Source organism: Rhinichthys klamathensis, unplaced genomic scaffold, assembly GCF_029890125.1.
Source record: "Rhinichthys klamathensis goyatoka isolate OS25496 unplaced genomic scaffold, OSU_Roscu_1.1 h1tg000597l_1, whole genome shotgun sequence".
NCBI classification, from domain to species: Eukaryota; Metazoa; Chordata; class Actinopteri; order Cypriniformes; family Leuciscidae; genus Rhinichthys; species Rhinichthys klamathensis.
Genome location: NW_026607053.1, coordinates 7347 through 73164, shown reverse-complemented (window position 1 = coordinate 73164; position 65818 = coordinate 7347). Strand labels below are relative to the sequence as shown.

The window sequence follows — 65818 nt, the reverse complement described above, 5'->3', positions numbered from 1 at the left end:
AGCATTCCCACGAAAAAAATGCAGACTCTTGACCGTAATTTTGCACATTATGTAGAACTATGTAAAGATCCGTTTGTTTGTTTTTAGATCTTTGTAAACATAAAATTTGAGGGGTTTTTTTAATGTCTGATTTGTACTGTTGCATTTTGTAATTTTATTAAGATTTTTAGACTTAAAATATTTCTTTACTCCTATGTAAGATATTGTCTTTAAATTAGTATTAAAAACAACATGAGAACACTGGATCTGATTTTTATAACCTAATGTTTTCTTTAAGACCTACTTAGACTAAACTTGTTAATTTTTAACTCCTTATCTCTTTATAGCTTTATATTATTATTCAAAGATGCTCCAGGTCAATTTGTTTTGTTTTAATTCTTAATCGCAATACTTAATCAGAATGTGTGGGCATTTGGGCGAGTTCTGTTATCATGTGTAGGGTAAGTAATGTCTGAGACACAGCCAGAAACTCTGTGCACTAAGTTCTACGACTACTTCATGGATGAAACTGAGAAAATACAGGTGAAAGTACAATTCTGCTTGGGGATAAGGCCAAAACAAAGTATGTTTTACTGAGCCTTTGAAGTCACCTGTAGGAGAAATCCATGGCCATGGTTTTGCAATTCATCCCCTCAGTTTATAAACCGTAAAATCTCACAGATTCTTAAATTGTTCCCTCGTTTTAACAGATTGTGCCAATGGATTATTAAACTGCACCTAAAAGTTCCCACTCTGTGCTCTCAGATTTGTAAACCATACCTTTAGTTTGTACCCACAAACTCATAAACCGTTAACTTAATTGTTACAACATGAAGCACATTTAGGTTGTCACTTTTCCAGTGAGGAAACATACAGTATGCAATTACATGCTATTTGATTCAAAAACCATCAAGAACCATCACAAGATCAACGAACAACTTACATATAGCATTCAAATAAGGTAAACGGAAGCTCAAGCATAGGAACCAATGAGCTTTATTCTCTTGAAAATCGCTCAAATTTTTCATGTATTTGTGTGTGGATAAGTGTGTGGATGAGGTTACCTCTACAAGAATAATTACTACCCATCCGAACCAGAAACCTTGGATGAATGTTGATGTTAGAGCTCTTTTGGGAGCCTGGGATTCTCCATGGAGGTCTGGTGATGCAGCAGCAGAAGGAAATTGACTGCGGGTGTTAAAAGAGCCAAGGTTGTGTATGATGCAAAGATACAGGGTCTTTTTTTTTTTTTAGCAACGACCCCCGGACCATGTGGGCAGGCATCAAGGCCATCACAGTCTATAACGGTCTATATACTGGTACGGTTCGGCTTTTTGGTACCATTCACAACTTTAGACAGTGGAAACGCAAATAATTGCGTACCGTACCAAACTGTACCGTACCGTACCGCTCAGTGGAAACGAGCCAATAGACACTGAATGCCATAGGGATTCATCTCTTCCTGATACTCTCAATAACTTTTATGCTTGCTTTCAAGCCCTTAATACTTCCTCTAGCACCAGACTTGTATTCTCATTGGATGTGCTGTCTCCTTGTGCCTGATGAAGACCTGAGGGTCGAAACGTTGTTTTTTAATAAATTCTTTTGGAGCAGTAATTTTCAGTGTGCGGACTTCACACTTCACACACATTTGTTTATTTGTTTATCACTTAGTTGTCCTTCACCTGAGCCCAATTTGGGTGTTTGGGATGTGCACACCATTTTTGTATTTTCTGCTTCCTAGTGTAACCATATGGATGTCAGGAGGTCCCTCCTGAAAGTCAAGCCTCATAAGGCAGCTGGCCCAGACAACATTCCAGGCCGGGTTCGGAAAGACTGTGCATTCCAGCTATCTGAGGTACTAACTGACATCTTCAACATCTCACTCGTTCAAGCCAAGGTACCATCATGCTTTAAATCTGCCACCATTATCCCTGTTCCAAAGACTTCATCAGTTGCGTGCCTGAATGACTACCGCCCAGTAGCACTAACTCCGATAGTTATGAAGTGCTTTGAGCGGTTAATCATGGAACAATTTTTTTTAAAAGGGAATCGCCTTCAGCATTGACCCCCACCAGTACGCATATAGGGGGAACAGATGTACTGCGGATGCCATCTCGTATATTCTACATATGACCCTCAGCCACCTGGAAAGAGGGACTCTTATGTGAGACTGCTTTTTCTTGATTTTAGCTCTGCTTTTAATACAATCATACCACAAACACTGGTGCACAAGTCACAGGCACTCGGGCTGAGTCCAGCATTATGCAACTGGGTATTGGACTTCTTAACAAATAGGAGACAGACTGCTCTACTCAGCAACATTTTCAAGCTACCACATTGTGAATATTGCAGATGATATAGCAGTGGTGGGGCTAATCTCCAACAATGATGAGACTGAGTATAGAGCAGAGGTTTAGCAACTGGAGGCTTGGTGCAGAGCTAACAACCTCTGCATTAATGCTAAGAAAACAAAGGAAATGATTGTCGATTTTAGGAGGGTCGTTAGAAGCATTCCTGTTCCTATCTGTATTGGAAGAACACCTGTTGAGGTCGTCCCTAGTTTCAAATATCTAGGGATAAACATCGACCATGACCTAACCTGGCATACTAATGCCATGAGTATAATAAAGGCGGCCAATCAACAGCTGTATTTCTTGAGGAGGCTCAAGCGGGCTGGTCTGGGCATCACAGTCCTTACATCTTTCTATAGGTGTGCGGTGGAGAGTATCATAATGTCATGTGTTACTGTGTGGTTTGGAAACTGTTCTGCCCCAGACAGAAAAGGTCTGCAGCGTGTGGTGAAATCGGCACAGAGGATTACTGGCGGAAGTTTTCCAACAATTGAGGATATTTACAGTAGTAGATGCAGGGACAGGGCTGCCAGTATTATTAAGGACTCTTCCCACCCTGCCTATGGACTGTTTGCCCCGCTTCCCTCAGGAAGAAGGTTGTGCTCCATCCAGACAAGTACAACTACTTGTCTGTTTTGGCTTTTTTGTTTTGTTTTGGCTTGCTCAGTCTTCCTATCGACCCCCTTCAACCGCTGTCAGTTCCTTCGAGACCCTGGTCCCACATTTCGCTAGATTTTGTTTCGAGTCTCCCTCCCTCACAGGGTAACACAGTGATTTGACTGTGGTGGACCGGTTCTCGAAGGCAACTCATTTCATCCCTCTGCCCAAATTACCTTCTGCCAGAGAGACAGCAGTTGCTGTCATTGACCATGTTTTTCACATACATGGCCTCCAGATGGATGTGGTCTCTGACAGGGGGCCTCAGTTTGTTTCCAAATTTTGGAGAGAATTTTGTCATTTGTTGGGGGCGACTGTTAGTCTCTCTTCTGGGTTCCATCCCCAGAGTAATGGGCAGACGGAGAGGACCAACCAAGATTTAGAACGAATGTTGCGATGTTTGGTTCATCAGAATCCTTCCTCTTGGAGCCACCAACTCTCATGGTTTGAGTACGCACATAACTTGTTACCAGTTTCAGCTACGGGCCTATCTCCGTTTGAGTGCAGTTTAGGTTACCAGCCACCTGTGTTTCCCAGTATGGAATCCGAAGTCGCGGTCCCCTCTGCTCACGCTTTTGTCCAGAGGTGTCGTCGCACCTGGAGCAGGGCTAGACAGGTCCTCCACCAGGTGGGAGCGCGCACTAAGGCCTAGGCCGATCGCCACCGGTCGAAGCCTCCCGTCTACGTCGTTGGTCAAAAAGTGTGGCTTTCATCCAAACATATTCCTCTCCGGTCCGTCAGTAATAAGCTTGCGCCCAAATTTATTGGCCCGTTTACTGTCACCAAGATTCTTAGTCCGGTGGCAGTTCGTACAGGAGAATTCACCCGGTGTTTCATGTATCCAAATTAAAGCCCTTTTTCGTTCAGCTATTAATCCGCCTGTCCCGGTTCCTCCCCTGCCGCGTCTCGTAGATGGGGAACCAGCTTATTCGGTAAATTGTATTCATGACTCGAGGCGGAGGGGACGAGGATTACAGTACTTGGTGGACTGGGAAGGGTATGGTCCTGAGGAGAGGAGTTGGGAGCCTGCGAGAGACACACTGGATCACTCCCTTATCGATGATTACAATCGTCAGGTAAATTCTCCTGGGAGTGCGGGGGTACTGGCACGGTTCATGAATCCATGTGTTCATTTTTTCCGTTTATGTCTGGTGGGTTTATCGTATGTGGGTGTGTGTTCGGTGCGTGTGCGTTGCCTAGTAACAACAGCTGATCAGTCTAATCAGAGTTTCAGCTGTTGCTAGTGAGCTGCCTTTATCTAGCTGGCATGGGAACTGTGTGTTGTCGGTTCATTATTCATGTATTGTTCTCGTTGCCAGTTACCTCGTCAAAGTTTCTTGCTGAGTCTGATCCCCGCGTTCTCATCTGAGTTCTTCATTCTGTTGGATTACTGGTTCGAGGTTTACATCAACCAGCATCCTTATTGTTAGTTTGATTGCTTCTATTGTTCTCCTCATTTGTAAGTCTCTTTGGATAAAAGTGTCTGCTAAATGAGTAAATGTAAATGTAAAATGTAAATGAATGCCACCAACCTAATGAAAAATTAAGGCAGCTCCTGAAGAACCACACAACTCATGGCATGAGCAGCAGCAACGTTTACCTTACAAAATCTGGTAAACATGCACAGAGATGCCCAGGCAGCAAGCATTGCATATGTCCACCAAGAAGACTCCTCTAATAGCAGCACATGAAGAAGATGAGATGGCCCAAGCAGAATCAGAAGTTAGACCCAAGGGTAGTAGTTTCTATTACCCTGTAAGCCAGTGTAATTGTCTAAACTATCCAGTTAGACAACCTCTACTTCGACACAGAAGTGCCTTTCTTCACACCACCATAGCAGATGAATTGAGCAGTAGTCTCCACAAAACATTTCAAAGCACAAAAGTTGAGCACTCGAATCAGACCCTGAAGAATTCTGAAAAGAGGACAGCTCAATGCTCTGGTTTATAATCTGAGGAAGAAGAAAAAAAAGAAGGATTGGGTCGTGGGACCACCCCAGAGCAACCAATGCAAGCACAACTTGCTAACCAACAGTGCATGCAACAGAAGCAATAGCCAACAAAAAAGGACGCATAGGCTGCATCCTTCAAAGTCCGCGGCCTTCGAAGGATGCAGCCTTTACATTGGGACACAGCTCTCGACTAAGGCTATGTTTACACGGAAACGATCTGAAGAGAAAACACAAAAGTGGCGTTGCGTTATCACTTTTTATTCTGCGTTTAGACGAGCGTTATGGTTGGGAAATCCGCGTGCATATGGTGACGCAAAAGTGTGTGAAATTCGATGTAGTATGCACTCCAGGCGGCTAGGTGGCAATGTGAAGCACTGCCACACAACAACACCAATATCTTAGAATATTTTGTACAACTGCTGAAAAGACTCTTGTAAGTTTTTCAGAGCTGCTAGGGCAACTTGAAGGTCCGATGTATGGAAATAATCTGACATGTTGGTTGTTATTTTCCTGTACTGGCGCATGCATGTGACGTAAACGCGTACGTGACGAGAGCCACCGTGAGCAGATTTGCGTTTTTACAGATTTGCGTTTACACGAGAACGATTCCGAACCCGGAATCGTTCTCGTGTAAACGGGGCCAGAGTTATCAAGGGTAATGACACAGAGGTGGAAGTGATCAAACAATAATGAGTCCAGGCAATGGGCTATGGGAAGTGTAGTTGTTGATTGAGTGGCAATAGTATGGGGTTGAGTGCCCTCTGGTGGCTATCAAGGGCACTCCAGCTCCACTGCAAACATACAATTATGTCATAATATTTTATTTTGAATCTCTTATTATTAAAACACCATTTTAAATAGTTTTCTTAGTCTGTTCATTTGTGCGGACGGTTGCGCCATTTTGGGAGTAAAGATACCAACACTGCTTGGAGAAGTAACCCTGTCTGGGGAAATCACTGCTTGGAGAAGTAACCCTGTCTGGATGGAATGACAAAAATCTGACTGTTGACAGGTGAAATAATCCGTTCAGTTGATCAGCTGAGAAAACAATAAAGCATGTAATCAGTACACTGGGCCATAAGGAAGAACTATTCTCATCCTATTTTTGATGTAAAGACAAAGTTCAGAATGGTATGTTCTGTTAATTCCACTATCAGCAGCAGCAGCAGTACCTTTGATAAGGCACATGCAATAGCAGGTAATAAATTACTAATTATAACAATCCGATCAATTCCTCACAGTCCCTTGTCATTCAGATACACTATTGTGAGAAGTAAACACGGAAATTGTGTCAAATCAACAACAATATTGTTGCCTGAGAGGGCAAAGTGATTAACAGTAATATTAGTTCATTTCCAAGTATTTCCGTCACTTTAAATAAAAAATCACTTTATATTTGTGAAAGGGTGTTTGATTAGGATTTAGGAAAAATATGTTAACTGAGCCACCCACCACCAAGCAAGCACAACCTTTTTGCTTCATCCTCTGTTAATGCAGACGAGCATGTCCAGGCTGAAACCTAGGAGCCTACAATCTGAATAATTAAATAATATTTTTTATATGGGAGTTTACAGCAGTTACAACTGCATTCTATAACTGAACTCACACACACACAACTGCAATTTCAGCAGTAATTCTAGGATTGTATAGGATTATATATCGACAATGCAGGTTATGTGCAACAAACTTCCGTATTCTGCAAAACAGGTCACATCACTTCAGGTTCAGATGTTGTGTACATGCTACGTTAAATATGGAGGTGTTTTACTCAAGATGCCCTCAAAGGAGCTTCCAAAGATGAGCAAGCAGTGTCCATGTCAGGGTTGCAACAATAAAACAGCAACAATAAAATTAATTAGCTAGATTAGCTAATTACCTTAAAAGTCATGTGCTGGATCATTGTGGTTTTTATATAGTTTAGGCGTTTTGCCTGTTTGTCCCTGTTGGTCAGTACTGCCAGTTAGTGATGGGCGGTTCGTGAACGCATCGTTCTTTTGAACGGGTTCTTTTTAGTGAAGCAGTCGAACCAGTACACTAAATCGGACTGAATAGTTCGAAACAGTTCGCGTCTTGCGTCAGCGCTGATCCAAGTTACTAAAGTTACTCACTTTCAGACATGCCTGACAGTCCGACTCGAAATAAACCAATATCCCACAGTATATTTTATATTTTGCTGAGAGAAGTCATGAGCACGAGTAGCTGATACTGAGCATGCGCGTAGAACGTACAGGTACAGTGGTTCTCGGATCACCAGTACACAGAACCAAGAACTGTTTATTTTTCGGACGTGTTCGACATGCCGAGAACCGATGAGCTGATGAACTGAGCATGCGTAAAAAAAATTTTAGTGGGACGAAATGCATGTTTCTTAAGTATTTTGTTGAACATCAATAAGTATACAAAATAAAAACTGTTGGGAACATGTTTATGACATAAACTGACTTTTCACTGTATTATTTTAAAGATTGGAAACACAATGGGAATGTAAGCTTTGGACACACACACAGACATCAAGAATCTACATATGAATCTCAACAATGGTGACATGCTTTATGCCGCAATGCATTCTGGGAGGCTACATAGTTTAAAACTCCCAGCATGCATTGTAGCATGTCACCATTGTTGAGATTCATATGCTGATTCTTGATGTCTGTTAGTTTCTAAAAATATAATGATTTCAGGATAAGATTAGTGAATCATTCTACTTTTTGATAATGAAAACTATAACACCTGAACACCTTTGGTTTTGTTTTCCTATGTAACATATTATGTACTTTGGTAAACACTTTTGGCCAACTGCATGCTGTGCTGATACATGAGCACGGGTGAAACAATGACTTAAATGAGGGGCCGAATTCGGCGAAATGTAAGTTTATTTAATAACAAATTAAATTACATTTATGAAGACCAATTTATCCGCGTTTGCACATCGTCTGTAGCCTACAGGGTTCATTAGCAAAACGTAAATGTAAGAAACTTATCCAAGATGATTATAACGATGAGTACTATTGTTTAACTGAAGTTATTATTACAAATGCCTTTATTTGAATGTATTTTTATCCGCCGGGATGATAGAATTGACGTCATTACGTGAGGACGTAAAAGAACTGGTGAACCGGTTTTTTGAATCGGTTCATTGAAACGAACTGTCCGGAAGAACCGGTTCGTGGAAAAGAACCGAACTTCCCATCACTACTGTCAGTTCCAGCCGGGGCGACCCCTTGCTTCCCAGACAGCAACATAGTGTAGACCCAGATTCGGCCCACATCTGAAGTGGATGGAATCCACATGTACCAGATGTGGGTGGAATTCATATGTGCCAGATGTGGTCCGGATCTGGGCCGACACTATGTTGCTGTCTGGGTTGCCTGCCCTGGGGCATCATTGGGTACCATGATGGTAGTTGAACAAACTCAGGGATACAAGATTAATTTTAAGTTGACAAAACCAAACCAGTTCAATCAGGCTTTGTTGGCACCATGATACGCTGATCAACTTTCTCTGTCAACTCAGGTCTTGATCCTACACTGTTAGCAATTGATGTAATTTTTACAATAAATTTTACAACAACATATTGTATTCATGTTTTTATTGTAAATGCAAATGCATGATGGGAAATGTATGGACAGTCCTGTAATTTTATTGTAACTACACTGTAGAAGCATTATTTTACAGCCACCGCATAGCATTGTGGGATCGCTGCTGTTTGAATTTTGAAATTGCGCGGCGGCTGCCAACGGTACCAGAATCAAACATTTTAGGCAGAATCAGGTATGAAACATTAACATGAAATCTATTTTATAAGTCTATGGATATCCAGTCACAGCCTTAAAATCAGATAAAGACAAATAGAAGACATTAAATCTCTGAAGATCTCAGAGGAGGATGATTAAACAACTCCACAAACAGCATTACCAGCTTCACTTATTACTAACCAGACTGACTTTATTCAGTCATAAGTCTATGAACGGAGGTTGGATGTCGATGTTTTAAATGTTAGGTCACCATTGTGGTGATCAGTGTTTACTTTAGTTGGGCAGTTTGACTCTTAGCATTTTGAGTTAAATTGGTCTTTGTAACAGTGTTTACCAAAGTACATAATATGTTACATAGGAAAACAAAACCAAAGGTGTTCAGGTGTTATAGTTTTCATTATCAAAAAGTAGAATGATTCACTAATCTTATCCTGAAATCATTATATTTTTAGAAACTAACAGACATCAAGAATCAGCATATGAATCTCAACAATGGTGACATGCTACAATGCATGCTGGGAGTTTTAAACTATGTAGCCTCCCAGAATGCATTGCGGCATAAAGCATGTCACCATTGTTGAGATTCATATGTAGATTCTTGATGTCTGTGTGTGTGTCCAAAGCTTACATTCCCAATTTTAGAAAAAATATCATCTTGATGTCTGATCTGTATAAAAAAATGTATGTTGTTGAAAAAAAATCTATTAATAACAAATAACTAATAAGAAGTCTAGTCAAATTGCCCAACTAAAGGCAACACTGTTCACCAAAATGGTGCCAAAAAATGTACAATGGTAAACTTTTACCATTGTTGTGTTTTTAATTGGCTAATACGGAAAATTACAGCATTTTATTGTAATATTCACAAATAACAGGATAGCAGTATATTGAATTACAATGTTAAATTGTAATTCTGTCCTGTGAAATTACAGGGAATTCCTGGCAACTTAGTAAATATAAATTGTAGTAAATTACAGCATGTTACTGTAATAATGCTACTATAATCACAGTAGCACTGCTGTATAAATACAGTACTTTATTGTAACAGTGAACAGTAAAAATCCTGTATATTACTTGCTGCAATTAGATTTTACTGCAATTAGTTGCCAGGAATTTCCTGTAAAATTACAATAAATTGTTAACAGTGTAAGTTCATGGAGCATGTGCACATGAAAGTGTGACATCAGTAGCAAACAGCCAATTACATGCCTTGAAACTGCGATTTACTTCTCGTCGGAGAATAAAATTATTCTGCCGAAGATTAAGAGACTGAAGAATATAAAGTACATAAATGCATTACACAGCAAGAAGAAAATATATTGTTATATCAGTGCAAGTGAAAGTTATGACGTTAGTTTAGGTATACAGATAATATAGTATACAGAGACTCATTTAAACTAAATTGTTAATAATAATTGTTAAACTAAAATTGTGCATATGTAATAGTTTAGGGGTATAATAATTATATAAATAAAATAAAATAATTATAATAAATAATCATCGCTACAAGTCGGACAATTCTGTCTTTAAAAATAGTTTACTATAGCAAGAGTAACTGGGGGAGTGACTTTATTGCATCAGAGATTTGTCACTTTGCTCACAGCTGATTGGTCCAGTTCCGGTTTGAGATCTCTTACCCAGAACATAACGTGGAGTGTAGGTTACTGTGGCAATGAACACTGTTAGTATCTGAGGCACTTTCATGGTATATAAAACCCAGGGTTGGCGCAAATTAAACTGAAACGTACCCGGTTATCCCCCTAAACCGGCTTCATGGGCCCCTGGACTGTTGGAATGTCTGTTTTTGTTTTGGTCTGTGTGATCCTGTCAACTGCCACTTTAACTAATAGTATTTGGATACCCCGGGTTGCCATTTGATGGAAAACACAGCATGGAAGCCAGCAAACAAACTGAGTTAGAGATCACAGAATCTACCAGACCTGAAAATCCTCCTGTTACATATAAATCTGGCAACCCACTTTAGTATCCAGTATGAGGAGGAGGGGGTGGGGTAAACAACTCTCTCCAATATTTTGAATTTAAATTGCAGTAACCATTTCAACCCCTAGCTGTCAATGTTACACATTTAACACTTTCTCCGACAATCGGATGCGATGAAACCAGTTTTCCTGTCTGTTTATGTGACATAAAGGGTCCAATGCCATATTTAACTTTTGTCATGAATGAAAACAAGGCTGTAAGGGATAGAAGTATTTCTGTGTTAAATGGACCGTGTTGTGTTCTGTGTAGTTGCACTAGAGGGCACTAGTGAGTGCAAGAGAAGAGGAAGGGAGAAGGAGAGGAATATGAGAGGTAGTGCGAATAGTCATGGTTGATATGAGTTCGTAAAATAAAGAAGTTAATAATCCTACTTACCTCGTCAAATGCGTTGATGTCCTAGAGTTAACTGTTTACTTGCATACTAATACCAACATACAACAATTGGCGACGATGGCGAGTCTTCCCACACCTGCTCCGTTCCTGCCATGTGCTTCTGATCCACCGATACCCTTCTGCACGTGGAAAAGAATCTTCGAGAACTACATGCTGGCTATTAATGCGTCAGGAGATTCCTGGGCGGCTGCTCGACGACGCGCAGTTCTTTTACATTGCCTGGGGACAGAAGGACAACGTATTTTCTACACTTTGCCAAATACGGGTACGACTTATGATGACGCAATGTCTGCTTTGGAAGCGCACTTCATTCCGAAAGTCAATGTTGTAGTTGCACGTCACCAGTTCAGACAGAGAGCTCAACGCGCGGATGAAACGATTGCGCAATACACTTCAGCGTTACGAGAATTGGCAGTCAATTGTGCTTATGGTACAGTAGAGGATGAAATGATTCGGGATCAGCTCATCGAGAAAGCGTACGCTGCAACAGTGCGCGAGAAACTTCTACTGGACCAGCCCGCTTCGTTGGAGGCTGCTGTAACTGTTGCGTGCCAGATTGAGCACGCGTTGCACAACGTGAATTTACTTCGAGATACTGCTCCGGTACAGGCGGTGAGTTCAAAGACTGCTCATTATCTATCGACTACACAAGACAGACCTAAAGCTAAACCGAGTAAGTTTACTGCGTCACAGCGTGCTTGCTACAGATGTGGCTCTAATAAGCACTTGGCAAACTCATCTGATTGTCCAGCATCTAAAGCTAAATGTAATTCATGTGGCAAAACAGGACATTTTGCGAAAGTATGCCGTTCGACAACATCTGTTCGCGCGGTTCTGCCCGAAGTACAAATATGTAATATGAACTGTGCAAATTCTGACGACAGGATTAAGTGTTGTGTGCACATTTCTACTGACACAGGGCAGTCTATGGAGACCGAGTTTGTTGTGGATACAGGCTCTGTAGTCTCGATTTTGCCAGAGTCTTTGTACAGGCATTATTTCAGTACATCTCCACTGTCTGCGCCGAGTGTCCAATTGGTCACGTACATGAGAGGACACATTCCAGTCCTAGGATGTCTCACAGCTAATGTGTCATTGCATGGAGTGTCTGCTACCGTTCCACTCTACATTGTGAAAAACGGATCTGCCTTATTAGGCATGGATGTACTTAAAGCACTGAAATGTACGATTAACCATGACTGTACTGTTTCTGTTTCTACTACCTCTGCTTCAGTTCACAGTGTTGCGAATACTGAGCCCGTGGGGTGTGTGAAAGGCTTCATGCACAAGGTCAGAGCTCATGATGATGCGGTTCCAGTTCAACAAAAACTCCGTCGACTTCCCTTTTCTGTACGCAATGCAGTCTCAGAGGAACTACAATCTCTTCTGAATCAAGGTATTATCGAGCGAATCGATGCTTCTCCCTGGGTTTCGCCCATAGTAGTCACTACAAAGAAAGGAGGAAAAATTAGACTTTGTGTTGATCTTCATGAACCGAACAAAGCACTACTAGTTGACAAACACCCATTACCCCATATGGATGAGCTGTTGAGTGAGTTGAGGGGTGCAGTTGTATTCTCGACTATTGATCTGACATGCGCGTACCATCAACTACCCTTACATGCTGACAGCCGTGACTTCACTGCCTTCATCACGCATGAGGGTCTTTTCAGATTCTGTCGTGTTCCTTACGGATTAGCTTCTGCTCCTTCAGCATTCCAGAAAATGATGGAGACGGTGCTAAAAGGTGTTCCGGGGGTACGAAACTATCTGGACGATATAATAGTTTACTCTGCTTCACAGATTGAACATGACAAAACTCTTCACACTGTCATTCAAAAATTGACAGATGCTGGTTTGACACTAAACACGCAGAAATGCACATTCAACAAGACTTCCCTCAAATTCCTGGGACATGTGATCTCAAAGGAAGGAATCTTACCAGATACTGCTCACATCGAAGCTATAGCCGATGCTCCTACTCCACACGACGTATCTGCTCTTCGTTCATTCCTTGGATTGATCTCGTGGTACAGTAAATTCTTCCCAAACTTCGCCTCGGAGGTGGAACCATTACGTGCTCTTCTGAGAAATGCCCCTGAAACTTTGTTCGAATGGACTGCAGAAGCAGATCGCTGCTTTAACAAAATGAAAGCTGTTCTAGTGGAGAGCCCAGTGCTTGCACTTTTTGACCCTTCTCTTCCTACTATTGTGTCAACTGATGCTTCGGACTATGGTCTTGGTGGAGTACTGACTCAACTCCATGCAGATGGTGTAGAACGCACTGTCGCTTTTGCTTCACGTACACTAAGCGCAGCCGAGAGAAAATACTCTACAGTGGAAAAAGAGGCTTTAGCTTGTGTGTTCGCGGTAGAGAAATGGCGCCCATACTTATGGGGTCATCACTTTACGTTACGTACTGACCACAAAGCATTAACTACTTTGCTGGCTACAAAAGGAATGGGACGTGCTGGAATGAGAGTAGCCAGATGGTCAGCCCGGTTGCTGTGTTTTTCGTACGACATTGAATACCGCCCTGGCGCTCAAAACCAGGCCGCAGATTGCTTATCAAGAATACCCTTACCAGTGAGGAATGAGAACATTGAGGAACCAGAAATGGTTGCCGCAGTCCTTTCAGGGTTACATTCAGTGTCCATGGAGGATTTCACAAAAGCTTCCGAATCTTGTTCTGAGCTGTGTCTACTTAGAACGCAAATACTGAATGGCTGGCCACACAACAAGAAGGATGTAGATCCAGCTCTATCACCATTCTGTTGAGTATGTGACTGTTAAATGCAGGCCCTTCTACCTCCCAAGAGAGTTTACTGTGGTCATGATAACTGTTGTTTACATCCCACCGAACGCTAACGCTAAATCAGCTATAGGATTTCTGCATGAGAAAATTAGCGGTCATCAGAGCATATATCCTGACGCTGTGCAGATCATAGCAGGGGATTTTAATCATACGGACCTAAAGGCAGTACTCCCTAAATTTTATCAGCATGTTAAGTGTGACACTAGAGGAGCAAATACACTGGACAAGGTCTATTCCAACATCAAATTAGGCTACAGGGCTAGACCACTACCACATCTGGGTCAGTCAGACCATTTGTCCCTACTTTTGATCCCTACATATGCCCCACGCAGGAAAGCAGACCCCATTATCAATAAGACTGTTGTAACATGGCCTGAGGGTGCCTCTCAGCAGCTGCAGGACTGCTTTGATACAACCAACTGGGACATCTTTGAACATCAGGACCTGGAGGTGTTCACGGACAGTGTATTATGCTACATTAGGAATTGCATGGACACTGTCACAGTGGACAAACGGATCCGGGTCTACCCCAATCAGAAGCCATGGATGACCCGGGAAGTCCAGAAGCTGGTAAAGGAGAGGAACATCGCCTTCAGATCCAGAGACAGGGCTCTCTACAGCACGGCACGATCAAACTTAAAAAGAGGCATCAGAGAGGCCAAATCGAACTACAGGAGGAGGATTGAGGAACACCTGGGCAGTAACAACAGCAGGCAGGTGTGGCAGGGAGTCCAGCATCTGACCAACTACAGGGCTAAACTCGGAGCTGCTGAAGGTGACATCTCGTTGGCAGAGGAGTTGAACCTCTTTTTTGCCCGTTTTGAGGTGACACCACCAGAGACAGCCACACCACAGCTCACAGCTCACAGCAGCTTAAGTTTCACAGTAGAGGAGCATGAGGTGAGGCGCACACTGCGGGCCATCAACACGAGGAAGGCTACAGGGCCTGATGGCGTTCCGGGACGAGTGCTGAGGGACTGCGCTGACCAGCTGGCTGGAGTCTTTACCAGGATTTTCAACCAGTCCCTGGCCCAATCCACTGTCCCACCCTGTTTGAAGTCCTCCACCATAGTCCCCCTACCCAAGAAACCCCATATTTCCAGTCCCAACGACTATCGGCCAGTTGCACTCACACCTGTGGTGATGAAATGCTTCGAAAAACTGGTTCGGAGGCACATCACAGCACTCCTGCCTCGAGGCCTTGACCCCAACCAGTTTGCCTACAGAGCGAACAGATCCACAGAGGACGCCGTAACCACAGCCCTCCACACTGCACTGACCCATCTGGAGCAGCAGGGGAGCTATGTGCGGATGCTCTTTGTGGATTATAGCTCAGCATTTAATACCATCCTCCCACACAAACTAGTGGCCAAATTGAGGGACTTGGGGCTGCCACACACCACCTGCACATGGATCAACAGCTTCCTCTCTGGGCGTAGACAGAGGGTCAGAGTGGGTAATCACACATCTACGGCCTTAAGCCTCAGCACCGGCTCCCCCCAGGGCTGTGTGCTGAGCCCCTTGCTCTATTCCCTATATACATATGACTGTACCCCAACCCACCACGGCAACACCATGGTGAAATTTGCTGATGACACCACAGTGGTGGGGCTCATTTCTGGGGGGAACGAGTCTGCCTACAGGGATGAGGTGGAGCGGCTGACAGTGTGGTGCAGCGATAACAATCTGCTTCTGAACACCGCAAAGACCAAGGAGCTCATTATAGACTACAGGAAAAAGAAAACAATCATTCAACCACTTATTATCAATGGGGACTGTGTGGAGCGGGTGGCAGACTTCAGCTTCCTGGGAGTCCATATTGAGGAGGGTTTAACCTGGTGCAAGAATACCTCTGAGCTAATAAAAAAGGCCCAGCAGAGACTTTATTTCCTGAGAGTACTCAGGAGGAACAACATCACACAGAGGTTGCTGGTGTCCTTCTATCAAGCCTCCATAGAGAGCTTGCTACTGTACTGTATGTGCGTGTGGTACACCAGCTGCACAGTGGCACACAGGAAAGCGCTCCAGAGGGTCATCAACACCGCACAGAAGATCATTGGTTGCCCTCTCCTCACACTGGTAGAACTATACAGTTCCCGCTGCTTCAAAAAAATCCAAAACATTTTAAATGACACCTCTCACCCAGGCCACCCCCTGTTCGAACTGTTACCGTCAGGCAGACGGTACAGATCCATCAGGGCAAAAACTAACAGACTCAAAAACAGTTTTTACCCATCTGCAATAACTGTAATTAACGCTGCTAAAGTGAACTGAACTGATTGCAGGATTGGTGCAATATGTGTGACTGTGTATGTGTATATGAATGCCTGTTCAGGCTGCTTTTCTTTTAGATACTATTTATTTACTGTTTTTTAATTATATTAGGAATGATGCACTGGCTGGTCAGCACTTTAAAATCTTTTCGTTGTACTTGTGACAATGACAATAAAGTTTTCTATTCTATTCATTCTTTTTCATTTGTGATGAACTGTCAGTATACAATGGATTGATCATGCGAGGTGAACATCGTGTTGTTGTTCCTGTTTCCCTTCGTGCAACCCTGGTGAAACTGGCTCACGAAACACACCAAGGTTTGGTCAGAACCAAACAAAGGCTACGTGACCTGTACTGGTGGCCGAAAATGGATTTGTTAGTCAACTCAGTGATTTCAACCTGTCTTACTTGTCAACTCAATGATAAATCTGCAAAGACAGCTCCTGCTCCATTACAACCTGTCGATTTGCCGGCTGGACCTTGGCAAAAACTGGGTCTTGATATCGTCGGGCCTTTCGAACATGCTGCATCAGGTTGTCGTTTCGCAATTTCATTGGTGGACTATTACAGCAAATGGCCAGAAGTTGCTTTTTCTTCACATGTCACTACTGAGGTTGTTTCTTCTTTCTTACATTCTGTGTTTGCACGAGAAGGAAACCCTTTGTTTGTTGTTACGGACAATGGACCTCAGTTTCTATCTTCAGCTTTTTCAGATTTCCTTTCGGAACGTGGTATCAAACACCTGCGTACAAGTGTTTATCACCCACAAGGAAACGGTGCAGTTGAACGCTGGAACAGAGTGCTGAAAGAGTGTATCTTATCCGCGGAACAAATGAGAAAAGCTTGGAGACCGTCAGTAGTTGAGTTTCTTCAGAGTTACCGTGCTACTCCTCATGCTACTACCGGTGTATCCCCATCTGAACTTTTGCATAACCGGAAAATGAGAACGAAGATAGACATTTTTCCTGTGGGGGAGAAGAGTGCCAAATGTGCTGGTGTACGAGAGGCTGTCAAGGAAAGGCAGGAGAAAAGTAAGAAATACACAGACAGGAAGAGGAGAGCCAAACCTGTTTCTTTCAAGGTCGGGGAACAAGTAAGAATCAAGAAGCCAGATCATGTTCCTAAAGGAAGCCCCTAAGTATATGTGTCGATTCGTGAAAAGATCGGACCAAGTACATTCTTGCTTAGCGATGGAAAGAAATGGAATGGACTGAGACTGACTAAATTTCCAGATCAAACTGAAAAAACTGTTCAGGGATCAAATCTGCCTGCTCAAAACCGCTCAATCACTCTCAGGAGGAGTGAAAGAGTTGTTAAACCACCAGGGTGGATGAAAGACTTCATAAAGTAGTGAAGTCAAAAGACAACATGATTGTGAAAAAAAAAAAAAAAAAAATGTTTGAAAACCACATGTACTTGTTCTATTGTGTTAAGGTACTTGGTTTGTATTTAAAATGGCATTTCTAAATAATACTGTCTAGGTTAAGAGAGTTAAATTATGACCTGCAGTAACATATAATATTCTTGTATGTTAAAAGGTGTTACTATAATTGTTGTCTTAAAACATACTGCCTTACGGGTTAAATACTGAATAAGTCACCTACTGACTTTATGTAAGGGGGGGATGTTGTGTTCTGTGTAGTTGCACTAGAGGGCACTAGTGAGTGCAAGAGAAGAGGAAGGGAGAAGGAGAGGAATATGAGAGGTAGTGCGAATAGTCATGGTTGATATGAGTTCGTAAAATAAAGAAGTTAATAATCCTACTTACCTCGTCAAATGCGTTGATGTCCTAGAGTTAACTGTTTACTTGCATACTAATACCAACATACAACAGACCGTACTGTTGTTTAACAACATACCTCAGCTCAGATGATAAAATGTCTTTAAAAAAAAGATACTGGATACACGTTACTGTCACAGGGTTCTTGTAAGTAGCGAGGAAATACGAAACAATAATCGTTTATTAGTCCAACAGGAACACGTAGGAGAAATGCAGGCAAACACAACCAAAACATTAATGAGACAGGCCAAGTAACAGAGGAAAACTCTGTGCTTAAATACACAGGGTCTAACGAGTTAATTATTTGAACAACAGGTGAATGGAATTTATAATCAGACACATTGGAAAACTGGGTTAAGTGACAGGCACAGGGAAAACATAACCAAACACGGTATACATGTTACAGTACGCCCCCCTTTGGAAAGGCGCGTCCTTGCACTCAGTTTAACTGAGGAGGGCGGGGGCTCCAGAGGAGGAAGAGGAACTCAACCGTTCTTGTTTGATGTGTAAAAACAAACCTCATTTGTTCTTGCAGAAGCTCAAACGTGCAGCGTAACACAAGAATGAACCTCATTGGTTCTTGCTGAAGCTCAAACGTGATGCGTAACATGAGAATAAACCTCATTGGTTCTTGCAGAAGCTCAAACGTGATGCCTAACATGAGAATGAACCTCATTGGTTCTTGCAGAAGCTCAAACGTGAAGCGTAACATGAGAATGAACCTCATTGGTTCTTGAGAAAGCTCAAAAGTGATGTATAACACGAGAATGAACCTCATTGGTTCTTGCAGAAACTCATATGTGATGCGTAACACAATAATGAACCTCATTAGTTCTTGATGAAGCTCAAACGTGATGCGTAACACGAGAATGAACCTTATTGGTTATTGATGAAGCTCAAAAGTGATGCATTGCATAACACGAGAATGAACCTCATTGGTTCTTGCAGAAGCTCAAACGTGAAGCGTAACATGAGAATGAATCTCATTGGTTCTTAAGAAAGCTCAAAAGTGATACATAACACGAGAATGAACCTCATTGGTTCTTGCAGAAACTCAAATGTGATGCGTAACACAATAATGAACCTCATTAGTTCTTGATGAAGCTCAAACGTGATGCGTAACACGAGAATGAACCTCATTGGTCCTTGGTGAAGCTCCAACGTGATGTGTAACACGAGAATGAACCTCATTGGTTCTTGCAGAAGTTAAAAAGTGATGTATAACACGAGAATGAACCTCATTGGTTCTTGGTGAAGCTCAAAAGTGATGCATTGCATAACACGAGAATTAATCTCATTGGTTCTTGATGAAGCCCAAACGTGCTGCGTAACACGAGAATGAACCTCATTGGTTCTTGAGAAAGCTCAAAAGTGATGCATAACACGAGAATGAACCTCATTGGTTCTTGCAGAAACTCAAATGTGATGTGTAACATAATAATGAACCTCATTAGTTCTTGATGAAGCTCAAACGTGATGCGTAACACGAGAATGAACCTCATTGGTTCTTGAGAAAGCTCAAAAGTGATGCATAACACGAGAATGAACCTCATTGGTTCTTGCAGAAGCTCAAAAGTGATGTATAACACGAGAATGAACCTCATTGGTTCTTGCAGAAGCTCAAACGTGAAGCGTAACATGAGAATGAATCTCATTGGTTCTTAAGAAAGCTCAAAAGTGATACATAACACGAGAATGAACCTCATTGGTTCTTGCAGAAGCTCAAATGTGATGTGTAACATAATAATGAACCTCATTAGTTCTTGATGAAGCTCAAACGTGATGCGTAACACGAGAATGAACCTCATTGGTTCTTGAGAAAGCTCAAAAGTGATGTATAACACGAGAATGAACCTCATTGGTTCTTGCAGAAGCTCAAAAGTGATGTATAACACGAGAATGAACCTCATTGGTTCTTGGTGAAGCTCCAACGTGATGTGTAACACGAGAATGAACCTCATTGGTTCTTGATGAAGCTCAAAAGTGATGCATTGCATAACACGAGAATGAACCTCATTGGTTTTTGCGGAAGCTCAAACGTGCTGCATAACACGAGAATTAACCTCATTGGTTCTTGCACATCAAGCAAACATGCTTGATCTTCTGTTATCTTCTGATAAGTCAGCAAGGCAACAAGTCAGCTGGCTAAGTTTTTAGATGCAACCAGTGGCTACTCTCTTGAGTAGGTACTTATTTTGAATAAGTAATTACTTCAGGACCGCTAAAAATGTATGTTCTAAATAGTAGGAATGTAATCTAGAGGTACTACATTCACCATGTTGTCATTATCTTGTGATCTACTGTTATGATTCTGCCCTTGTGTCTTTGATACTTCTCTTGTCTTAGGGTAGGATCATAACAGACTCATGTTTAGTGTGCAAGCACGTGGCTCTTCGGTCCATGTGCTTGTGTTGTCTCGTGTTACCTTGCCCCGCCCCGCCCCCTTGTTATCCTTGTTTTGTCATTATTGCTTTACCAGTGTCACCTGCTGCCATTATTAGTATCTCCCTATTTAATCCCCTTGTGTTTGCTGTCCTGTGCCGGTTCATTGTCATACTTTGTGTGAATCAAGCCGTGAGTAACTTGTTGAAAGTCTTATCTAAAAGAAGTGTTTGATCCTGTCTTAGTTGTTAGTTTATTGTCTGAGTCTTAGTCTAGTGTAGTCTTGTTTTGCTCCCTCGTGGGTTTTGTTTTCTGTTTTTGTCGTAAATAAACCCTGTGTGAATTATTTGCTGTCTGCGATTGGGTTCAGCCTTCATCCACATAACAGAAAAAACCGGCCAAAGACGAACCCAGCAGACAGTATGTCCTCCCGGCTCTGGCTACAACCGGAACAATGGTGGTTGTCGGCTCCCACCGACGGAGAGAGGGTCAACTGTCCAGTCCCGTCCCAGGGTGAATGGATCCTGAAGAATTATGCCCGACTCTGGGATCATTTCTCCCTTGAGGATCCGCAGACTTCCTCCTCGGGCTCTCCACCCTCTGCCTGTCTGCCAGTGATCTCGGAAGGTCGTGCTTTGGCCGTTGTTTCGCAGGGGAACCAGGTGCACTCCACTTCGACTCCCGAGGCGTTATCCGCACCTGTAAGCCTTCGCGGATAACGAGGGAGATGGACCTCTTGGGAGTCTGCTTCTGAGTCCTCAGCGACGGAGTCAACCCTGCCTGAGACTGTCCTTCCACCACCAGTCACAGTCCCTGTTGTGCTTCCCCAACCGGTCACTAGCCCGGCTTTGGTCTCTGCTCCGCGACCCAGAAGAAAGAGGAGGAAGGGAGTTCCCTGTCCTCCGTTGCAGTCTTCCCCTGGGCCCGTGATGGCTCTCCAACCCGCCACTGAAGTCAAAAGCGCTGTTCCTGGCCCCGATGCTGTAAGCGCGTTTCCGGTATTTGCAACAGGAGACACAGATCTACAACCTGCTGCAGAAAGCGCTGTTTCCCAGTCGGCGTTTGGGAGATCCATTCCAGAGACTTGTACTGTGAATGTCGTCTCTGGGTCTTCTGTCATGTCTGCTGAAGAGAGAGCAGCGGTCGATTCCGCTGCAAAGGCTGTGATACAGTCTGTTTCAGCTCATCAGGAGATGCCAGTCATCATTGCTGCCAGAACCCTGTCCGAATATTTATACCGTCTTGTCAGAATTCTTGATGTCCAAGTCAGTCCTGCCTTATCCCCAGCCCCTGTTCCAAATGCTCCAGAGAGCACCGATCCCAGTCCAGTTACCGTGAGTGCTGATCCCTAGTCTGCTACACAGAGCACCGATCCCAAGCCAGCTGCTGTCTTCGCTGATCCCAAGCCTGTTGCACAGAGCACCGATCTCAAGTCAACTGCAGAGAGTCATGATCGTAGTCCAACCGCAGTGAGTGCTGGTCCCAAGCCAGCTGCTGTAAGTGCTGATCCCAGGCCAGCTGCCAAAGGCTCAGATCCCCAGTCTGCTACCTTCGACGCCTCAACTGAATTTGAAGTGAGAAGTGTCGATTCCGGATCGTCTTCCCTGATCTCTGTTCCAGCTCCACAATCGTCTGTTACACCCCCTGTCTTGTGTCCCGCGGCTTCGTCTGCCTTGTCCCCCGTCAGGAGTCCTGTTTCGTCATCCTCTGTTTCCTCTGTGTCTGAGTCTGTTGCTGCTGTCACTAATGCAGTATCCCAGTCTGTTTTCCCAGTCTCCCTAGTCACCACTAGTCTCCGGACTGTTTCCCCGTTCATCCCTGTCTCCGCAAAACCCTCTAAACCTTCTTCCTCTAAGTCTTCTCCTCGTGTGTCTCCCTCCAAGCCTGCCCAGAGCCCTCGTCCCCAGTCCTCATCCCGTGGACCAAGGGTCCCTTGCACGTCAACCCACCCTGAACCATCCCTCACGAACTCTGGTACACCTCCTACGAACTCTGTGTTTCCTCCACCTCCTCTGCCTTGTATGTTTTTTTGATGTTTCATCCTAACCCTGTTAGTTTATTCATGTATGCCGTTGTTAATGTTTGCCATGTTTTGTTGGTTTTTGTCTTTTTATCGGTCTGTCTTGTCTTGTGCTTAGTTTCCCTTTTAGGAACATCTGGAAGCCGTTCCTTAAGGCGGGGGTTCTGTTATGATTCTGCCCTTGTGTCTTTGATACTTCTCTTGTCTTATACCGAGTTCAGACTGCACGATTTTAGCCCCGATTTTGGCTCGCCGACAGGTTTTGAGAAATCGCAGACAAATGCCCGAAATCACAGGCAAATCGGTGCTCGTTCACGCGAGTGACAATCACGCAGTGTGAATGAGCAAAGACGCGATCTGAGAGAATCGCCGACGACCTGTCGGCGATTCACAATCCTGCTGTGTGAATGTGTTCTGACTGAAAACTACATCGGCGATGACCGACAGCCAATGAGAGAGCAAGATACAGGGAGGAGGAGGAGTTATAGACCAGAATATCAGTATTTTAATAGATAGGCCTATATTTACAATTATATCAAACAGAAACAAAGCACAAACATTTGCATGACCAGCAGCAACAGCAGGACATTTGCAAAATTATTTATTTACCCCCAACTCTCTTTGCAAAACACAGTCCTTGCTCCCCTCGTCTTCCCAACCATTTCCTGCATAAACTGTTTATTTTATTTTTTCATTTTCGCTACAAATCAGTGCACAGACAATTTGTAGGCTATCATTTTTAATAACAAATTCAGTGTCGCGCGAGAACTCCGGTCTCACGCACACGTGATCTTGCGTTATTTCCTATCACTTCTTGCGTTTGTTTGGTTGTGAAACGTAGTTTGCGGACCAGGCAGAAGTTGTCGGCGATTCTTTCTTTTGTAAAGTCATGCAGTGTGAAACCTCCTGTCGCCGATCCATCGTGCAGTGTGAACACAGCAGCAACTGAATGTTACCCCAGATAGTCATGCAGTGTGAAAACAACAGTGACCCGATTATTTTGAAAATCGTGCAGTCTGAACTCAGCATTAGGGTAGGATCATAACAGACTCATGTTTAGTGTGCAAGCGCGTGGCTCTTCGGGCCATGTGCTTGTGTTGTCTCGTTACCTTGCCCCGCCCCGCCCCCTTGTTATCCTCGTTTTGTCATTATTGCTTTACCAGTGTCACCTGCTGCCATTATTAGTTTCTCCCTATTTAATCCCCTTGTGTTTGCTGTCCTGTGCCGGTTCATTGTCACACTTGTGTGAATCAAGCCGTGAGTAACTTGTTGAAAGTCTTGTCTAAAAGAAGTGTTTGATCCTGTCTTAGTTGTTAGTTTATTGTCTGAGTCTTAGTCTAGTGTAGTCTACCCTGTCTTGTTTTGCCCCCTCGTGGGTTTTGTTTTCTGTTTTTGTCGTTAATAAACCCACAGCAGCAACTGAATGTTACCCCAGATAGTCATGCAGTGTGAAAACAACAGTGACCCGATTATTTTGAAAATCGTGCAGTCTGAACTCAGCATTAGGGTAGGATCATAACAGACTCATGTTAAGTGTGCAAGCGCGTGGCTCTTCGGGCCATGTGCTTGTGTTGTCTCGTTACCTTGCCCCGCCCCGCCCCGCCCCCTTGTTATCCTCGTTTTGTCATTATTGCTTTACCAGTGTCACCTGCTGCCATTATTAGTTTCTCCCTATTTAATCCCCTTGTGTTTGCTGTCCTGTGCCGGTTCATTGTCACACTTGTGTGAATCAAGCCGTGAGTAACTTGTTGAAAGTCTTGTCTAAAAGAAGTGTTTGATCCTGTCTTAGTTGTTAGTTTATTGTCTGAGTCAGGGGCGTCAGTTTGTGTTGAAAAGTGGTGGGGACAAAAGATCAGATGAAAAAAACATACAACAATATAAAAAAACAACAATATCGGCACGCGTTATTCGTCAGCGTTTTTCAACGTGTTTTTTTGTGTTCACACCCAAGCGGTTTTCGCTGACGATGAGCCGAGTGAACATGCAAATTCATTCCCTGACATTAGATGGCGCCCATTTGCTCTGCAATACCACTCCATAACATTCTCTTTTATCAAGATTTGTGTAGTCGCTGTCGCGTTTTTCATATAGTTCTTTATGTTCCGACACCAACGAGACCAGCAGCTCTACATTCATCTGGCCTTGCATCTTCCTCGTCTTATTTCTTCCCGGCAGTCTAGACGCTACTTGGCGTATATCTTCTTCGCCGTTACGTATGTGTGCTAGGCAAGACCGTTTTGTGTTTGAGCGCCCCCAAGCTGTGTTTTACTGTAACTTCAGAAGTTTTTAGTTTTGACACGGCGCGTCAAACTAAAAAAACGAACCCGAGGCATTTTTTGAAAAATGACGCTTTTACGCGTGGTGTTTTTCGCGTCGGTGTGCAAACTCACATTGGCGCCCTTTGTTTAGTCACGAGGCGTTAAACGTCAGCGAATAAAGGCCTGTTCACACCGGGACAAATTTCGCGCGCGATATTCGCCGACGTTTAACGCCTCGTGACTAAACAAAGGGCGCCTACGTGAGTGTGCACACCGACGCGAAAAACACCACGCGTAAAAGCGTCATTTTTCAAAAAATGCCTCGGGTTCGTTTTTTTAGTTTGACGCGCCGCGTCAAAAACTATCCGACCAATGAGATTGGCGCTTTTGCTCGCGTGTCTGGAGCTTCTGAAGTTACAGTAAAACACAGCTTGGGCGCGCTCAAACACAAACCGGTCTTGCCGAGCACACATACGTAACGGCGAAGAAGATATACGCCAAGTAGCGTCTACACACCATAGATATCCATAATAAAGGCTAGATATCTTGTCCGCGCTGCTGGCCAATGGCCTTTATTATGAATATCTATGGTCTACACTGCCGGGAAGAAATAAGACGAGGAAGATGCAAGGCCAGATGAATGTAGAGCTGCTGGTCTCGTTGGTGTCGGAACATAAAGAACTATATGACAAACGCGACAGCGACTACACAAATCTTGATAAAAGAGAACTGTTATGGAGTGATATTGCAGAGCAAATGGGCGCCATCTAATGTCAGGGAATTTTTTGCATGTTCACTCGGCTCATCGTCAGCGAAAATCGCTTGGGTGTGAACACAAAAAACACGTTGAAAAACGCTGACGAATAACGCGCGCCGATATTCGTCCCGGTGTGTACGAGCCTTAACGCGCGCGAAATTCGTCCCGGTGTGAACAGGCCTTTAAACGTCGGTCCCGGTGTGAACAGGCCTTAAAACCCTCAACAATGTCGACTGCACATGTAACTGTACCTGCACCACACTACAGGGCTCGACATTAACGCTTGTCCGCTTGTCCGGGACAAGTGGATTTTTTGAAGGGACAAGTAAAAGAGAATTTTACTTGCCCAACCGGACAAGTAGCCTCCACAGGCTGCGTGCTCATTTGTCCCCGGGGGACACCACACACGAGGAGAAATGGGACCAAAATAATCCAACGTGTTGGATATCCCCGATTAGAGATCTGAGCGGTCCCGGCATCCTTCCGAGCAGACGAGAGGAGTCTTAACACACCACACACGGCAGGAATATCTGATCAGATTATTTTACGATAATCAGAGCATCCTTAAGATTGTCGGAAGGGGTAAATCGGGGCTAAAATCGGCCTAATTATCCTGCCGTGTAAACCAGGCTTTACTGATCGGCACATGCATGTTTTTGGGTCATTTTAGAATCAGTAATAGTTTATTTTGTTTAAGTTACTTTTTTGGATAATGTGCATTGTTTCTTTCTGTCTCTAAACTGCATTGCATGCTTTATTTTGTGCAAGTAAACCTTTAACATTTCTTGGTCCGCTTGATTTTTCAGAACATTTTAACCAAATGCTTTCAAAAAGTGGTGGGGACAAAATCAGCCATTTCAAAAAGTGGTGGGGACATGTCCCCAGCGTCCCCAGTGTAAATGACACCTATGGTCTGAGTCTTAGTCTAGTGTAGTCTACCCTGTCTTGTTTTGCCCCCTCGTGGGTTTTGTTTTCTGTTTTTGTCGTTAATAAACCCTGTGTGAATTATTTGCTGTCTGCGATTGGGTTCAGCCTTCATCCACATAACATCTACCAGCGTCAGTTGTGTCGCTTCACTGCCATTCATAAATCCTCTGCAGTGGACTCATGGTATAGTGAAGTGTTCATTATATGCACATCTCGCCGAAAGTAGTAGGTCATCCAGTTACTTTTTGCCTTCTCTTTTATGAGTACTGTGAATTCGAACATACTTTCTTTTGTCACATACTGTTTCGCCTACTATATAATAGGTAAGTATGTCATTTCAGATGCAGCCTGTATCTGATGTGTGCACTGATTAATGTTTACATGAATAAAAAGGGTCATTTAAAACGATCAAATCTCTTCAGAAAGTTTGGACTCAGCCGCTCGATTAATATGGATTAGTTTTACGATCTTTTTATGACCTTTTTGAAGAGTCAAAGTGGTAGTTTCGTAGGCAGTCAATGGAGGCACAGAAATCTCTCAGATTTCATTAAAAATATCTTAATTTGTGTTCCGAAGATGAACGAAAGAATTGCGGGTTTGGAACAACATGAGGGTGAGTAAATGCTGACATTTTTTTTTGTGTTTTCATTTTTGGATGAACTAACCCTTTAAAGATTGTGTTTATAAATGTGCATACACAGCTCTGCTTCTGTGCAATGTCAACTAAAAGTACATGTAGCTGTTTGAATGAAGGAAAACCCACAGGAAGAGAACAGTTTGAGGTATCACGTGACATTTATTTGCACCGCAAACATTCTAGTATTCAAACATAATTTCACCTAAAAAAAAGGTGATTTTGAGTGCAAACTAAACAGGTTACCAAAAAAGCCTTCATCCAGAGCGAATGCAGTACATTTATACTGGTTCAGTTCCAGTGCAGTAACCTAAAGTAAAGGGTGTTTATCGAACACAAGAGTGAGTGTTCAAAGCAGATGGGAAATGACCATCGTAAAGATGACACACACACACACCCCAGTCACTGTGACGACTAAATCCGATGTCTGCTGCAGGGAAAGGCTGTTGTGGGCCGCTGTAGGCCGGTCACTTTGCTGCGGATGTGTACTGGTCTCCAGTGGACTGATTCCTTGCCCGCCGACTGCTGGTTCACCACGTCTCTCTGATGATTGGTTAGTTGACAGGTAAGCCGTAGAGTAAAATGCTGATGGTAAAAGTGTACAAAAGTTAAATCTGTTACGATACTTTTATATTGTACTTTATTTTTGGGGCTTGACAGACATGGTGGTCACTATGTTTTTATTGTATGGAAAATTCAGAGAGTGGAAAATGATCATGGGAAACGTTTTGAGGAGCAATAAATCGTGGTGAATACTAAAATTGACAACAGGGGGGGGGAAATGTCTATTTAGATATCTCTTTCATTCTAACAGTGGTGGATGTTTTACCCAGAAGAGTTTGTAATAGCACAGCGATTATAAAAAGGCTGAATATGGCGGCGATCCCACAGGCCAGCGGCAGCAGAACAGAGCTGTGTGTGAAGTCTCTCCACGCTCGGATTAACTGGATCCTCCACAGGACTAAAGAACAGGGAGTCACGTCCCCCTCCTCAAACTCCCTGCATCTACAGAAAGAAGAGTATCATGAGGAGAGAACCGATTCGTGCTCACACGGAAGTGTCTTCACCCCTTACACTCACTTCCATTGTTGTTAAAGTCCACATGATTTGCCATTTTTACTTTCTTTGACAGCCCTAAATATCAACCAATTAAATCATTGTTTAACATCAGTTAGATACACCCACCTTGTAATATAATAATATCAAAAATTTGGTAACACTTTATAATAACTGCATGCTATGAATCATTAGTTAAGCATTAGTAAATAGTTAATTCATCATTTATAAAGCATTAATAGCATTAATAAGAAGTTTATAAATACAGCTATAAATGCTTTATACTTGATTTATAAGCATATCTATAATGTGTTTAATAATTGTATTTTCATACTTTATTAATAATCAATTTATCATTTCTAAATTAAGTGTTACATTATTTACAACCCAGTTATGTAGGAGTTGTCGGTGGTTCATAAGATCGTTTAGAAAGTGCAAGTAAATTATTAATAAACTATTTATACGTCTTATTATTTAGACATATTATATAATAATAGACATTACTATTATAAAGTAATAGTTACTCAGTGTGTTAATAAATGCTTTATTAACACGTATTCCTACTGTAATTCATGATTAATTCAGGTAGTTAAACATTTAGTAGCCTAGTTGTCAGTTAAATATTTATGTGAGCTTATCTAAAGTGACTATTTATGCCCGTAAAGCTTTTCTTTCACGATGCTTTGATGAATTAAAAGTTCAGCATTCATTTGAAATAGAATCCTTTAATGTTATAAATGTCTTTACTGTCACATTTGATCAAGTTAATCTGTTCTTGCTGAATAAAAGGATATATACAAATCTTACTGACCCCAGACTTTTGTTACAAATTTGCTGTAAATTATCTTTAAATCAAGTCCCTTTGTGAATCTTTTTTTATTTTTGAGGTTTCAAATTTGGCCTATATACTATAACTAAACAACTATGTACAGACACACACCATACTGCATGCACAAACACATACACAATTGTTTTGCACCATGTTTTGCGTAATTCAAATCAACTTCAGAGATGAAGAGTTTTCCTTCAAAAAACATGAAACTAACAAGCAAATGACCGTGTAGAACACACAGACCTGGATAATAGATTTTCCACAACAACTCTCCGGTTCATATTGTGTGCAGCTGAGATTCCCAACTGATCTAGAACGATGTCCGGAACTTCATAACCCTCCTCAATTAACATGGCCAGATTAAAGAGTCCCTGAAAATACACACAAAATACATGTACTCAAATTATTGGGGAAAAAAATAAATATACAGTATATACTTTACTACAAAATCTGGAAAGGATGTCTGTGGGTTTATTTAGCTGTACAGTAAAGCTAATATAATAAGACTATATAGTATTCTATTTGCAACAAGTGACGTTTCTTATCGGCCAACTAAATTCCACAGTTTCTTTATTCACTTAATTTGTTATTACTTTCTCAGTTTTTTTTTCATTTGTCACTCATATGTGAATAATGTAAAGCATTTCTGCCAAATGAAAGCGGAGCAAACATATACATACTACATAAAAACGTATACATACTAAATAGTATAGCAGAATCCCTGCCAGTGTACATATTTCTACGTTGTATATATATATATATATATATGTATAGTCAAACTGCCCAGCCCTATATTTGCCTGTTTAGATATGGTAAACGTGGTATGGTGTGTGTGTGTGTGTGTGTGTGCGTGTGTGTACCTGAGGACTGCCATGCACTGCTGCTGTACTGTACATGTGCATGGCCTTCACCATATCAGCCAGTTTACTGTAATAATCTCCCATCCGCAACAAACCTGCAGAAGACCGAGAAGCAGTAACAGATGGAGGCAGAAAGAGAGACAGCATAACTATTTTTTATTGTGAATCGTGTCAAATCAAGCTGTAATTTAGTTGCAAGATTTGTAATTGATGTGATTTAAAATGCAAGGTTTGAAATTAAAAATAATGCTAGATATGAATTTTGAGATGTGGTAGAAATAACATTACACAGTTCAGGGAGAAAATGTGAATGCCTTAATTCAAAGTCATAAAAGGTGTTTAGGAAATAAACATATTTAGGGGCCGTTCACACGGAACGCGTTTTTCCAGTCCACTGCACTTACTTTTCCATGATTTGTAAATGCGCTAGACGGACGTGTATGACCGGTGCGCTCGCGTCCTGTGTGTTATGCAGCGTCTCGCACTGGACACGGCAATTTAAGAACGCGGCGCTCAGTTAATCTTTTAAAAGACGTGTCTCGAGACCTTGCGGTTTTTCCCCATTCCACTGCCTGTGTCTCGCGTTCTTCAAAGCAAAAACGCCTCTGTGTGAACCAGCCCTTATCCTTCTGTTCTAACAGATGTTGTATGTTGTTGTCTGTGTTTGTGCTGGTCTGCAGAGGCTCACCAGCTTCCTGAGGGATGTGGTTGTAGGTAGAGTAGTTGTGATACCTCCACTGACAGGCAGAACTGTGGCCTAACACCTAGAAACACGTACATTAGGTGAATGGTATATGTAAAAAGAAAAAGAAAAACAAACAACAACCAGGAAATGAAACTGGCTGATTAGGAGACATATAAAAGATGTTCACCTCACACAGATGGGCGGCATTGTGCTGTGCCACACCAAGACCAGTTTCTGCTAGAATGGCGTATTTCACCAACGCTTCATCCCTTGAACAGACAACACATATCCACACATAATTGTCATGATTCTGCCATCATGTTATTGATTATTCCTAGTCTTGTGGCAGGATCATGACAGAACCAATGTTTTGTGTACAAGCGCATGGCCAATTGTTTGGCTATGTGCTTGTGTTGTCTCGTCTCTTAACCCCGCCCCCTTGTTATCCTGATTCAGTCTTTATTGCTTCACCCGTGTCACCTGTTATGTCTTGATTAGTCTCCTTATTTAATCCCCTTGTGTTTGCTGTCTTGGGTCGGTTTCATTGCCAAACGTTACTTGTGAGTATCTTGTGAAAGTCTTGTCATTGAAAGTCATTGTAGGTCTAGTCATTGTTAGTATCTCTCGAAGTGTTGTTTGTTTTCTAGTATTTTGTCAATGTCGTTGTCTAGTTAGTCACCAGAGTCCTGTCTTGTTTTGCCCCCTCGTGGGCTTTGTTTTCCCCTTTTTGTCTTCAATAAATTGTGTGAAGAGCATTCAGTCTGCTTTTGGGTTCGTCAATCTGCATCCACGTAACAAAATGAACCGACCAGAACTGAACCCAGCAGACAGTATGTCCTCCCTGCTTAAGCAACAGTCAGCTGACCAGCAATTATGGTGGCAGTCAGCTATCACCGACAGCAGGATGGGCAAGCTTCCTTTCCCTCCCAAGGGAGAGAGGTCTCTGAGGAGATATGCTCAGGCCGTGGAAGCAAGGAGGTTTTTCTTACCTGAGATCCTTGTCAACCGTTACCTCATCGCGGGTCTCAAAGCTCCGCCTCCTCTGGCTGAACGGGAGAGGCTGGTCCACCGCCCGTTCCGGGACATGGTGGACTATTTGTCTCGTAAGGAGCCGCAGGGTCCCATCGTGTCGTCACCTCCTGCCTGTCTGCCGGTGATCCCGGAGGGTCGTATGTTAGGCGTCGTGACGCTTGGAGACCAGACTCGTCCCACTTCGACTCCCGAGGCATCATTTGCACCCGCTGATCTCCGTGGCAAACGAGAGAGACGGCTGTCGTGGGAGTCGACTTCGGAGTCCTCTTCCGCTGAGACTGCAGTCCCGGCTGTACAGCCTCAACTGGTCACAAGCCCGGCTACGGCCTCTGCTCCGCGACCCAGGAAGAAGAGGAAGAGGGGAGCCTCTTGCCCTCCGTCTCTCTCAGGGCCCGCTACTGCAAGCGCTGTTCCAGGGCCCGCTACTGCAAGCGCTGTTCCAGGGCCCGCTACTGCAAGCGCTGTTCCAGGGCCCGCTACTGCAAGCGCTGTTCCAGGGCCCGCTACTGCAAGCGCTGTTCCAGGGCCCGCTACTGCAAGCGCTGTTCCAGGGCCCGCTACTGCAAGCGCTGTTCCAGAGCCCGCTACTGCAAGCGCTGTTCCAGAGCCCGCTACTGCAAGCGCTGTTCCAGAGCCCGCTACTGCAAGCGCTGTTCCAGAGCCCGCTACTGCAAGCGCTGTTCCAGAGCCCGCTACTGCAAGCGCTGTTCCAGGATCTGCGGAGAGAGTTGCGGCCGACCTAGCCGCTAAAGATGTTCTGCAAGCTGTTTCTGCTCATCAGGAGATGCCGGTCATCATTGCGGCCAAGGCCCTTTCTAATTACCTGTCCCGTCTTGTCGCGATTCTTGAACCCCCTGTCTGTCCTGCCTTGTCCTCCGCATCCAAGCCTGTCCCTGTGAGCGCTGCACCCGAGCCGGTCGCCGTGAGCGCTGCACCCAGTCCTGTCCTGTCACCTGCCATGTCCCCCGTCAGAAGTCCCGTTACCTCATCCTCCGTGTCCTCTGTGTCTGAGTCTGTTGCTGCAGCATCCCCGACTGTTTCCCCGTTCGTCCCTGTCTCCACCAGCCCCCGGACTGTTTCCCCGTTCGTCCCTGTCTCCACCGGCCACCGGACTGTTTCCCCGTTTGTCCCTGTCGTCACTAGTCCCCGGACTGTTCCCCCTGTCACCACGAAACCCCGGACTGTTCCGCCCAAGTCTCGTCCTCGTGTGTCTTCCTCCAGACCTGCCCTGAGTTCTTGTCCTCAGCCCTCATTCCATGGACCCAAGACCCCCAGTCCTCCCATCCACCCTGGACCACCCCCCATGAACTCTGTGTTTCCTCCACCTCCTTTGCCTTGTATGTTGTTTTTGATGTTTCACCCTAACCCTGTTATTGATTATTCATATATGCCGCTTTTAGTGTTTTCCATGTTTTGTTGGTTTTTGTCAATGTTTTGTTCCGTCTTGTGCTTAGTGTCCCTTTGAGGAGCGTCTGGTAGCCGCTCCTTAAAGTGGGGGTTCTGTCATGATTCTGCCATCATGTTATTGATTATTCCTAGTCTTGTGGCAGGATCATGACAGAACCAATGTTTTGTGTACAAGCGGATGGCCAATTGTTTGGCCATGTGCTTGTGTTGTCTCGTCTCTTAACCCCGCCCCCTTGTTATCCTGATTCAGTCTTTATTGCTTCACCCGTGTCACCTGTTATGTCTTGATTAGTCTCCTTATTTAATCCCCTTGTGTTTGCTGTCTTGGGTCGGTTTCATTGCCAAACGTTACTTGTGAGTATCTTGTGAAAGTCTTGTCATTGAAAGTCATTGTAGGTCTAGTCATTGTTAGTATCTCTCGCAGTGTTGTTTGTTTTCTAGTATTTTGTCAGTGTCGTTGTCTAGTTAGTCACCAGAGTCCTGTCTTGTTTTGCCCCCTCGTGGGCTTTGTTTTCCCCTTTTTGTCTTCAATAAATTGTGTGAAGAGCATTCAGTCTGCTTTTGGGTTCGTCAATCTGCATCCACGTAACAATAATCATTTCAAACCAGTGTGACTTTCTTCTGTGAAACACAAAATCATTTTTAATAATGTGCTTGTCACTATTTTTCCATTACAATATTCATGAACACAAAAGCAGAAACGAGGGTTATTTTAATAAATAAGATCAACTGAAGGAAGGATGAAGGTATGGTTGGGTAGTTGGATAGTTTTTAGGTACAGCAATTTAATAATTGGGCTTAAATGTAAAATAACACTATAGTGTTCACTGTATAAATTATATATAGATTAATCTTTGTGAAAGCTGTTTTGTTGTTTAATTAACATGAATGACTTAGACAGGAGTAGGTATTTATAGGCTGCTGTCACTTTAAAGGTGCTGATAGTCATTTTTTGACTGTACTAAAGAATACAATTCCACAGGTTTGCAGATATTTAGGAAACATGCTAAGTTCAAGTTCAAATACTTGTTTCTCAGAAAAACAATGACACAGCCAGTTATTCTAATTTGAAATGTGTGTTCCGTGTCGGAATGTCTGTTTTTGTTTTGGACTGTGTGATTCCGCCCACTGCCAATTTATCCAATAGTATATTACAGCATATTTCAGCCATGGAAGCCAGCCAATGAACTGGGTCAGAGATCGCAGATTCTACCGGTACTAAAAAGCCTTGTGACCCATCTAAAAAGCTCTATGACCAGAGGCATATTAAAACGCAGACATTAGCTGATTAACTTACAGTGGGAGGCTCGTCGCTTTCCATTGTCAATTGCGCTCGTGTCCTGAATCTGGCAACCCACGTGAGCGTCAAGTCTTAGGAGGAGGGCGAGAGAAACAACCCTCTCCAATATTTAAAATTTAGACTGTAGCACCCATTTCAATGGATGAAGAAATGGATGGATGGAGGGATAGATGGATAAAGGGGAGGATGGATGGATGGTTAAAGATAGGGCTGATAAAGGGATGGATGGATGGATAAAGATATGGATGTATGAATGAATGGATGGTTAGATGAAGGGATGGATGGAAGGATGATAAAGATGGATGGATGAAGGCATAGATGGATGGATGGGTGGATGGAGGTATGGATAGATGCTGTCTGTGAATGTAAACGGTCAATCGCTAAGCTTTAGGAAGCCTCCGGAGCTGAAGTTCAGTTATGGTAATGGTCGTTTCGTTTCCGGCACGCGCTGTAAGCGGTAGACCAATCACCGTGAAAAGTGAAGTCGCCAAAGTCCTAATATGGCGCTGACATCTTGCGCTGATTTGGGACCTGATTCTGCACAGTAGTGAACGCGGGACCCGAGTCTGCGCAGTAGTGAGCGTGAAGTGGAGCCGCAATTTCAAGGTCCCGCCCTCGCTCCCGAAATAAACAGTTATGGACATGTAGAAATTAAAGTTGATGCTCCAATCTCCTCCCGAAAATCCCCCCAAAAAAGTATGTTGGTGCCTTGGTAACTACTTCGTTTAGAGAAGCTGTCAATCACAGCTGTCAATCATGACGTCACATTCCCGTTTTTTTTGCATCAAATAAAGAACTAAGATCAAACTTATTTAAAACACTTAAACTTAAACTACCTAAAATGACAGAAAACATCTTTTCCTAGTTTGACTGAACCATCTGACCAATCAGAGCAGAGTAGACCAATCACAGCAGACTGGGCCATCTGACCAATCAGAGCAGAGTAGACCAATCACAGCAGACTGGGCCATCTGACCAATCAGAGCAGAGTAGACCAGTCACAACAGACTGGGCCATCTGACCAATCAGAGCAGAGTAGACCAATCACAACAGACTGAGCCATCTGACCAATCAGAGCAGAGTAGACCAATCACAACAGACTGGGCCATCTGACCAATCAGAGCAGAGTAGACCAATCACAGCAGACTGGGCCATCTGACCAATCAGAGCAGAGTAGACCAATCACAGCAGACTGGGCCATCTGACCAATCAGAGCAGAGTAGACCAATCACAGCAGACTGGGCCATCTGACCAATCAGAGCAGAGTAGACCAATCACAACAGACTGAGCCATCTGACCAATCAGACTAGAGTAGACCAATCACAACAGACTGAGCCATCTGACCAATCAGAGCAGAGTAGACCAATCACAACAGACTGAACCCTCTGACCAATCAGAGCAGAGTAGACCAATCACAACAGACTGGGCCATCTGACCAATCAGAGCAGAGTAGACCAATCACAGCAGACTGGGCCATCTGACCAATCAAAGCAGAGTAGACCAATCACAACAGACTGGGCCATCTGACCAATCAGAGCAGAGTAGACCAATCACAACAGACTGGGTCATCAGACCAATCAGAGCAGAGTAGACCAATCACAACAGACTGAGCCATCTGACCAATCAGACTAGAGTAGACCAATCACAACAGACTGAGCCATCTGACCAATCAGAGCAGAGTAGACCAATCACAACAGACTGAACCCTCTGACCAATCAGAGCAGAGTAGACCAATCACAACAGACTGGGCCATCTGACCAATCAGAGCAGAGTAGACCAATCACAGCAGACTGGGCCATCTGACCAATCAGAGCAGAGTAGACCAATCACAACAGACTGGGCCATCTGACCAATCAGAGCAGAGTAGACCAATCACAACAGACTGGGTCATCAGACCAATCAGAGCAGAGTAGACCAATCCCAACAGACTGAGCCATCTGACCAATCAGACTAGAGTAGACCAATCACAACAGACTGAGCCATCTGACCAATCAGAGCAGAGTAGACCAATCACAACAGACTGAGCCATCTGACCAATCAGAGCAGAGTAGACCAATCACAACAGACTGGGTCATCAGACCAATCAGAGCAGAGTAGACCAATCACAACAGACTGGGCCATCTGACCAATCAGAGCAGAGTAGACCAATCACAACAGACTGGGCCATCTGACCAATGAGAGCAGAGTAGACCAATCACAACAGACTGGGTCATCAGACCAATCAGAGCAGAGTAGACCAATCACAACAGACTGGGCCATCTGACCAATCAGAGCAGAGTAGACCAATCACAACAGACTGGGCCATCTGACCAATCAGAGCAGAGTAGACCAATCCCAACAGACTGGGCCATCTGACCAATCAGAGCAGGAAAGGAGGGATTTAGAATGATTGAAAAATGTGGTGATGTGCAATGTTTGTTTTTTTTGTTGAGAAAACAAGTGTTTTTATGACCTTTGAAGCCTGTTATAGGTGACCTCAAAAACAAAATTAAGAACCTTTAAAGTAGCATAATAGGGACACACTTTAAGGTGGGGATGAATGAAGGTGGGGATGAATGAAGGGATAGATGAATGAAGGGATAGATGAATGAAGGCATGGATCTCTCACCATGATCCTCTTTGATAAGTCTGAAGAGCTTCTTTAACCATGAAGCCCAGGTGGCCATTCATCTCACTGACTCGCTTCAACAGCCTGAAGAAACAGAAGCCCAACAAAAGAGAAACAAAGACTTGTTAAACACCGATCTATCAATCAGATTAAAATGACAGCTTTTGCATTTATAAAGAAGTTGTAGTAGAAAAGAAGTCTGTAAAATTTGTCAATATTTGTCTAGTAAATGATCATCCATTTGTGTTGGCCGCTACTAATTGAAGTGATAGAGAGTATAGATGAGTCTGACATACAGCACAGCTTTGCCTTGATCTCTCGCCACTCCTCTTACAGTTCCAGTGGAGAGAAATGATGCCGCCTCCACAGCGCCGTCCACGTGACCCAACTGAGCCGCACGCAGAAAGAACTGGAACGCAGCGGTCTGACAGAGCATAGAGATCAACCATACACTTACGCCATAAACACATGTTTATCAGTGTAAAGTTCTCATGACAGAAGAAAGCATGAGAGAATTCAAACTCATGACTCTTGGTGCCAGGATTGATTCCAATGTACTATCTATCTATCTATCTATCTATCTATCTATCTATCTATCTATCTATCTATCTATCTATCTATCTATCTGTCTATCTATCTATCTATCTATCTATCTATCTATCTATCTATCTATCTATCTATCTATCTATCTATCTATCTGTCTGTCTGTCTGTCTGTCTGTCTGTCTGTCTGTCTGTCTGTCTGTCTGTCTGTCTGTCTATCTATCTATCTATCTATCTATCTATCTATCTATCTATCTATCTATCTATCTATCTATCTATCCTAGTCATTTTTTTTACTTGACAGCACCTCTGTTGCAATTTTGCAAATTTGACAGGACCTCTTTTTTTGTCATTTCTTAAACTTGACAGCAACTCTTTTGTCAATTTGTAAATATGACAGGAACTTTTTTTGTCATTTCTTAAACTTGACAGCAACTCTTTTGTCAATTAGTAAACATGACAGGAACTCTTTTGTCATTTTGTAAACTTGACAGCAACTCTTTTTTTGTCATTTTTGATACTCGACAGAAACTCTATTTTTTTTGGTCATTTAGCAAATTTGACAGCATCTCTTTCTTGTCATTTTCCAAACTTGACAGCACCTTTTTTGAAAAAAAAAAAAAAAATTAATTTGACCACCTCTTCTTTGTCTTTTTTTTTTAACAGGATAAACTTCACCAACTCTTTTTTTGTTGTTGTAATTTTCCAAACGTGACAGCACCTTTTTTTTGTCATTTTTCGAGAATGTTACAGATTCTTTAAAAGATCTCTGTGTTCCACAGAAAACCACACGGGTTTGGAACATCATGAGGGCGGGAAAATTAAGACATTAGTATTTGTTTTCACTTGAAACTATCCATTAAAGGATCAATGTGCAGCCTCTGACCTCATTTCTGTCTGGTTTGTCAGGACTGGCACCATTTAACTGGTAGACTCCCACATTGAAGAGCCCATCCCGACTGCTGTTCTGAGCCGCCAACTCAAAATATCTAATGGCTTTTCTTCCATCCTTTACTATGTTACTGTAATACCATCCAAGTCCATTCAGAGCTTCTACAGAACCCTGAAAAAAACACACATGGCCCATTATAGAAATCGCAACACTTCCACACACAACCACATGCGCGCTGGTACTGTTTGTGCACTCGCCATGTCAGCAGCTTTCTCCAGAAGCTCGAGGCCAAGCGTCCGGTTCTTCTTCACTCCTGTGCCCTGTTCAAGCACAAACACTTGAAAGAATCTTCAGATACACACACACATACATCATTTTACATACATTTTCCTAATTTTGTGTCAGGAGTTTCTATTTATAAAAAACAAGCATGTATGTGCTTTTTACAATGCAAATGCTTGAAAGATTTCCATGTAACCCATGGATTACCTTCAGGATGAGAATGGCGTAGTCGTACATGGCCGTGGGATCCACCATCTGCAGGGCGCTCCTGGCGTACCACATGGCCGCTGTCTGAATGTCTTTCTGCACCCCATTACTGCCCCAAAGAAGCATCCTGGCCAACGATTTCTACAAGAAACACCAGCCCACAACGCTTTTACAACAGATCCTGATGTTCTGAATGACTATCTGAAGTCAATAGTTAAAGGTTACACTTGAGATAAACCTAAAAGCAAAGAGAGATCATGTGAAACAGACAAAAAAAAGTGAAGACCTGAGATTCTACATCTCCTCTGTTGGCCTGGTGTTTCAAATACTGCACAATGTCGCCCTGTTCGCCCGTTTGGGTATGGAGCTCGTCGTCATTGTTTAAATGAACATGTTCTGTTGGAGTTTGCTGCAGTGAAGAAACACACAAAAGAAAAACAGACATTATAATTTCCCATTACATTCAGACAATATTTATTTCACGTCAAACCAGTTTGTGTTAACATGCAAATCCACGCCCTCAAAACACTGTGCAAACCACCGGTTAACCTGATGACACACTATTTACAGTGAGTCTGCATGTGTCTTTGTGTTTACTAAAGTTCATAATTTCATTAACAATCAGCTTAGCAAACATCAGCAGTGTAATTTTTCTAAATATTTGACTGTGCTCGGTGATAAACAAGAGGTGCACCTGATACTAAGGCACCATTTTATTAGCAAATGAGCCTTTGCAAATTGAATTCCCTTAGGTCCTGTAGTCTGTAGAGTCTGCATGATTGGAATTAACCAGGAATTTTCATGACGGAAATAAAATCTAACTTAGTGTCTCATTTAGACGTTTAATAATTGATGGAATTATCAATATCTTTGTATTTTTCACTGAATAACACACAATGTATATTGTCTTTCTGTTAGAAATGCCATATTTGTATTGCTGTTTGTATTGCTGTATTGTATTGCTATATTTACACGGTTTTGATAAAATATATCCATTTTTAAACAGCTTTTTTTTTTTTTTTTTTTTTTTTAAGTAGTAACTAGTAAAGATTACTTGGGGTTTTACCGTATTTTGTCAGCATGGATTAAGCTTGTCATGTAATAAAACAATTATGTGCCATTTTTAAGCGACCTACTGAGCTTGACATTTTATTAAAAGCACATGGCAAACCACATAATGAGACATTGTACCTCATTACATCCCAGTCCAAACAGCAACATAGTGTCGGCCCAGATCCGGCAGATCCGATCTGGTATATGCATTGCATCCACATGTACCAGATCTGGGCCGGCACTACGTTGCTGTCTGGGAGGACAGTTCAAAATATCAAAATTAATTTAAATTCTGTATCTGTATACATTACCAATCTCTGTATATAAATGTGTAACTCACCGAAGAGTCTTGTACTTTATCGTGGTCGATGCTGGTCTGTTTGCCGATGTTGGCGTAGTAGCCATATGCTGTATTCTGGTCTTTGGGGAAACCGTCAAGTCCCTCCATGTGCTTGTATCCCAAATGCATCAGAGCGAGCCGGTCATCCGAGACGCCGCCTATCAGACTATAAACATGACCCTGAGAAAGAGATCACCATCAAACTTTAACAAAATATTGCTGTACCAAACAAAATGCGTATCTGCCGTTTCTCTTGTCGCTCTTCTTTTCTAGCTTTTTATCAAATTACTACTTTATTCAACATAAAATGAAGAAGAGTGCTACACTGACTGCAACAGTAGCCTAAAACAATGACTAAATAGCTATTTGGTTAATGGTTGCCATTAGCTGATAGCCTGCTTGGTGTGTCATCCAAAGAGAAAGGTGTTTTAAAGCAGTTATTCATTAGTTAAGCAAGCTATTGTATTTTGATGAAAGTTTATGAAGGCAAAATTGTATTTTCGACAGTCCCTGTCAGGGTTCTGTCACTTCTGTCTAGTCTATTTCTTGGTTTTGTGACAGAGCCCTGACACTCCTGTTTTGTCTTGTCGGTGTGCCTTAATTCATGTGCTTTCATGTCATGTTTTGTCTTGTACTGTATAGCACAGCTTGTGTTTTCCACTAGCTGTGTGCTTTCGTGTTGTCATGTTTTGTGTGAACACGTGGCTTATGTGTTTTCATTAGCTGCGTGTTCATGTCTCGTTTTTGTGTGAGCACATGGCTTGTGATTTGTTTTACTGGCCATGTGCTTGTGTTCAAGTCATGTTTGTTGTGAGCACATGGCTTGTCATGTGTTTCCTTGTGCCATGTGGTCTCCTGTCCATTGTCTAGCCCCTCGTTACCTGATTATTGATTCATTTGCCCCACCTGTCCTCCCTCGCCACCTGCTTTGTTTGCTCTCTCTATTTATTCTCCTTGTGTTTTCAGTCCTGTGCTGGATCGTCACTAAATGTTACCTTGAGTGTTTCCCTGCTCTAGTCAAGTGGTGTCGTGTCAAGTGTTTCTGTCCTGTATAGTTTTTGTTTGTGTTTTCACTTTTATTAATAAAGCCCTTATTTCTCCTGCAATTGAGTCCTCGCTCCCATCACTCAACCTGACAGTCCCCTTTAGACATTCTACTAACTATAGGTAACTTTGCCACTGTGTGTCAACTAACTCTCATTAAAGTATTAGTAGACTCAGACTGTGCTTAATATCTGCTAACTCTTTATTGTGATGCTCCTCAACAGACGTTCTACGGACTATAGGTAACTTTACAACTACATGTCAACTTATACTACTAACCCGAGACCTAACAGTCAACTAATACACTAATGAGAGTCTAATAAGTGCAACATGCAAACATTTTTTATTTGAAAATGAATCATTCACTATAAGACCACAAATGTCAACTATTAGAAAAAAAGGTTCAATGTATGTTAAAGTATGTTTGCATGCTGTTTAATTAATAAATCATGCTGCATTCACGCCATGTCGTAGTTACTGTAACGATTCTGAACTGTAAAAAGCCTTTACGTGCTTGTAGAACTTGTAATCACAACGTGTAAACTCGTAATTGTCTAAGAGCTAAGACTTCTAACATGTGGCTGCTGTACCACCTGACCACTGCAGATTTAAGGTGTGTTCGACTTGGTCGAGACTGAACGCTGCATGACATCAAAGTACCATGAGATCGATTCAAAAGCTTTATTTACGGTAATTACATTGGCGTGAACGCAGCTTTATCCCATGATGAAAGTTATATATGAAGCACCTGACCTGACAGAACACTTTTAAAGTTATTTACATACACTGAACAAAATTATAAATGCAACACTTTTGTTTTTGCCCCCATTTTTATGAGCTGAACTCAAAGATCTAAGACTTTTTCTATGTACACAAAAGGCCTATTTCTCTCAAATATTGTTCACCAATCTGTCTAAATCTGTGTTAGTGAGCACTTCTCCTTTGCCGAGATCATCCATCCACCTCACAGGTGTGGCATATCAAGATGCTGATTAGACAGCATGATTATTGCACAGGTGTGCCTTAGGCTGGCCACAATAAAAGGCCACACTAAAAACGTTCGAATCATGACAGAAAACGACATTGTTCAGGCTGGATCAAGCTAATGCGCAGCGGAAGTGCCTGACTGTTTTTATATCCGGAGCTTCTAACGGCTGCAGTGATGCGATGACTTTTCCTATCGCCGTTTTGCTCTTATTTAGAAGGCGGGACTTATTACGCAATATTGAGCGTTGCACTTTTCCCCATTCAAAACAATACGAGTGACGCGTCTTATGTAATTCTATAGTCTTTGTTCTCATCCTCACCTGCTCCAGGTCCACAGGGACGCCCAGGCCAGCCAGGTGAAGGGTCGCGAGCAGGAGAGAGGAGTGCTGGTGACCCCAGCAGAGAGACACCTGAAGCTGCTCAATGAGATCCAGGCCGCCGTCAGATTCCTCGGCTTTACTGACTGTCTTTAACACATCCTGGAAAATCACTCGGCTTAGATGTAGCAAATGTCCACCACTGCTCTCCAGACCTGAGGAACAGATGAAGAGACTCTCTACCAAGAGCCATCGGTGGTTCACATAACCACGCACAGTGTTAAACCCCACCTACCTGTTATGAAGTCCTGGTGTTCTTCTAGAAGCCTCAGGGCGATGTTGAATCTTCTTTGCTGGTCCCACGACCAAGTTTGTGTGCATTCCTTACGACCAAACTTCCTCCTGAGGTCTCCATAATAAGACTCACAAACATCTGATAACCAAAAACACAGTGTTTTTAGAAACAGTTCACACAAAAAGAAAACTACTCATCTGCTGTCCACTGTTCATTCACACTGGTGTTCAGTGCTTTTTCCTATTGTGACGTATATATCCGAGTGAAACGGCTTCAGGAACATGAACAAATGTAGGGCGTTTTGTCCACGGGGAATTTATTGGATGCTTGTGGTTTGCTATTGGTGGATCTCATGTGAGTGACAGGTTATAGTCCCGCCCTCATCCTCAGAGAAGAGAAGAGGGAGGGGAAGTTATTTTGAATAAATCTAAATAATATTTAAAAAATTGGAATCTTGCATAAAACATGTGTGAATAAAGCACCGTTTCCATCTTGTGTGTTCAAGAAAACAAAATTGGAACTTCCTGGGAAACTGGTGCAAATTATCAGTAATAGAAGTGGCTGCAACTGGGACAGCCACTGTAACTCAGTTTTCCTGCATAAAATATGTAGACGAAACACAATAACAGACGCTGTCATGGTTTCTTGCGCTTGGGATGTTTGGGAATGCAATCGTTTGAGGTAATTAATTCTGAAAGGTAATTATACCAAATCATTTTGATGACAAACTCTGGCTCAGGCATTTAAGAATGACTAAAACGACATTTGAGATGCTGTGCAATGAAACTTAGTCCAGTTATCCAATCATATGATCTGTTGAGTCACATGATTTTTTACATCTAGGTATTTATTCAGTAAATGTGTTTCCATCATAGTTAGTCTTCTAATTGGATTTTTTTAAAAATCTGTTTTTTATATGCATTTTAAGACTTCATACACATCCGGCATTTCCATCCAGCAATATTTTATGTGTTAAATGCGCATAAAAATATGTGGATGGAAACATAGCTAATGTCTCCAACTGTGCTCTCATTTGCCAAGATAGCAAAGTCTGCGATTAAATGTCAGAGATTTCAGTATGATCTCAAACAATTCTCATCAAATTCAAAGTCTATATTTTGATCTATTCGGGTCTCATCCATTTGAACGGACCTGTAGAGACGTCTCGGTTCTGTCTCAATGCCTCCAGATAGTGCTCAGTAACCTGTTGCATTTCCTCGCAGTGTGTGTGGAATCTGCCCAGCTCTTTTAGCGTCCTAACAGGGGACAGGGGGTTTTTCACCTTGAGTAGAAATGATACAAGATATTATGGCATAAGAATGTCTTAATGCATTCTGGATCATGTGATTAATATTTGACATAATAAATTGGTTTTGTTATACGCATTTATCCGTTGATAAGAGACTCACCTTTTCTGAGCCTAAACGATAGTATCTGATTGGTCCAAAATAGCCATGAAAGCCCTTCATGAAGTTGCATCCACCAATCACAAAATATCCTGATGTGTCATTGAATTTAATTGGCTGGCGAAAACTGAAAAAAATTAATAAAGAATTTTATGTTTTACCAGACATGAACTACACTATAAAATTGGCTGTAAAAAACTATATTTTTTAAAAAGTATTAAAAATTAAATAAAAGAATCAATTTAGTTGGCTGTATACTTAAATCTAAAGAAAATGTTTCATATGGATTAGTATTATATGAATGAATTAATATTGTATGGAAAAAATAGTATTAATATGAATGAATTCAATTATTCATAAATTATTAATAATAATATTAATATTTCATGCAATTTCTTCTTGGCCTCATGAATATTATTTTATATATTTATGAATAATTGAATTCATTCATATTAATACAATTTATATTGTATTAATAATAATAATATTAATATTTCATGCAATTTCCTCTTGGCTATATTAATATTATTTTATATATGTTTTATTATTTTAAAAAAAAAAAAATCGCTTACTGTTCCTAACATTTGATGGCAATAATAATAAACATTATATACATTTTACAGTGCAGATGAGACGTTATGACTTACTTAAAAAGATGAGTGTTCTCCGACGTCTGTCCTGCAGGTAAGACCTTAGTGACTGTGAGTTTTGCCTGACATATGACAAAAGATCCAAGAGTTCATTTTCTAATACATTCACACCTGGTTGCTTCATTAGAAGTACAGTGGAATATGACTGCATGTGAATATGGTTGATGTACCTTTGACACATTTAAGAAGAAGTCCAGGCGGATCCAGGTATGAAGAGGTAACGCTGTGTGTGCTGTAAACGCCTGCTCTTCTCCATCCACCATTTGCACCTGCAGCACTATATTGCCTGAGGATCAAGACATACTGTCATTGGAAATGTACATCGAAATATGATATATAGTTCAATAAATAACAGCTTAAATTTCAGTCTTTTTCTCATGCACAGTTATTGTATGACTTGGTTTTTTTGATGAAGGTTTTATGAGGGTTTATGTCGTTTTTATGTCGTTAACTAAATTCCTATACATTTGCTTGAGTTTATTTCTTGCATCAGTGTCACACGATTGAATGCGCTCTGGCTGGCTTACCTGCGTCAGATAGCATAATGAGCGGGCTTCCATACTTCCTGTGTTCATTGACATGTTTGACTATCCCACACAACGACTGGCCGCACCAGCTCAGCAAGTAGAGCCACAATGACAGAGCAGCACTGCAGAGAGGAGATGATGCGAGTTTCAAAAATACAATACCAACACCCTATACAAATTCCAAAACATTTCAAGCATTACAAGATTATCATTAGCATATCAACAGTTGAGCAAGCACACCTGATGTGCTTACTTTGAGCACAAATAATGTTAGGTATGCAAACAATTCAACTTGAATTTTACATTTTCTGAGGAAACAAAACTGGCCCATCATTGCAAATCCAATATCAAGGTATTCAGAGTGGTTTCTATGGCGTTGCAAGGCATTGTGTTTGATAGTGTGTTGCCAGGTTGTTGTTAAGGTGCTCTGGGTAGTTTTTAGAACATTGTTTGGGTGTTGCTAATGTGTTCTGAGTGATAACTGAGGTGTTGCTAAGTGGTTGCTAAGGTGTTCTTAGTGCTTTCCAGGGGGTTGCTAGGTTGTTGGTAAAATATTCTGGGTGAAGCCAGGTTGTTACTGTTGATGAAGATGATGATTATCCAATTACTCTGTCTTGTTTAACGTCTGTTTTGCTTAGTGGTGGTATCTTTATGTACTAAGGTCCTCCAAGTCGTTTGAAATTGCTAGGGTGTTGCTAAAGTATTCTGAGTGGTAACTAGGGTGTTGCTAGGCTGTTCTGGGTGGTCTCTAGGCCATTGCTAGGGGTGTTTGCTAAGGTGTTATGAGTAGTGGGTATGATGTTGCTAAAGAGTACACAAATACATTTATAGGGTGTTGCTAATGTATTCTAAGTGGTGACTAGGGTGTTGCTAGGCTATTCTGGGTGGTCTCTAGGCCATTGCTAGGGTGTTGGCTACGGTGTTATGAGTAGTGGCTATGGTGTTGCTATAGACAGTGTACACAAAGACATTTCTAGGGTGTTGGTAAGGTATTCTGAGTGGTGACTAAGGTGTTGCTAGGCTGTTCTAGGTGGTCTCTAGGCCATTGCTAGGGTGTTGGCAAAGGTGTTATGAGTAGTGGCTATGGAGTTGCTATAGACAGTGTACGCAAAGACATTTCTAGGGTGTTGGTAAGGTATTCTAAGTGGTGACTAGGGTGTTGCTAGGCTGTTCTGGGTGGTCTCTAGGCCATTTCTAGGGTGTTGGCTACGGTGTTATGAGTAGTGGCTATGGTGTTGCTATAGACAGTGTACACAAAGACATTTCTAGGGTGTTGGTAAGGTATTCTGAGTGGTGACAAAGGTGTTGCTAGGCTGTTCTGGGTGGTATCTAGGCCATTGCTAGGGTGTTGCTAAGGTATTCTTGGTGGTGACTAGGGTGTTGCTAGGCTGTTCTGGGTGGTTTCTAGACCACTGTTAGGGTGTTTGCTAAGGTGTAATGAGTAGTTGCTATGGTGTTGCTATAGACAGTTTATGCAAAGATATTTCTAGTGTTGCTAAGGTATTATAAGTGTTGACCAGGGTGTTACTAGGCTGTTCTGGATGGTCTCGATACCATTGATAGGGTGTTTGCTAAGGTGTTATGAGAAGTGGCTATGGTGTCGCTATAGACAGTGTACACAAATAAGTATAATCATTGCTGGCTAAGGTGTTATGAGTAGTTGCTATGGTGTTCCTATAGACAGTTTATGCAAAGATATTTCTAGTGTGTTGCTAAGGTATTCTAAGTGTTTACCAGGGTGTTACTAGGCTGTTCTGGGTGGTCTCAATACCATTGCTATGGTGTTTGCTAGTGGCTATGGTGTTGCTATAGACAGTATACTTAAAAGGCATTTCTAGGGTGTTGCTAAGATGTTCTGAGTAAACGCTAGGGCTTTGGTAGAGCTTTCAGGGTGGTTGCTAGGCTGTTGCTAGGTACTATTCTAAAAGATTTTTTTTTTCTGGTTGGATGATTAAACAGATGAAAAACTCACGGTAACATTTCAGGAAGGACCACAGTTGTATCTAACGACCAAAATATCACAGCCACATAGTCCTCAACTAAACTCTGCAGGAAAGTGGACCTCAAGAGCCAGAGTTGAGAAACCCTGCACTAGAAACACCCTATTAACCACCTAGTTCACCATGTTTATGGGATTTATATGTGCTTAATGCATGCCTTTGTTATGAAGAAGCAGTGAGAAATTTGAATGAAGCCTTTTAAAAGCAAGTCTGACCTTGGCTGTTTGAGAGCGAGGGTGCGTCTCCTTTCTAGATCTCTGTTTTTGAAGGGGGAGAACGTGTGTATAACCCCAAACCTCTCACCGGTACTCGCAAATGGAAAAGAAAGTATATCCACAGTCTCTGGAAAGGCATGAATGAATGAATAAATGATGCAACAGAACTTAGAAGTATAATCTGCTATCTATGCGCCTGGTAAATCATGACAGTACAGTATCTTCAAACAACCTAAACTAGTTCTCTCATTATTTTTCTCACCATCATGTCATTCTTTTTTTTTCCCAGTGGAACAGAGTGACAAAGTGGTCTTTCAAACTCAATAAAAAAAAGTCCATGTTCAGACTTGTGTGGGGAACAGACCAAATTTAATTTGTTGATTTGAAATCTAGTTCTCCATCTTATTTATTCAAACTGGCATAGTGTGTTCGAATACAACATACACAAGAACCAATGGAGATTTGGTGTCATTGATAACACATCTAGTGTGATATTTTGGAATTGTATATGATCTTTAATAAAATGTGGTAACACTTTAGAATACTGTTCCATCATTAATTAATAACTACACCGGAACAAATGAGTAACACACTATTAACACTCTAGTAACTACTATTAAGAAACTCTAAGTAAGTAATTGTGCTCAGTCAAATGAAGTAGTTCACTATTAGCTAATCAATCCCTAGAGGACTATTAAGAACTACTATATACAGGTTAATAATTAATGAGAGTAATGCACAATGTATTAATTCTAAAGTGAAGATCATGGTATCCCACTAGTAATGACTCAAGTATTACCAAATCCTTTATAACTAATAACTAGTTATTTTGAAGAGTATTCTAGAGTGAAAAGCATGATAACTCCCTAATATTAACTGATGTCACTGTAAGCTTTCGATGTTTTGTAAGGTTTTTGGGAATGACTCAAGTGTTTCTCCTTCATTCTAAAGGAACCACCAAAACCCCACTGTTACCAAATCTATCAGAAGGAATTACTATCCAAACCTTAACAAAAACCTCAAAAGTGTACAATGAATTCAGTCATTACTAGAAAGTTATCATGCTTTTCACTTTAGAATACTGATCCAAATAATGATTTGGTAATACTTGAAGCATTACTAGTAGGTTACTACTATGATCTTCACTTTAGAATTAATGGTAACACTTTACTTGAAGGGGTGTTCATAAGACTGACATGACACCTTCATAATCATAACATGACGCATGTCATGAATATGAAGGAGGGTTTATGCATGTTTATGACAACTGCCATTAAGTGTCATTCGCTTAATTATGACATTTTTAATGCAAATATGGCATTGTTTGAGATGTCTTGGTAATGACAACTTGACATAAACCAATACATCATAACCTGTCAGTGTCTTTGTCATGACAACTTGACATTACTAAGACAACACAACCTGTCATAAATATGTCATAAACATGACATAGCAGATTAATGATCAAACTTAAGAAACCACTTAGCTTTATGGGTTAACATTACATTAAACTGTCAGGTGGCTGGTTTTGACATTGGCTGTAATGAGGCCATTATAACCTTTTAATGACAAATTCAATTTGTACCACTGTAGTCGAGGTCAAGAAAAATATTCATAATATTGGAAAAATATTGGTTACTTAAGTTTGATAATTAATCTGCTATGTCATGTTTATGACATATTTATGACAGGTTATGTTGTCCTAGTAATGTCAAATTGTCATTACCAAGACACTGACAGGTTATGATGTATTGGTTTATGTCAAGGTGTCATAACTAAAACATCTCAAACAATGTCATATTTGCATTAAAAATGTCATAATTGAGCGAATGACACTTAATGACAGTTATTATAAACATGCATAAACCCTCCTTCATATTCATGACATGTTATGATTATGAAAGTGTCATGTCAGTCTTATGCACACCCCTTCAAGTAAAGTGTTACTGAATTAATTATACATTTTGCACTATCCGCATTAATTATGAACCTGAATATATTAGTTCTTAGTCGTCTTGAAAGTATGAAAAAATAGTAGTTACTGATTAGCTACTAGTGAACTGCCACATTCAACTGAGCATGATTACCTACTAACTCGTTAATCAGAGTTTCTTGTTAGTTAATAACAGCTATTAGAATGGTAGTGCATTACTATTTTTTCCTGTGTAGTTACTCAATAATGACAGAACATTATTCTCAAGTGTTACCATAAGTGTTCCATGAGGAAAAATACTACAACATGTGGGTTTGGAATAACATGAGGGTAAATCATCACATTCCAGGCATTCTGAGTGGCCAGTCTGATTGGTTCCCACCTGACTCATGTGGACATTTTCTCACAGTATCTTTGGTCAGCTGCCACATCAGCCACGCACCCCATGACACCGATCCTGTCTGTGGATATGCTGGACGTTGAGATGTTGGCAGTGTCCTCACAGACGTAGATGTCCTCACGAGGGATCGGTCATATCCTTCAGTATGGTTTCCACCAAGTTCCTCTTGGTCCAGATGAAGCATCCAGGCCCTCAGCACCACATCACTGACAGACATGTCTCTCCGGTACAGCACAGCTGGAGGAAACACCAGAGGAACCTTTCTGCTCCGGGGCTTTCCAAACCTCTTATGGTTAGTCCAGGACCTTCTGTAAACGATCACTCCTGTCCTTGTTGGGGTGGAAATAACTATTTCGACAGCGATTCGGCAGGCAGCAGAGCAGTTATACTGGACCTGTACACTGCATTTGTCCATCACTGTGTCAGGAGCTTGTCCAAACTGCACAAAGTCTTCAAGACGAGTCCTATCAGTGTCAGGAGACCCGCACCAAACCTTCAGAGAGACAGATTGACCCACACTTCACGTCTCAAGTATGAAAAATTAGATGCTTATCAAACTTTTTTTTTTTTTTTTTGCTGGATTTTGTATGGAATGACAATTCAGATCACATATTGGCTTGATACTCGGCTGAAATGTCAGGATCATATTTGACCCCCAAACAAACAAATTAATACATTTGCATAAAGAAAATGCTTATTTTGGGATCCTTTCTTTCTTTCTTTTGGCATTGTGGTATTTTATTTGTATATATTTAATTAAGCAAACAATATCCACTCCTGAAAATAAAGATTCCAACAGGGGATTTTTCTCAGCAATGCCACAGAATAACCATTTTTGGTTCTCCAGAGAAAATTTCAGTCAACAATTCTGACCAGTTCTTGACCACCTCGTGTTTTTATTATACTGTGAGGAACATTATCAAAATAAAGAATCTTTTTTTCCTCTATAAATAACCTTTTGAGGAATGGAAAGGTTTGTTGGACGATGCCATCTTTGCCAATAAACAAGCTCTGTTTACTTAGAAAATCATCCTATCCATTGTCTTCCATTTTGTTATCATTTGTAGCATTATAGAGATTTCCCCACAGTAGGCTACTGATAAATGGGAAGATGTGCTTAATGTCACAGTAAAAAATGATAGTAAGCAACAGATGTCATTATCTTTAAGCAAAATATATAATTTATTCTCTTTGTACTGGATTACAAGATGGGTAACATCTCATATCATGTACAATAGTATTTACACTCCAAGTAACTTCAGAGAATAGGCCTAATGTAAAACTACCATGTAGTCTACATATTGTTATGATGCCACCACGTCAAAATATGGTAAGATCATGGTACTTTATGTAGCTTAACATTACAAACAAATCGCTTATTTCTTTAGATACATACAGGCAAAAAGAAAACAAAAAAAGTCAATGATTCGCGATTTTAAAGGGATAGATGTTTTAAAGACGAAAATGAAACTCGAGCAAACTATGAAAGTTGCATAGAAGTGAAAATAAAGTTGAAAGTCTTACCGGTGAGAGCAGAAGAGCTGTGCAGATGAAACTCAACACAACTCTCATCTTCACTGTCTAATGAACGCGACGCGCGATGTGTCGAAGCGATCTAATACAACATTCACAGGTGAGTATAACGCGAAAGCTGTGGCTGTTTACTGTCACGACATGTTTCTGCGTATCGCGCTCTTCCGTGTGTGAGCATGATGACACCTGTTGTTGTGTGTGTGTCACTGTACACACACACACACACACACACACACTCGTTATGCGTGGACGCGCCTCATCTGCACTACTGACAGTTCAGAACGCCAAGTCATTGATTTTACTTTTACAATAAATGCTAAACCTTATCACCATGAAAGTGTTGTTCGTCCATATCCCAGGAGGTCAAACTAAATGTTATAGGCTACTATTTTCTTTTCATTTTCTAAAAAGATCTCTGAAATAAAGTGAACATAAAGGTCACACTTTAGATTATGATACAGTTCTCACTATTAAAGGGTTGGTTAGTTCATCCAAAAATTAAAATTATGCCATAACCTTCAAGTAATCTTAGGTGTATATGACTTTCTTCTTTCAGACAAACACAATCAGAGTTATATTAAAACATATCCTGGCTCTTTCCAGCTTTATAATGGGAGTGAATAGAGCCTGAGATTAAAAAAAAAAAAAAAAAAAAAACATCCATCATAAAAGTACTCCAGGGGTTACCCAGATAGCACAAGTCTATTTGATGTTATATTTACATCTGGAAGACGTATTTTTAAGAGTGTTTGCTCATCTGCAAGACGTCTATAGGACGTTTCCTGTCAGATGTCAAATAGACGTTTAGAAGATGTCAGTTTAACATGCATTCTAAATCATTACATCTTAAAGACATCTTCTAAACGTCTATTTGACATCTGACAGGAAACGTCCTATAGACGTCTTGCAGATGAGCAAACACTCTTAAAAATACGTCTTCCAGATGTAAATATAACATCAAACATCAAAAAAGACTTGTGCCATCTAATAAATGCCTTCTGAAGTGAAGCCATGCGTTTTTGTGAGAAAAAAATTCTAGATTTATATCTTTATAAACAGGGTTTGAAATTAACTTTGTCACTCACCGGCCATTTGGCTACTACATTTTTAAGTTACCGGCCATTCAGAACTTAGCCAAACATAAATAAATAAATAAACCAGATCCACATTTAAACTGGATCAAAAAAGTTAATCAAAGTTGTCCTAAGTTCAAGAATGAGTATTGTTCAAAATTCATGTATAACTTTGATGAAAGGTTTTGATCCACTATAGCCTATATATATATATATATATATATATATATATATATATATATATATATATATATATATATATATATATATATAATAAATATATTATTTTCATATATTAATTTCTTATTAAAAAAAATCCTGTCATCCAGCCGTCTCCTCCTCCGGAGATCCCTTCCTCTTTCATCCTCGTCCTTTTCACCAAAAATGTGTTTTAGGTGGACAGATCAATACAGAACAATGAGCTACAAAAATGTAGGATGCATGTTGGGAAAATAACAATGTCTTATCTGTAAACCAAATGCTTTTTAATCCTCGCTTTTGCTTGAATCCAAATGAATAAGCGCGCCGTTATTATAATATAAACAACGAGTAAACAATGAGTAACCCGTCAAATTGGCTAGTGATTGTGTTAATTTCAAACTCTGTTTATAAACTATAATCCCTGGCTTCCAGTAACAGCCGTACGCGAGTCTGGTTCTGGCGCAAGAGTGACTTCTGACCCGACGCATGACGTAGGATGTAGGAGTAGCGTAAGCTAAGTGAAAGTAGACGCCTCCTTTCGGTTATATAAAGTTATAACTATTGATATTTTTCTTACAAAAACGCATGGCTTCGCTTCAGAAGGCCTTTATTAACCCCCTGGAGTCGTATGGATCGCTTTTTATGAAGGATGGATGCACTTTTTGGGGTTTCTAAAACTCAGTTACTCCTCACAATAATAAAGCTTGGAAGAGCCAGGAAATGTCTTCTGATTGTGTTTGGCTGAAAGAAGAGTCATAGGCCTATACATGTAGGATGGCTTGAGCGTGAGTAAATTACGGGATAGTTTTTGGGTAAACTAACCCTTAAACTAACTATTAACTACGACTTTGGCCTCAATAAACTCCTAATTACTGCTTATTAATAGTTAGTAAGGTAGTTGTTAAATTTAGGAATTGGGTGGATTAAGGGATGTAGAATATGATCATGCAGAATAAGGAATATAATAAACAGCCAATATCTTAGTAATATGCATGCTAATAGTGAGAATTAAACTAAATTAAATAAAGAACATTTATAATCCACAAATGTCCTGTTTCCAAACTACACAGCACACCAGCACAAAACTGACATGCTTTGGAAATGAAATTTCATGGCGTGTATCGTCAAGCTTGGGTTGAAAGGCTTACTTTGGCATTTTCATGCGTGTCTGGTTGAGTCAGTCACAGAATGCCGCTTATATAAGGAGGATCGTCTGAACTGTTACAGATGCACTGCAGCACCAGTTGTTTAAGACTGATCTTTGAATGCAGACATTAAATGGACTGAGACCTGGCACTTATTGCTTTTGCTCTTCCATATGAGTAAATTCTGAATATGAAGTGAGTCGAGCAGCGGTCGGCATGTTTCAACAGCCTATCATCACCAAAAGAAGATATAAACACCAAAAATGCTAAGGTGAATCCAATGCTGAGGTAAACCAGGACTTCTTTACCAACAAACAGACTAAAATGACCCCGTGGGAACGATATAATACAAATGAGGAGACAATATTGACGAAATAACGAAAAAAATCCAGGTAAAGTGCCTGAAAAACTTCACAGCCCATATATGATATGTTTTTGCAGTTTCTGTCATACAGTGTAATAATTGACAGCGTTACAATTTATTGTTTTCCTACACAATAGTTTATGGCTTTGCAAGATGTATGCGGCTTGCAGAACCCCCCTCTGTTCCCTGAATGGAGCGCTCCACTCTCACAGTCCTTCATGCCGGAGGAGTCCACTCATCTGTTCGGAAGGGGTGTTCAGCACGGAGACGCTTTCTCTACACGGCTGCCTGGGAGGGGCGCTTTGAGTCCTCTGGAATTTTACATGCCGATATCCGAATACCTCACACAGAGCCCAATAAACTTTGGTCAAATTAGCCTCGCTTCGGCGCCGAAAAACCTTCTGAATGACCATGTCCACCCCTCGTTGCCGTCCATCTCTCTTCCATCACCCACACCCTACTCCATATCTCCCTCCGTTCCTCTACCGTTCACTCTCTCTCACGGTACCACAACTCTCGGCTTCGCGTTTCAGGGAGGTGTTATCGCGGCTGCCGACACGCGCTCCAGCTGCTCGGGACAGGTGGCCTGTCCCAATGCGCCGAAGGTCCTGCCCATACACTCTCACCTGGTGGGCACCACCTCTGGGACCTCGGCGGATTGCGCGCTCTGGAAGCGCATCTTGTCTCGAGAGCTCAGGCTGTACCAGCTCCGACACCACCGCAGGCTGTCAACAGGGGGCGCCGCAAAACTGCTGTCCCACATGCTGCATCCTTTCAAAGGCACCGAGCTGTGCGTCGCAGCCACTCTGTGCGGATGGGATGGGGATGGCGAGAAAGATGAGAGTTACGCAAAAATTATGCCAATCACAGTAAGCGATTCAAGTAGCCAATCAGCAGCAGTTTGTAAATCTAAATCTCAACAGGTGGTCCAAGCTCGTTCTAGGACGTGTGGCCCTCGGGTTGTGTATGTGTGCAGTGACGGGCTGCGCCTGCAGGGGGAGCTGTTCTCTGTGGGATCGGGCTCTCCATACGCGTACTCGATCCTGGACAGCGGCGTGCACTGGGGCATGAGCGCGCAGGAGGCCGCGTGCGTCGCGCGCGAGGCCGTGTACCGCGCCACGCACAGAGACGCGTACTCGGGCAATAACGTGGATCTCTACCATGTGACCGCAGAAGGGTGGAGGCGCAGAGAGAGGGAGAACCTCAAAGAGGAGTATTACAGAGAGAAAGAGAGGGAGAGAAAGAGGGTGGCGGAGAGACAAACTGAAAAGAAAGGAGTTTAAGGAGAAACATGAGGCAGATTTTTTTGAAAACATTGATTTTGAAAGTGTTTTTTATAGCAAAGCAAATGAATAAAAAGATGCAAAGACAAACATGTGTCGATAATTCATTTTAGATTTATAGTTCTTGCTGTTTCACACTGTGTATGAGCTTTCTTAAAGAAATGGTGCAGGCAAAACTGAACAGTGTTGTATTTTCTGAGGAACACATCACATAAAGAGGTGTTTAGCAGAACGTCTATGAGTTGAATGAAATATTATTTTTGTACTTTTATTAGTTAAATAATTTTGCTGAATGCCAGAAGCTCCATCAGCCCTCTTTCTTTGATTCTATCTTGCCTTAGGATACAAATCTCATTTTGTTTTTTAAAAAAAGAGGGAAAAATGAACCTATGGGTTTTGAATAATATAAATGATTACTCAGATTTTTTTTTTTATTGTTAATTTTTGAGTGAACAAACTGTGTTTGAACAACCCATTTTTTTGACCACTTCTATTTCAATGACTGATGAAGAATGATGTGCCACCACAAAAAAAGTAATACATAAATGAATTCAATTATTATTATTTTTTACCCATGCATGTCACCTTGTATTCTAATAAATAAGGTTGCTATGACACCAACATTTTACATACCAGTGAAAATTCATAATTCCAATTGTGATACCACAGCAAAAACGACTAGCCTAACTAATATAATTTCAAACAAATAAAAAGGTATTAATAAGATAAAATCAAATAAACAAATGACAAGCAATAGCACAAATACACATAATGGAACAAAGATACAAAATAATTAACAGTGCTTCAAGTTTTTCAGGTAATAGTATACTCATGTAAAATTCAGACATATCTGTCAGAAAACAACAAATAACACGATGTAACACTTTTAGGTAACTGGTGTTTAATGAACCACAAACTATAAGTGGAGTGACCCCTACAGGATGCAGGAGGGATTGCTGTTTTTTTATTAATGTTTGCCGAAAATCTCTGCCAGACTCAGTACATTATTGTATTAATCTCCCCCATAACTCATCCTTCGCTTTAGAAGTTCACTTTTCAATTCTTTCATTGATTTGCATTCTATATATCAGCCAAAAATATATATAATATATAGGCCTAATATGTTTTATATGATGTTGTAAAAATTAAGCATTTGGTCATTTTTGGTAAGTGCCAAGTGCATAAATGTTTCTGTGGAAGACGTTTTGATATGTTTATACTGTGATACTGTAATACTTTCTGAATGCGCACAGTAATTATTTTAGTAGTTTCACTACAAAACAAATGTTTTCACAAGAATCACATTCACTTAATACGTATGAGTATACTTCCTGGTTATTGTCACTGATGACAACAGTGCACGGAAATGTCCTTGTATGGTTGGTTCACTGACAGCAGGTCAGTGTTACGTTTATATGAAGCAGCTTGATTAAGCAGTTCTGCCAGCGTATGCAGTGAAGGCACATTCAGCATGAGGAGGAGGAGGAGGTGTGTGTCTCAGTCTCAGGTGTGTGAGGGAATGCATGTGTTGGCACAGTCAAAGAGGAATACACATCACAACAACAGGTAAAGAGGGAAAGTCAGACATCCAGAAGATCAGGTCAGTGCATGTTTGCTTTTCTAAATAGTAGTAATGTAACATTGGTAACATCTGGGATGCTTTCGTCTCTTGTTGATAATGTAAGAACCAGGTAAATCAAACAGGTAACACTTTATTTTTTGTGTCCTCACTTTATTCAGTGTCCTTGTGACATGTATTTACTATATTAATAACTATAAATTATACACAATTATGCAACTTACCCTAAACCAAACCCTAACCTAAGTAGGCTACATGTTAATTATTATTAATCGGTAGCCTTCTTATATAATTACACTGTAACAGGGACACAACATAAAGTGTAACCAAAATACAAGATACAATATTTGTTTAGATCAAAAGAAGAAAAATGTGCATGGGCTTTTCACATCATCCATATGCTGTGTCATCTCTGCCATATTGAACTGACGCTTTCTATAATGTTCTAGAATCATCGTCAGGCTTCTAGAACCATCCTGAAGAGGAATGCCCCCTGGTTACATATCCGGGCAAACCGTATCACTGTGGGTGAGTAAATCAGTCTTATTAATATCTAAATTAATTTCAAAGTGTTAAATACTGTAAAAACAACATTGTAACACACCACGAAAAAATGTGACTAATTATGACGTGCCGGATTTGTATGAATATTTAGAAGAAGAAAAAAATCCTAAGGTCCACCCTATAAACCTGTTAGTGCTGAGGAGTAAGATTGTACAGAAATGTCTGAATGAGATTCATACAAATAAGCCACCAATCCACCAAACATAATTCAACTGTATGATGAGAGTGCGTTGACAATGCAGAACTATTACCAGTTTTACTCTTATATTCAAAGACTTAATCATTCCAATAGTTAATAAACTGGAACTGGAATTTTCCAGTTGAAGTGTAACATAAAGAACATATCATGGAAAATACGAGAATGTTAGAATTAAATTAAATTCAAATGATTAATTTTGGTGTTTAAGGTCTGATATGTTTTTTTTTCTTCCCCCACCAGATTATTGTATCCTCCTGCTAAACAAAGCCGGCCAGCTATCTTGGTGACCTTAAATGACACATGATGTTTTGGGTTTTCATATTATCCAACATGCTACACTGTCAAACTGATGTAACTGCTAAAACCAGATTGTCCTATTGACAGAGCAACAGCCCATTTAAAACCAGTTTTTATCTACAGGAATTCACATCGATTTGAACAACAGAAAGTAAAATAATTTATAGGCATACTGATTTTAGAAAAGTATTAATATAATTTATTATTATTAAAGATAATTTAAACATTTTCACTTCAGAAAATAACATAAACACTAGACACTGAAACTGTTTTTGACGGAGTGCGTCAAGATTTTGAGCGTGTTGTTTACTAGCCCCGCTTGCTAACTGTTTACCAAGCGGCTAACAATCCCACTAACATTACTATCATAATAATTATGCATTAAAATATAGTGTTTAGAAAACAGCAAGCATTCAAATTCATATGCATTGTCTTCATATTTTAAGCTAGTTATAACCAAATAATAAGTTTTGGCGGTCTTCGAGTCTGTTAGCATATGCTAATAGTCAGTCAGCAGCACCACCGACTGCTATTGGGCTCTGAATATGAAATTCAACTTAAGGGGAAGCACAAACGACTGAAACACATGAAATTCAGCATAAAATATTAACGATCGTATTCAATATTGCACAACTATAGCATAACTAGCATAGAGAGCAACGTGTATCTACCAGGATGGCCGAGTGGTTAAGGCGTTGGACTTAAGATCCAATGGACATATGTCCGCGTGGGTTCGAACCCCACTCCTGGTAATGACTTTTGATTCTCATCTTTATCGTATTAGAATCGAAAATAAACGTGCACAACTGCCGTACAGATAATGTTAAAACGGAAAGCGCAAGCTGTACGGAAAAATAAAATGAAAAATAGATCGGACGCGGATCATGAAATGCTATGCTGTCGGCATTCACGAGTTTTGATCCCCCTCTCTCTGGATGGACGGAGGAGAGGAACACCGACCACTGTTGTGTTGACCCGCAGCAGGGCATGTCCGTAAAGTGGAGCTCACTTGCCATATGAACAAATAAGTCAACAATCAAAATCGACATGATGTTGAATGGGTGGTCTGATACTGCCTCCTATTGGTAATTCAAAACTAACTTCTGCTAAATAAATTAATAAAATAATACAATATTTAATGACCTTCAAACAAGGCTAAAGTTCAGCTAAACACACGTTATAAAAAAAAAAGTCAGATGTAATTTACAAGAATGAATACTTCCATAATGATTATTTTAATGGATTGGAAATGCACGCTTCCTATCTAAATATATTAAAGTAACAACAGGTCGTTTTTTGCTCTCGGGCTCCCCCTACAGTTGGGAAACAGTATTGTCCTCTACTACTGTCGTAAACTCTGTCATCCTACATGCACGTGCAATTGTTGACAACCAGGATAGCCCTGAACACTGTAGGAGGAGGTCACATGCAGGTGTTCTGCTTGCGTCGCGTGTGAAATGTCTTCATCCCAGGTACAGTGGCATATATTTCAGCATGTCATATGAATATAATTTCATGGGTTTTATTTTTTTTCTAACGACAAATGATCGCGATGCTCACGTTTACAAGCCAGCGTCATTATAGTAGCCTAGTCTATTGGTTACCGTTTTACTGGATCTATATGATACTTCAATGCAATGTTTGAGTGGTTGATAATAACCATATATCGTCAATATTATAATATCAAGCTACCATAAATGAATCTGCAAATTTTACAAATCGATTTGCATTATAGCTTGAGGCAAGACAAATAAACAAATATCACAGACATGTTAGGTATCCTAAAATATGATTTTATTAATAATCTTCCTCCTTTCTTTGTACATGTTGAGTAGACTACACTTTTTAGGTCAAACATTTGCTATTTGCATTTCATCGATTGCAAAGTTCAAATCAGAACGAGAATACTAGCGATAGCTAACCATCAAAAACTAGAATATCGTTTACTAGCTACCAGATTGATAATTCGCTACTACTCTAGCGAATTAGAGAGGTTAGAGAGAGGCATTCTTTTTTCGATGGGGGGTTCGATGCTCCCTGCACACGCAAGGTCTCTCGCTCGCTTTCTCTCTCTGCCGTCCGCGCGCGTTGGAGCACAGTCTCTGTCTCGCGTGCGCGCTCGCTCTAGATTCCGGGAGATTTGAACTAATTTGCGGTATAACTTGTCGATCACGAGTGGCTCAACAGGTAGATCTATAGATAAACTCATCTTTCAGGGATTTGACCGACCGGGTTGACAATTTAGCGTGAGAAACCGGGGGTGTGGCGTACGTGTGAGCGTGTGAAACCAATTAAATGCGGGTGTCTCACGACCAATGCGTGAGAGTTGGCAGCTCTGCAATGTTGATCCTCGTTCTGCCTTTAACGCGATCACTTTCTCTTTTTCTCTTTTTGCTTTGCTCCGATAAAACCTTTGCTTTCTTGTTTTTCTGTGCTGCTTCGGCCATGACTATAACATTTGGCTCGCAAGTCCGATTTTAAGGAAGTGGGGGTGGTGGTGGAAGTGACGTATATGCCGTAAAGCAGTCGAATTGTGTAGTTCTCTTTGTTCGCCGGTTACTACCCGAAACCCGAAGTTTAAAAGTACGATTAAAAACTCTACAGACCCCGTCAGGCTATGGCAGACGTGTCATTCAACCTATTGTAAGTCGATGTACCATCACAAGAGACTTGGAAATATATTATGAAGGTTGAAAAGTTACCTGTTGTTACTTTAATATGATAATAGCCTATGTTGTGATAGGCCAGGCTTAAATTCGCCTATAGCCAACAACAATACCAGATGGTAGCGGTCTCCGTTCTATTCTGATTCAAAACCTCTGCCTTAATTGGCCAGTAATTGTTTACATATTGCTTCTAAAATATATTGTTGTTGTTTTAACGGGTTGCTGCAGGCGTGGTTTTATGTTAGGCTACATGGTGGTGCGTTTTTATATTGAGTTGTGAAGTTGCTTAATCTTATAAATCAGACTGAATTGTCTTTGTGTTTTGTGTATCATAAAAATATAATAAAATAATAAAAAATATATAATAAAATAATAAAACATAAAATGATCAAACAAAATGTGCACGGTTACTGTTTTTACATTTCCTTCAGTCTATCCTCCTTCCAAACAAATACTTCATCGGATCAATAGTTGAACTCGAGTTTAATATTTAACGTGTTTTTCTTCTTCTTCTCCTTCAGTGAATCTTTCTTCGTGTCACTGAACGATTCAAACGATTCGTTCGAAGTTGAACACAAGAATGAACACCTGTTTTTTTTTTGTGCTTTTTTTTTTTAATTCAACTTTCATAAAAGCTTACAATGACATTTAACAAGAATGAACACCTGTTTTTTTAGTGTTTTTTTTTAAATTCAACTTTCATAAAAGCTTACAATGACATTTAACAAGAATGAACACCTGTTTTTTTTGTGTGTTTTTTTTATTAAACTTTCATAAAAGCTTACAATGACATTTAACAAGAATGAACACCAGTTTTTTTGTGTGTTTTTTTTATTCAACTTTCATAAAAGCTTACAATGACATTTAACAAAAATGAACACCTGTTTTTTTTGTGTTTTTATTTAATTCAACTTTCATAAAAGCTTACAATGACATTTAACAAGAATGAACACCTGTTTTTTTTTTAGTGTTTTTTTTTTTTATTCAACTTTCATAAAAGCTTACAATGACATTTAACAAGAATGAACACCTGTTTTTTTTGTGTGTTTTTTTTTATTCAACTTTCATAAAAGCTTACAATGACATTTAACAAGAATGAACACCTGTTTTTTTTTTGTGTTTTTTTTTATTCAACTTTCATAAAAGCTTACAATGACATTTAACAAAAATGAACACCTGTTTTTTTTAGTGTTTTTTTTTTTAATTCAACTTTCATAAAAGCTTACAATGACATTTAACAAGAATGAACACCTGTTTTTTTTTTGTGTTTTTTTTTATTCAACTTTCATAAAAGCTTACAATGACATTTAACAAAAATGAACACCTGTTTTTTTTAGTGTTTTTTTTTTTAATTCAACTTTCATAAAAGCTTACAATGACATTTAACAAGAATGAACACCTGTTTTTTTTTTGTGTTTTTTTTTATTCAACTTTCATAAAAGCTTACAATGACATTTAACAAAAATGAACACCTGTTTTTTTTAGTGTTTTTTTTTTTAATTCAACTTTCATAAAAGCTTACAATGACATTTAACAAGAATGAACACCTGTTTTTTTTAGTTTTTTTTTTTTTTAAATTCAACTTTCATAAAAGCTTACAATGACATTTAACAAGAATGAACACCTGTTGCTCGGAGGCGCGGAGAGAACTGGGCTATTTTCGTTGGCGAAACTAAAACATTTAGAAATTGTGTCTAATATAAGTTACTTACGGTAATATTCAATTGTTTATTGAACTATATAAAACAATATCACACTGGCAATCCAGCTGTTTATCAAATATTTTACCCACATATTGCCAATCTAAACAATTAACTGTCTTTTCTTAATGAATATTAATGAACATTAGCTGGTTATTCAAAATTATTAAAAAATATAGCTGCACGCAGCAATTAACGGGGTTCAAGCATTTAAGGCCTTCATGCCAACTATGCTGTTGGGCTCTAGGCCGAATCAAAATGTAGGTCTGAAACCATAAAATATCCATGATGGAGAATATATATAAATCTATAGTTGATGATATATGATATAAATCTATAGTTCCAGTCAAAATCAGTTGTTCTCCATATCTACACAGTTTTGTGAAGTTTCTACTTTGTGCACACAATATATAGATGTTACTCACAATGTAATACAGGTAATTCCATATGGAAATTTATGTTTTTCAAAGCTTTTTAACCGTTATAGCGCCACCTATGGTCCGATCTACATAAAAATTGGCATGCTTGTTAAGGATGTTATGTCACATATGCTCACCAATTTTTGTGAAGTTCTGAGTTTTCATTTAGGATTCATAGTCTTTCTATTTTGCCACGCCCATTTTCTAAATGACCCTGTTATAGCCAACCAAATGAAAAAGTTCAACTTTTATTTTTGATAATTATTGACCTAGAGAGTCCAGAGAATTGTCCTAGACTGGTTTGGTTCCGATCGGGCGAAAAACCTAGGATTACTTTGCAAAAGTATGTTTTTAACATATTTGCAAATATTTAATGAACAATTTGATTGACAGCAGTCGTTCTTGAGGTAAAGTTGTTTAGTATGAGGAGATCTAACAAATGATATGAATATTATATGATCATAGATGAAAAAGACCATTTACAGCCAATACAGGGAATTTATCATATGAAATGTATGGTTTTCAAAGTTTTTTGACAGTTATAGCGCCATCTATTGTCTGATCCCCATGAAATGTTGCATGCTTGTTCAGAATGTTATGTCACATATTCTCAACCATTTTCGTGAAGTTCTGAGTTTTTTGTTTAGGATTCATAAGCTTTTGAGTGTATTTTGCCACGCCCATTTTCTAAATGACCCTGTTATAGCCATCCATATACAAAAGTTAAACTTTTTTTTCGATAATTATTGATCTAGAGAGTCCAGAGAATTGTCCTAGACTGGTTTGGTTCCTATTGGGCAAAAACCTAGGACTAGTTTGCAAAAGTAGGTTTTTAACGTATTCATGAATTTTTAATGAAAGATTTGATTGACAGCAGTGTCCTAGAGGCAAAGTTGATTAGTATAAGGAGATCTATCAAATGATAAGCATATTGTGTGGATGTGTAAAACACCACGTGATTACAGAGGGCGTAAAACTCGTTAGCGCCAAAAAGTGGCCGATTTCTTTCAAAATTTCGTACAGATCTCTAGGGTTACGAGTCAAACATGCCCACCGAGTTTCGTTCCGATCGGCCTCCGTTAACCTCCGTTAACCTTGTCTAATAGGTGCTCAAACTTCATTGGCCGATGGCGGCCATGCTTTTCGAGATACGCCAATGTCCTCATAGATATACATGACACCTTGGACCAAGACCCTGCATACCAATTTTCAGGTCAATCAGACTAACGGTCAGGTGGTTATAGCCCTTTTCATGTTTTTTTCTTGTTATAGCGCCACCATGAGGTCAATCGTCGCGATTGTTTTAACCTGACCAAAGTTTGAGCCCATACACATGTGTACCGAGTTTGGTGAAAAATGTTCAATTCGTTCACGAGTTATAACCATTTTAGTAAAACTGACTCCGCCTACTTCAAACGTTTTACCGCCCCTTGCCCCCTTAGCAACCGTGAATCGAAATTTCAACTTTTTTTCCCGATAATTATTAATAATTAGACACCAGAGAACATTTTGGCACTGGTTTGGTTCCGATCGGGCAAAAAACCTAGGACTAGTTTGCAAAAGTAGGTTTTTGACAAAATTCAAAAAGGCGGACGATTTTCAATTTCGATTGATACAAGATACAATGCGTTCTAGGAGTTATGCGCGATTTCATACTTTTGCTTGCTGTAGCGCCACCTATTGGCCAATCGGGGTCATACTTTGATAGGTTCTCCCCAAATTGAGGACTACCATCTGGCCGAGTTTCAAGTCTGGGCTGCACGATGTGTTTTACGGCGGAATCCTACTAATAAAAACCCTTACAAATACAATAGGGTTTCAGCACTTCGTGCGTGAACCCCTAAATAATTTATTTAGGGGTTGACTTGATAGGTAGTGTAGAACCTACTGTATTGTTCATCATACCCTAGTTAAGTATAAACAATAATATTTATATACATTTAATTTATAAATACATTTTAGCCCTATAAACGATATAACGTTTCTAAACAGATATTCATAGAATTTCTAAAACTGTAGAAAACGCAGAAAGAAGTATAATGAATGTCAATACAGCAGTGTGTAGTGCTGTACGATGTGAACGACGAGCGCGTCCACAATATTCCACACGGGGACGCGCTCGTCACTCAATCCAGCACGCCTGGAGCTCGCGCGCCTCGTGACGTCCTGTGTCCATTATTCCTGCTGTGCGCGTGGGCGGAGCTCGCGGAGTGGCTCGGGACGCGCTGCAACTCTCCTTTTGTTATTCATGAGGAAAGGAAACTTTGTGGCGGAGTGAAATACTCCCGGACCGCCAAAACAAACGAGTTGGATAACTTGGATGTTTTCTGGATGGAGTTGTGAATCTCCCGTGAAAGATCTGGAGCATTAGACGAGTTGGCAGCGTGAACATGCCCTAATCAGAGTCAATGATTCATTATTTACTCAATGATATAATAAAGTCACTGCACTGCATTGAGAGAGATTCATCACGCAAAGGTGAGAGCTGCTGCTTTTTATCATGTTCGCTAAACTTATGTTTGTTGAATTATGAGCGTCTGAACGCGACTGACCAAATTACCCAAACAAGTTTAACTAAATAAATAAACAGCTGAATGAAGGCTAAGCGTCTGTGAAATGCTGTAAGTGTCTCTTGAGTCTTCTTTGCTCTCTTGGGTTCTCCAATGGTCTGTCTACAGTTACTAGAAGTTAGTTAAGCACTGGGAAAACTATCGTGGATTGCTAGAGTTAAAGTTAGGTTTGGAGTTAGCCATTGCTTGGTAGACTTGTTTGTGTTTAGTTAGGGTCAGTTTTGTACACTGTAAAACAATATATATATATATATATATATATGATCAATATGTTATGACAACATATGTTTTACATAGTTTTAACTCATCAAAATAAGTTAAGAAGACTATGTTAAAATTCAATTATTTTTTTTAAGTCAGTTTAATGGAATTTAAGTTGAAATGACTTAAACATCCAAATTGATTGTATTTAATTTAA

The 65818-nt window shown here is 40.8% G+C and overlaps 2 protein-coding genes and 1 non-coding gene across 3 annotated transcripts; 2 read left to right on the top strand and 1 right to left on the bottom strand.

Moving 5' to 3' along the window:
- Nucleotides 1-27079: 27079 nt before the first annotated feature.
- On the bottom strand, nucleotides 27080-51447 carry LOC130075681 (protein sel-1 homolog 3-like). Its single transcript, XM_056240424.1, has 23 exons — nucleotides 51332-51447; nucleotides 49790-50300; nucleotides 47475-47601; nucleotides 45260-45381; nucleotides 44903-45018; nucleotides 44730-44794; nucleotides 44086-44209; nucleotides 43829-43958; nucleotides 42677-42814; nucleotides 42385-42596; nucleotides 40034-40213; nucleotides 38927-39049; nucleotides 38641-38781; nucleotides 38409-38471; nucleotides 38146-38322; nucleotides 37014-37141; nucleotides 36718-36801; nucleotides 30558-30639; nucleotides 30374-30449; nucleotides 29686-29780; nucleotides 29069-29196; nucleotides 27767-27942; nucleotides 27080-27522 (listed from the first exon to the last, which is right to left on the bottom strand). The coding sequence occupies exons 1-23, from the start codon at nucleotides 51377-51379 to the stop codon at nucleotides 27287-27289; spliced, it is 3282 nt and encodes a 1093-aa protein (XP_056096399.1). The 5' UTR covers nucleotides 51380-51447; the 3' UTR covers nucleotides 27080-27286.
- Nucleotides 51448-54060: 2613 nt separating this feature from the next.
- psmb11b (proteasome 20S subunit beta 11b) lies at nucleotides 54061-55445 on the top strand. The gene has a single exon (XM_056240418.1). The coding sequence runs from the start codon at nucleotides 54264-54266 to the stop codon at nucleotides 55404-55406; it is 1143 nt and encodes a 380-aa protein (XP_056096393.1). The 5' UTR covers nucleotides 54061-54263; the 3' UTR covers nucleotides 55407-55445.
- Nucleotides 55446-58714: 3269 nt separating this feature from the next.
- trnal-uaa (transfer RNA leucine (anticodon UAA)) lies at nucleotides 58715-58797 on the top strand. Its single transcript has one exon. It is a non-coding gene; the product is annotated as a tRNA-Leu (tRNA).
- The last annotated feature ends 7021 nt before the right edge of the window (nucleotides 58798-65818 follow it).

Coding starts and splice junctions, on each gene's coding strand:
- LOC130075681 (XM_056240424.1), bottom strand. CDS start 51,379: ATGAGAGTTGTGTTGAGTTTCATCTGCACAGCTCTTCTGCTCTCACCG. Junction 44,210..44,729: donor GAGAACACTCATCTTTTTAA/GTAAGTCATAAC, acceptor AATTTTTTTCAG/TTTTCGCCAGCCAATTAAAT. Junction 39,050..40,033: donor ATAAAGTACAAGACTCTTCG/GTGAGTTACACA, acceptor TCTTCACTGCAG/CAAACTCCAACAGAACATGT.
- psmb11b (XM_056240418.1), top strand. CDS start 54,264: ATGGCTTTGCAAGATGTATGCGGCTTGCAGAACCCCCCTCTGTTCCCT.